This window comes from Tasmannia lanceolata, unplaced genomic scaffold, assembly GCF_043159265.1.
Source record: "Tasmannia lanceolata isolate RefF3 unplaced genomic scaffold, GAP_Taslan_0.1 ptg000015l, whole genome shotgun sequence".
Lineage (NCBI taxonomy): Eukaryota > Viridiplantae > Streptophyta > Magnoliopsida > Canellales > Winteraceae > Tasmannia > Tasmannia lanceolata.
The window spans coordinates 57,858,941-57,931,029 of NW_027518692.1; the positions used below are offsets into that span (position 1 = coordinate 57,858,941).

Consider the following 72,089-nt stretch of genomic DNA (forward strand, 5'->3'; position numbering starts at 1 on the left):
AGGAAAACTACTAGAAACTCTGTGGATCGGCTACAAAATTCCCCCAAACATAAACTTAGCTTGTCTTTTCCTTTTAATTAGCTTCTGAGAGCATTTTGGGAACTATAATAACCTTTTCACGGATGTTGAAATAATAAAGACAAGCTGAGAGCCTGAGACGCTGAGTGTATGCAATTATCAAAAAATCGTAGTGCCAACAGAATTTTAGGGTTGGATTGCAGGTTTTAATTTTCAACAAGAAAAATTTAGCTACTAGAAATTTGTTTCATGTCAGCACTAGACTGAATTGCAATTAAAGAAATAAGTCATTTGTTGATTTTGTTCTCTTCTCCATTCTCATTTCTCATGCTCATCTGGGGGTTAACATGCTATACAGAATGAACTAATGAACATTATTTTGCGTGTGTGAGCGCCCACTTATGGACTTTTAAAGTTCATTGTGACTACTGAAATAGTTACTTTTTGCACATTGGCTGCCTGTTAATGAAGGTAATCCTGGTGCTCATTTCCTATTTATCATTCCATAATTTATGCAGAAAATTGCTGAAAGATGAGGTTATGTTGTTATTTATGTTTGTTGTCTCATCCATGCATTTCTGATTTTGTCCATCTGTTTGTTGATCACATGAATAGAATCATAGCATTCATCACAATATTGTCTGTAATGGACGTAGAAGAAAGAAGCTCTGTTTGCTGGTTTGGTTGGGTTCCAAAGAGGGGGCGGGGCGGGGATTTTGTCCCCGAAGGATGCGGGGAGGGGAAGGGGAAGGGGAAGGGGAAGGGGATTAGATATTCCCCGCGGGGAGGGGAGGGGGATTCCCCACCATCCCCGCAGAGGGGAAGGGGAAGGGGAGGGGGGAAATTCCCCGCAAAGGGGAAGGGTAAGGGGACCCCAACATCCGGCCCCGACCCGCCCCGTTGCCACCCCTACCCACGGGGAATGTCTAATCCTCATCCCCTCTCCTTCCCCACCCCGCATCCTTCGGAGACAATCACTTTACTTTGTTAAATGTTAGGTTTAAAACTAAAGATTTGCTAGGGACAATCACTTCAGCCATGTTGCGGCTTGGCTGTTGCATGTGAGAGTAGCCACACAACGCACATAGGCTAAGATTTTGTCTTATTCATTTTATTAACCTAGGGACAAAGGTGGTTGCTCTCAGATTCATTTAATTGATCAAAAGTCCCTAACATATCCCTAATTCCCAATCCCACTTGCCAAAAAGTAATGTACATGCCACACCATAGGAAGATCCAAACCGTCCATTTAATGGGCACACCATACTACCATAGGTAAAGGATGATCCAAACCTTCCACTTTATGGCACATTGTAGGATGATCCAAACTGTCCATTTGATGGGCCACAACGTAAATAGGTTGTGGCCCAAAAATTATTTCCATAGGATAATCCCAACCCTCTAATCTATAGAGGAATTGGATATTATGGTACCTTCTATAGATCGGAGGGTTGCAATCATCCTATGGAAATGATTTTTGGGCCGCGATCTATTTACGTTGTGGCCCAACAAATGGACGGTTTGGATATCTACGGTGTGGCCTGTAAAATACTTTTAAATTGTAACATATCAAATGGACGGTTTGGATCATCTTATAATATAGCCCATACATTACTTTTTGAAAAATAATGGACTATACGAGCGCACACTATATAAAATCTCATCACTCATTAGAGAGATGTTGCCTTTATTTGGGGGAGGGAGATCTTCAAAGGATTTAATGTTGCCTTAAAGTGATGGTTCGATGGAGAGATTTTAGGGATTTCTAAGGGTAATATACTAATATAATGAGGGACAATGCCCAATGAATTATGGGTAAAAGAAAACATAAAAAGCTATTTTAGGGACAAAACTGTACTAATGAAAATTATAAAAATTTTGGGGGAATCTTGTAGATATGTTTCGATAAAGAGTTAAGTGAAGCTATACATACGTGTAGCTAACTTAGCTACATCGACGGCTTGAAATACAGTGGGCCCACATTATTTGGGTGATCCAAACCATTCATTTGATAGGCCCTCACATCAATAGGGTGTGCCCAAAAAATCAGCTCCATAGGATCATCCCGACCCTTCAAACTGTGAAGGCAAAAATTGATAGATTTGTGAAGGTTTTTACACATCCAATTTTGCCTTCACAAATCATAGGGTTGGGATGATCCTATGGAGCTGATTTTTTGGGCACACCCTATCTATGTGAGGGCTCATCAAATGAATGGTTTGCATCACCCAAACAATGTGGGGCACACTGTATTTTAAGCCGTTGGTGTAGCTAAGTTATCTACACGTATGTGTAGCTACACTTTTCTCTTTGATAAAAGGGGTTTTTAGTAGTTTTCCCAAAAAAAAAAAAAAAAACTTAAAAAAATACAAGAAAAAAATGGCATTAATGAGGGCGGGGCGGGGCGAACTCCATCCCCTTCTCCTCCCCTTTCCACTGGGGAATTTTTTAAATCCCCTTTCCCTTCCCCTTCCCCAGCCCCGCTCAAATCGGGGAATCCCTCCTCAAGCGGGGCGGGGCGGATCCCCGCTTCCCGGGGTGAAATTGCCAGCCCTACTAACCAACCCTGTCATTTTAGCATTTACCCAAATTTTAACGAGAGAGAGAGAGAGAGAGAGAGAGAGAGAGAGAGAGAGTTTGAATGGAGGGGCATGCATTTCGGTGGGGGTTTTGCACTGAGAATAGAAATGGAGATGGGGAATGCGACCCCGTCAAGAAGCTTTTCCACCTCACGTCGTGTCCTCCTCATTCTTCTATTTCTCCCCCCGTATTCTCAGCTCTCCTTCTCTTCCCCTCCAGAGGAATATTCGGTCATTTATACGCCTCCCTCTCTCCATCCTTTTACACTTTCCTTCCTCACAGGTAATATTTTTTTCTCCTCCTTTTTCATCTCATCACAAGAATCACATTCTTTTCCTTCAATTCTAGGGTTTCCGATTTCCATCTCGAAATGTATACATAAATCTATCTTTTTTTTTTTCCCAACAGTTTCTTGTTTTTTCATCTAGATCTAAAATCCGATTCAACAGTGTTTTTCTTCTTCTTTTGATCTAGATGCATTGTTATCATTTTTTGTTTGGATTCTGTATTTTGTTGAATTCTATGAGTTTCCGTTGTGATCTTGAGCTGCAGTTACTGCAGGGATAGTGTCTTTTCTTTCTTTTTTATCTTTGAATTATAGTTTATATTTTTTTAGGTCAAGCTCAGATGCATAGATTTTGTAGATATCCGGAGATTTTCATTTTGAGCTATATTATAGGAATGTAGGAGGAAAAATCTCGTATGGATAGATCTCATAGAATTCGGGGGTTTGGAGTTTGGCTGTAATGTTTCAGAATTTCCGTTTTGTTATCGAGCTTCTTGAAATTATATTTATTTTTCAGGAATATTAGGCCTTTTATTTTGATGCTAGAATTATTGTGTTTGTGGTTTTTGATGTTGATGTGATGGAAATGCAGGTGTTTGGAGAGGGATTCCATCCTATTTTTCTCCTTATGAGTGCTTGAGTCTCCTGCCCTTTGTCGTGTCACAAGAGAGAGCTCTCGAGCACAAACCATGAGTGAACTCATGTCTGGACCTCTCGATCGATTCGCGATACCTGGTAATTAAATAAGTTTCCTCTTCTTTCTATTTCTGTTTATTTTGAGGATTGCTTTTTTAAATTAGATGAAAGTTGTCTCTAATAATCTCCACTGATTCCTATTGAGATGGAAATGAAATTCAGTAAATCAATGCATCTGATTTGTATGAAATTAGACAGCTACCCAAATGTGAATAATCCTTAGTGTAACAAAGCAATAAAGGTTAAAACAAATACTATATAAAGAAGGCATTTAGGTGGTCACAGTTCAACATCACTGAAGCCTAGGGTACTACATGTGGTAATATGGCCTTAATAAATTTGGTTTGTCGCATCCCTAGCAATGAAAAATAGGATGTGATTTTTGGAATCCAGAAGATGACACATGGAGGGTATTAAATAGGCTGTAGAAATTAGTGGGTAAAATCTAAAGAGGGCCACTTGTCTGGAATATATTTCATCTGGTTGTGATGTTGAGCAAGCAATATATATATATATATATATATATGAAACTTTTGGTAGAGGAGAACATTAGATTGTTAAAGAAAAAAGTTGTGGGTAATGATGGCTGAATGCTCTTCGGCATTACCGGTATATCTTTGTCTCAACAAAATTCAAGGCAGTTAAAAAAAGTTTTTGGGGCTGATGTCACATCGTTAGAATAGTCAGCCCCCACTCTCAGTCATCCCTCTAATTCGCTATGAAAAATATCGTCTGGTATGAAATGCCCGACACTCTTCCCTTAACTTCAGTTGGACAGAATAAAATTTCATCACTTTCCCTCTATTGTTTCTGAAACAAAATGGAGATTTAGAAGCATAACCACAACAAAATTTGTGCAGTTTTCTATTTTTATGGAAAATATTTTATTCATTATGGAGATTTACCAATTAGTTGGTATTTTAACTAAATATTAGAATTTTGGGTTGTTTTCTTGAATTGTAATTCATTTGCTTTGAATGTGTCGCAATAGAAACAGTAAATTTAAATCCTTACATGTTTGCTGCGTTCTTGTTTAATATCTAACATTTTATTACTTGTTTACAGGTCTCGAAGGATCCTCTTTCCATGACAGAAGATCTGATGTTGAGAACTCAGAGGATGAGAGGAGGACTAGGATTGGATCTCTTAAGAAGAAAGCAATCAATGCCTCCACGAAGCTCAGGCATTCTTTGACAAAAAAGGGTAGGAGGAGCAGTAGAGTTATGTCTGTTAACATTGAGGATGTACACGATGCCGAGGAATTACAGGCTGTCGATGCATTCCGTCAAGCACTTATTTTGGAAGAACTACTGCCCTCAAGACATGATGATTATCATACGATGCTGAGGTAACTTTCTTTTCCTTCATCGTCTTTTTCCTGATATAAACTCAAAAAAGGTAAAAAATTTAATATATCCCGAGATTTTCCCTTGCCGAGAAATTTCCGAGAATGATATTTGCGACATAGGTTCTGTCTTTATTTTTGTATATGTGATAAGAACACAAATGCTGATGTAGAGTTAGAGCTAGATATGGAACTGTAGATGCACTGTTGTCAAATTTGTTTGGCAGTTGATTAAAGTGGCATGTTCTTGTAGAAGATCTGTTCTATAGTTGTACTTCAAAAATATTGCCATAAAAGTGGCTGTAAAGTGTCACTGCAATATGGTTTCAATTTAAAATGTCTGTAGAATTCTTACTATTTCCATCAACCAAGTAATGGTTAATTAACTTGTTATTCTGTGACGCAGATTTTTGAAGGCAAGAAAATTTGATATTGAGAAAACAAAGCAGATGTGGTCTGATATGATTCAGTGGAGGAAGGAATTTGGTGCAGATACGATTTTGGAGGTAATAGTTGCCATGATTAATAGTTGCCAAATATCTGGATAACACTCGTGCATCTTACTTTCTTTTGGAAGGGACAATCATCCCCTTATATATTATTTGCATTTCTGAGGTATTATTTGGTGTCAAACTTGCATAAACGTTTGTTGTTTTATCCATGTGTTCTTGAGATCAAATGTTATTGAAGTGGCTGATTTTTTTTATGTATTTTCTTATAATTATTCTATTAAGGATTTTGAATTCAATGAGATCGATGAAGTCCTTCAACACTATCCTCAAGGTCATCATGGGGTAGATAAGGATGGAAGGCCTGTCTACATTGAGTCACTGGGCAAAGTTGATCCTAACAAGTTGATGCAAGCTACAACTATGGATCGCTACGTTAAATATCATGTGAAGGAGTTTGAGAGGAACTTTGTTATCAAGTTCCCAGCTTGTTCGATTGCCGCAAAACGACATATTGATCAGAGCACGACAATTTTGGATGTGCAAGGAGTGGTATGTGAGGATCCTTTCATTTCTTTTAGGGCCAATTATCTAAAACCTCTCATTTTTTAATAAACCAACATATATCGCTCTATGAATCAAATAGACTAACTCCCCTATGCTTGCCTTCTTAAATTTGGTGACCTAACTCTACTAGAGTTGTGGCAGTGATTGTCCATTTTCTAAAATGAAGAGATCTTTGTCATTTCATCTTTATTTTACGGCCTTGTCTGCTCTCTTGTGATACCACGTCTAAGACATGAAATGGTGATTTAGGGACTTAAAAATTTCAATAAGGCTGCAAGGGATCTTATTGGTCGCCTTCAGAAGATTGATGGTGACAATTATCCTGAGGTATTTTCTCATCCTCTTTGTCTAACTAATACATCACAAATATTTTATTTCTGGGCAATAAAGTATTTCTAATGCCATATGTGATAAGCTTACTGTTTGTACTACAGACCTTGTGTCGCATGTTCATCATCAATGCTGGTCCTGGATTTAGACTGTTATGGAACACCATAAAGAGTTTCCTTGATCCAAAAACCACGGCAAAGATCCATGTATGTAAAATTCTTTTCTCATTCAGTACATAGAGTTCAGGTTTGACCAACAAAATCTAAATGACTAGTGATAGATTTTGTCCTTCAGGTTCTTGGGAATAAGTTCCAGAGCAAGTTGCTTGAAGTCATCAATGCTAGGTGAGTTTTTTTGGTAAGAGAAATCTGGCAGTTTTTGAAGCATTTTTTTACTTTGATTTACGGCTATCTATTTATCTGTTCAAATCACTTTTCAAATCTCAAGACTCTCTGATCTCCAGATCATTAAACAAACTCCTGAATATTGCTTTAAATTTATTGAAGAGTTGGAATTTAGTGAAAAATCTCTGTATAATGAAATTATGCAGTTTCTATACATTATGAAATTCAAAAGTGAAAACACTCAACTACTTAAAGTAGCATTCCAGCAACATAAATCTTATCTGCAGACCTTGGATTGTACTAGTGAATTGCCAGAGTTCTTGGGAGGAACTTGTACATGTGCTGATCAAGGGGGTTGTATGAGGTCTGACAAAGGCCCATGGAAAGATCCAGAAATATTGAAGGTTCTCAGTTAACTTTATTCCCCCAGGCACTTCTTTTAATACATTATTTACAATTCTCATTTGTAAAACGCATTAATAATTGTTGACATGTTGATGCACAGATGGTTCAAAATGGTATGGCAAAATGTACAAAGAAAAACTTGACCAGTTCAAGCATTGATGAGAAGACAATTTCTGAAGACGAGATCGTGTACCCGAAGGTATATCTACCTGGTCATTAACCACAGTCTATTCATCTTTCCTCCCTTATCCTCTCACACCCAAGGTTTTAAATTTCGATTTCGGTTCCAGTTTCGGACATAGCCGAAACTGAAATTTTTCGGTAAAAAAAGCAAATTTCATTACTGTAACGGAATTTCGGCTGAAATCTTGGAAAGATTTAAAAAATGCATTTTCCTGAAGTTTTGGCCGAAACTTCCCAAATTTCCGCCGAAATTTGGGATACTGGCTGACATTTCGGTTTCAGTTGATTTTGGTTTCGGTCTTGACTGAAATCTGAAATTTCGGATTTCGGTCGAAATTTAAAACCTTGCTCACACCTGAATACCAAATTTCTAATATTTTCAGCAAGCATAAGGCTTCAAATGCTTCTCTGTACTGATGAATATTGTTTTTTTCCCCTTATTATCCCATCATGGAGGGTTGTGACTCTTTCAGAGGGGAGACTGTTCTGGAAGCAGATGACAAGCGGCTTCTCTCCCCGAGAATTCCACGGGAATTTATAGCGCACCCTCAACTGTCTCCTGTTCGTGAAGAAGTAGGTGTTCCAAATTCCATGGGTTTTTTGTTAGTTAGTGGATGAGATGCATGATAATTTGAAGAATTACATTTGGCCATTCACCAAGTAGACATGCCAAGAAAGAGTCCTACAGTGAAGCAAATTTTCAAACGATAACAAATACCTTTAATGGAGACAGAAACATTACAACAAGGGCAGAAATTGCTCCACAGATAAAACATTTCTAAGAACATCCTCTTTTGCCAATGAATCGACCTCTCTAAGCACATGCTCAAAGGAAATGCCTCTCCCTCAACACAAATCTAAAATCTCATCCACTATAGAGGCTATCCGCCATGGACTTGGACTATGTTGGGTTCCCAAGCAATCACATTTCATAAACCACCTTTGATCCTTAATCTCTGCTCCAAGTCTTCATGGAACAACCAAAGTCCAGTAAGAAGAACATAGCTTCTGCTTCATTCTAATCCTTTATAGCCACTAGCCTTGAGAATGCTTTCTGATCTCACCTTTATCATCCTAAAAATGCCCCCACCGCCCCAGCTTGCCCTAGATTTGCCAATGAGCACCCATGGCGAAGGGGCCAATTTTTTATATTTCTTCTACTTCCATGACACATCCACAATAAGCTTGTTTCACTTCCTAAACAGACCTTTGAGCAAAATCGTCCAAAATTCTTTCTCATGAGTTCCCAACTAATGGTCAAACATTTGATGTCAAAGGATGATCCTCCCAACGGATGATGACGTTCTCACAAATTTTTCTCGTCCTTTATTTCCAAACAACCTACGCCACCGTAAATAGAGAGAGACCATAACACTTGACCCTTCTCACTAAGATAATGATGCTTCTACCATTCCAAGAGATTTGAATATGATTATATGAGAACCCGAAACACTCCTAACCACTAGTAGATAGAAACCTTGAACCCTTGTGGGGATGGGAACTCTACATAGATTCCCCAAGGACAAATTAGAGTTTGAATCAGCCAAAAAATTTAACCAAAAGCCACCTCGAGAGTCTGCTGCCCAGAATCATCAATTTTCTTCAATTGACGGCACACAAGCTTTTCCAATAAACAAAGTAAATACAAAAGGGGACTCTTTACCCTTGAGATTTTGGCCACAGAACCCTTTCCCACATAGCCTAGAATTCCAACATCTCATAACAATCAGCAATATGCACCCTTTCCTCACATACCACTTTAATTTTGGCTAACTGGACTTCTTGACATACCAAGTCTACTCAGATGATTCACTTGCCAATTCACAAAGTTCTAGATTCTAGAATTATGCAAGGATTAATAAACACTTGTTAGGAAATACTTTTTGAAGGGATATACGCTAATGCGCCCCTCTTAATCAATGTGTCAGTACTCTAAAGATATAGATTTTCTCACAAGGGGTCAAGTGAGAAGTGGTAATGTAAAGATTCAGAGTAGATAGGAGATGCTTTTTGCTCTTTTTTTCTTCTTGACAAAATTATGGAATACGCGATAACTTGATGGTGCTTTATTTCCTGTCGTCTCTTGAAATTTCTACAAAAATGTGATTATTTGGAAAGGCTCTAGAGGACTTAGGTTATTACAATAATCATTGAATATCTCGTTCTCCTTCATGTCAGTTTAATTTCATCAAATTGAGAGAACTTATTATTGTTTCTACTCATTTATTTTTAAAAAATATGCAGGTTCCGAATGGCCATGGAAATTTCCCTAGTGCTTATGAGTATGATGAGTTTATCCCGATGGTGGATAAGGTTGTGGATGTTTGGAGGAAAGATGCACAGGATGAAAAACAGGCCTTACAGGCCATCTCTAAAGGTGTGCAATATATCAGTTATGTTTTATAATACTTTTTAATTAATTTACATATTGAAGATAAACTGTAAAAGTGCTTTTTGACCAGGTTGTTTGGGTTGTCGGGTAAAACTTGGGTCGGGACAGGCTTTGTACTTAATACAACAGCTCAAAACCGGACATGGCCGATGACAGTTTCTCATTTTTTCCCAACTTATTGTAAACCATCTCTTTGCAGGCCATAAAAATGGCTAAGATACTCTAGTCATTTGATTTTTGGTCTATGGCCCATCCACAGGGTGGCCTACCAAATTAATTTCCCTAATCACCATAAAGGCATAAATGCTTGCAACATGTAGGGGTCCAATTGAAGTGGATGGTGTGGTATGTAACTCTATATCACCCCCAAGCCTTAAGAGGCAAACCTCTTTTAGTAAATTTCAAATATGCAGTGTCTTTGCCATTTCCCTAAAATTAGGGCATTTTGGTCATCAGATTGGGTTCTATCTTATTTGCAAATTCTTATAAATTCATGGTATTAGGTCATCTCTTTCTTACCCTCCTTGAGGTTTTTATTTTCTAAAACTGGTTAAAGGTAAATAAATGAATTGAAAAGGAAAATAAAACACAAAGCTAACAGAACAGATTAAGGGCATTACATCTGTAATAATCATATGCATTAACATCAAAGTTTTAAATTTTGGTTTCAGTTGGAAATTTATGTGGAAATTATGCAAAATCACAGCAACGTATAGAACCTATGCAAATGATAGAATTTTAAGATGGAACTTTAGAACATGCTAGATAGGCTCAAATACACACTTAGAAACTATTACATAGGCAATAAACAATCCATCTACCTGGTTGAACAATCGAACACCTAGTGACTTGCGGTGTCGTGTATGTCTGATAACCCAGTACATGCCACATTTCACATGTAATTTATATAAATATTTATACATAAATACATTCACATGCAATTCATATCAATATAATTATGTAACACATACTAATATAGTATACCACTAATACACTGATGATTTTGGTTTTGGTATGCGCTTCGATTTCGGTAAGTATTTTGGTGGGGATGGAGACAGAAACATTTCAGTCATTTTATGTTGGTTTTGATGGAAATTTAAAACCATGATTAACCTATCCCTATGATTCTTGGATTTTCTGCACTCGAAATATCAGAGGTTACATTTCCATTGTTCCAAGAGTGCTCATAAATCTGTATATTCTACCATAATTTAAGTTCCTCGATGTTGCAGGTGTATTTACTCTGCCCGAAGCATACAAATCTCCGGAAGGGGTTAGCACATCTATCTTTGCTGGATTGATGGCCTTTGTTATGGGAATTTTTACTATGTTGCGAGTAACGCAGAGCATGCCAAAGAAGCTGACAGAGGCAGCCCTAGGTTGTGCTACTCCTGTGTACTGTGTGGACACAATGCTTAAAGGCCAGGCCCATCATCACCAGTTGCCTGTGCCAGTTATTTCTGGCTCAGAATACTCCTCTGTTATGAAGCACCTGGGGGAGTTGGAAGAGAAGGTGAGCATTCTCAGCATGAAACCTGCTGAGATGCCGCGCGAAAAGGAGGAAATGTTGAATGCTGCTGTAAGCCGTGTTGATGCATTGGAAGCTGAGCTTATGGCGACCAAGAAGGTAATTATGATAATTTTCGGTTCTCACCGAGTCATGAATGCAGTAGCTGATATTTCTTTGAATGAATACTCATCTAGAGACTATATTGTTATCCTTGAACTAATATGTTCATAAAAAGCATTTCATTAAATATTATGACTATATATGGGCATGTCAGTATATTAGATTTTCAGAAGTGCCCCTCCCCTGTATGACACATGCTCAATCTAGGTTACATGATATTCAGTATTCCATCAATATTATACAATATATGGAGGGATTTCCTAGGAACCATCGTAGAAGGCATTTTGCGGATGGGCTGTTGCATGTGAGAGCAGTCACATCAGATGAATTAAATGAATAAGACAAAATCTGAGCCTGTGTGGCTGCTATCACATGCAACAGCCCAGCCGCAAAATGCCTTCTGTGATGGTCCCTAGCAAAGCCCATATATGGATATTCTTGAGCATCATATACTACATAATTTTTCCTTCGTTTTTTCATTTTAGACAATCAACCACAGATCCTTTTAGCTTCTTTAGTCTGATATTGTGATATCCGTATTGGTTTTTTCATCATTGGAACTAATTTCTTCATTCAGTTTGGAATTTGGCTTGATTAGTTGTTGTTTGCATTACTCTCATTTCACAGGCTCTAGAGGATGCCCTTGTTCGACAGGAGGAGCTTCTCGCTTACATTGATAAGAAGAAGCAGAAGAAGAAGAAGAAGATGGTATGCAACTTTGGTCTCTAGTTTTTACTTCTCAACAAGGTTTAAGAACTTGAAGCTTTACTCAGAATCAAGGTGGGCTTGAGTTCAAGTCCATTCTGAACTTGATCTACCTGTTTTTGAGTTTGTGATACGATTTGCTCCGTTTTTTTTCTTTTTCTTTTGAGTACTCAATCAAAGGTTTTAAAATCCTCATTACTGAATTGAGATTACTGAGTGCTTATCGTGACCGTGTATTTGTGAATGCTTGTGGATGATTTGAATAAATTAAAATTTGTAATTCAAATACACTGTAACCTTCTTTCTTTGATTTCAGATGGCTACAATGCCATAAATTTTGGAGTCAGTCTGAACACTGATCTGAATTGACAGCAACTTAGCTAATGAGAAGCTTTTTATTAAACATGGAATCATTTCCTTTGCATTCATCCAGTTATCATTGCTACTTGTTGTTCCTAAATTAAATTGTGCTTATTTTTCTGTTTTTGAATTGCAGAATGTATTTTTGCATTTTCTGATCACATAATCCATTCTGGGTTTTTGACTTACAGAATGTATTTTTGCTTTTCTGATCACAGAATCCATTCTGCTGGTAAGGGGGAAGCTTGAGAATTTGTCGCTCGAAATTATAAAGCTGTGAATTTGTTCAAAGCCAGTGGCCATTGTACTTCTCCAAACCCATCTGAATGTACTTTGTAATATTTGCATTGCCAATCAAAATTTCGGTTGAGTTTATATTTTTCCATTTCTTCCACTCCTAAATAAAACTGTGTCCGAATTATTTACATAAATTTCTACACAACTTTATAAAATCATCTTATATGGAACCCGGAACGTATCAAATTATTCTGATTTCTTGAAAATAAAGAATTAATCCTAGTTATCTTGGAGTTTAATTAGGAAATCACCTTCAAATCTCTATTGTAAATTTTCCTCTTAAATCAAGAGAAAAGAAAGGAAAGTAAATAAATGAGAATATGTAGTCCATCCCTTGTACTTCTGTATGATGTGCATCCAAGAAGACCCTAAAGGCCCTGTTTAGATTGCAGGAATTTTTTGGAAAAGTTTGGAAAGGAAAAATATTTCCGGTGCAATTCCCCTCCTTTCAATCAATTGTCTAATCTGACCTCCCATCTCTTAATTCAAATTTTATATAGAGGGGTCTTCAATTTATGATAATATCCCTCTAAATCAAGGAAATTTTTTCCGTGGGGCCTAAGTGAAAGGTTGGCCATCTTAAAATAAAAGTAATTTTAGACTCCATTTCCATTGATTTCGAAAGACAAGTAGTGGAACCTTAACTATAAGACAACTAGAAAGACCTTACATTGTTGGAATTTTTTTGTCATGGTCGCAAAATATTAAGGAAAGAGAAATTATATGATGCCCGACCGTTAAAATAAAGGGCGGAGAGAGACAAAACCTCTCTCTCCCTTGATTTTTAATCCAAGGGAAAGAACCGTTTTTTGACTTTTCCTTAGGTTCAAAAACCAAGGCAGCAGGTTTTGTCTCCTTCCTCACAATTTTTATATTAATGGAAATGCTAAAAGAGCAGCAATAAGGCTCTTTCCTCACAATTTTTTGGGCCTGTCTGTGCCACAGAGACATGATTGGATCTGTTGATCTTATCAACGATCAGGAACCCGGCCTGGTCCCATTAATCCCACCTTCATCGGACGATCCTAGCCTCTTAATCCACTAAGCCTCGTTTAGAATACCGCCAAGAAAAATCGACACTGTTAATACTTGCATGGGTCTTTATCTTAAAGATGATGATTTCAATTTCATCATACATAATTACATATCCACATGTGGGCCCAAAAATTAACCGTTATGATTGTTCCACGTGGTGACAATCTAATTGGTCAGACTCATTTCCATTTGTTATCAGACTCGTTGAAACAAGGGCAGTGATAAATCGACCCCCTAATCTCTCTCTCTCTCTCTCTCTCTCTCTCTCAGCACAGCCCTATATGAAGGTCGATTTAAGATATATGGGGGTCGATTTATCACTGCCCTGAAACAAACGTAGAACAAAGTGTATGAAACTATAAATTGCAAGAAAATATGTACACAGTGGCATAGTTTTATTTCCAATACACTTGTGTTTCTCAATAAAAAAAAATAACATCAAACTCACATGCTTTTTGTAAAATAAATAAGTATTTTTCAAACATAGTTCCAAAACCTGTACTATAAATTACAAACGGCAGAGACGGGGAAAGGAGCATACGGGTAGTGCGCAACCTCTCCTCTAAAACCAGCATTTCTTCTTCTGCAAAACATGAATAGAGAGTCAGAGATCTCCTCCAATCTCTCATGAATGACAAATGAAACTCTGTATGTAGAAGAGAGGGGATATCTTGTCCTTTTGACTCACCCGGAATTTGGCTTCTTGTTGACTATCTATGTAAGCCAGCAGGTCCTCCTGCCTCATTAGAGCTTCGTGCAGTGCCTGCTTAGGAAGAAGGTGCAGGCTTTAGGTATAAAAAAAACAGAGAAATGGCCACAGAGAGGAGTCTACATGCAGAAATGGTTGGAGGGAGCTGTTATATGATGAAGAGTTTTTAGAAGAATGCTAATCGAAGGACACCCTTGCAAAACCATTGGATCCATGTCATCAAAGTGCATTAATTATTCCATTGTTTTTCATTTTTCGGTCCTACTATAGATACAGTTTGATGACTTGGATCCAAAGGGGGCACCCTTTCAGCTGGTTTTTGGAAGGGCACCCTTCAATTAGCATTCCTCGAGTTTTTAGCTGCACGTAATTAAGGTGCTGCTCTTGATGTTTGATCCAACGACAGCGCATTTTTTTAGAGGATGCCGTTGGATCAAACATCAAGGTCGGCGACACTTTATGTTGTACCCCCATTACGTGCAGCTAAGCACGTACACCATATAATTTCAAATATGATTCATGGACATATTTTACCTTGGAAAATATGAGTGGGAAGAAGTACACGTGAAGAACACTTGCTCAATGATCCAAACCATTTATATGCTAGGTCTTGTTATGATGAGGGCACACACCAAAATGGCCCATTGAGTCATCCTAGCCGTTTTGACTTGTGAAGGTTTACTTGATGAATGAATGTTGGTTTTTAACCTTTTAAACATCTATTTAAAGGCCAGAAACTGAAGGCCTAGAATCATCCGATGGAAGAGAAAATTGGTGTGTCCCCCATCTATAGCAGGCCCTAGGAGATGCACAGTTTGGATGGTTGAACAAGTGGCCCCCACTTGCATTTCTGCCTGCTAATATTTGTATGTAAATATAAGATAGATACAAATAAATGAACACATATATGCAGACCCCATGACAAATTAGAAGATACTTACAGAGATGCCTACACACATTCAAAGGGTATTTTAGGCAAATTAAGAACAGAATTGCGGAGCCACCAACGGTTTTGTGTACACATATCGCAAGGTTTTATGTTGGTGGACAATACAGATGCATAAAAATACAGGATTATCTCTTGCGGGAGAAAATAATTAAAATGAAAAGCTGTTACCATTTTGGTAGCAATGAGTTCTGCCTCCAACGCATCCACACGGTAAACGGCAGCATTCAGCAACTCCTCTTTCTCGGAAGGCATTTCGGATGGCTTTGCTTGAAGAGTGTCGACCTTTTCCTCTAACTCGGCCAGTTTTTTCAGTACGGAGGATAAGAGGTCTGACTCCATAAATCCAGGAGCAGGTGAAGGGGGACGTGTCTCCTCTTTAGGCAGTGGCTCAAGTGAAAGGACAGGGTCATTGTGTTTGTACTCGGAAAATTTATCAGGAAGTTTCTTCACCACACTGTATGTGACTGACTGAAGCAGAGTGAAGAGTGTCATGAAGAAAGTCATGATCACTGCAAGTATTTGAGCACGAATTCCTTCGGGAGGCTTATGTGGGTCTGATAAAGGAAATGACCCTGAATTGAAGATTTTATTAATATTGTGGCCAGGAAATGTTAACGAGAAATCAAAGAAATTGGATGGATAACATCTGAATAATAATTCATGATATATTTACATCTAGAGAAGATTGAAAGCCAAGTAAGCTATTAATATACTGAGTATTGAAAACTCCCAAACAGCTTAAGTGTTGAATAACATGCACTTTCACACCAACCCCAGTTCTTGTAACCATATTCAAATCGGATGTATAATTTTTTTTTTTGAAAGGTATAAAGTGACGGGTGCAACACAAGGACTGGCTAAGCTACGAAGAAAAGGAAAAGCACAATACCTAGATTAATAGGTCGGAGAAAAGTATATCCGACCCTATAAACAAATTGAGCTACATAAATGTCATTATATAATATCAAAAAAATACTATAACTGCCAGAATTAATGTATTTTCCATGGTTTAAAGAAATTCTTGAATAAACTGCTTATCCTTCAGTTATATAAGCTTGATCATTGCATTGCCTGTTAAATGGGGGTGGGTGCTTTAGACGTGACTTTTATTTGTATCTAAAGAATATGAAAGATCCAATTTTTTAACACTTTGTACATCTAGAATTAGAATGATTTTTGGAAATATTTTTAAAACGAGTGAGAAGGTAAGAAACTTGCATGATAGCGGAGTGATATTTTGGACAATAAGAGATTTTAAGAATAAGTTTAGGAGAGTGAGATTTATAGAGATACATGGGAAAAGAAAACAAGGATAAAGGGTTCAGGAGATGAAGTGTTAGAAAAACTGAAGCCAATGAGAACAGGAATGCTAGAAACTGATGGGATGATTTTAGGAGTGACATTTAGATTTTAGAGAGTCAAGGGAAAATCAATTTTTTTTCTTTCTTGAAAGATAACTTTATTGAATAGATATCGAAAAACAGGAAGGAGGACAAGATCTCACCCTAACCTGCAATTACATCCGCCAGAAGGCTTACACCAAGAAATAAGAACATTACATTCCATTCTCCCCCATGTCTGATACCAAAAAAATAGACACAGAATCCTTAAAGACGCCTTCCTTTGCCAATTGATCTGCCAGTTCATTTGCAGATCTCCTTTTATGTTCTAGGACAGGCTTCGCAATCCTCACCAAATCTTTAATTTCCAAAATAAGGTGTCGAATCCGCCACGGTCCTTTTAAGTCGGAAGATGCCCAAATAATAGTGTTTGATGAGTCACCCTCAATGATAAGTGGATCCCTTTTGTTTAAGATGAGCCACTCGAGTCCGAAAAGCAGCGACCTCACTTCAGCCTCATTAGCATTGCAAAATCCGGCTAGTCCAGAGAATGACATTGATATTGTTCCGCCCGAGTCCTAAACCGCACCACCGATTCCTGCTCTGCCTGGATTGCCAATTGAACTCCCCATCAAAGATTAATTTCAGCCATCCATGGTGTGGTGGCTTCCATTGAGGCGTCTCCTTTTCTTTAATCTTCCTTTCCCAAATGATTTCATTCCAATTCCTCAGTATCTGCCCAGTTCCATATTGTATTTTTTCTGTTGTTTTGATCCAAGAAATTAGCTCAATCTCGGTTTGAAGTGAGACCCAAGCCGTTGACTTTTCCTTTTCGTCGAAGATCCTCCGATTTCTTTCCTTCCATATACTCTATATTACCGCAAATGGTAGAAGTCTCCATAGTGCCTGACCCGTGTTCCCAAGTATTCCACCACTCCAATTCAATATAACTGATCGGATTCCTTTTTGAAAAACTGACGAAATGCCGAAGAAGCATAGGAAGCTCATCCAAATGTACCTTGCAAAGGGGCATTGCAGCATTAGATGATTCAAAATTTCCTCTGCCTGCTTACAAAGGACACACCAACTTGCCATATAGAAATGCCTCTTTTTTAATCTTTCACAAGTATATATGCTCTTTAATGCCACTGTCCAAGCGAAAGCCACCACTCTTGTTGGTGCGCGTGACTTCCATATAATTGCCCTTCGCTTGGCTTTCCGTTTTCCAATGTTTAGGACACCCTTCGCCTGGCTTTCCGTTTTCCATTGTTTAGGACACTAAAAAAGGATCTCACCGAGAAGCATCCATCCGGATCAGGGATCCAGATTCTATCGTCAGGTACAAGAGCTCGGCAATAAGTGGTGTTTAATGTTTCAAGCAAAGTAGTAAAGCACTTGATTTCCTCGTCTTTAAGATTTCTTCGCAATATAATGTTCCAAAAACCCCTCCCTTGATCAGCCCCCCTGTACAAATACTCTGATATTTTTGCATTGCCATTTTTTGCTAATCTAAAGAGATTAGGGAACTTCAAGAACAATGGCCTATCCCCAGTCATGAGGTCAATCCAGAATATGATCTTGTCTCCCTTCCCCGCGATGAAGCGTACCTGATTATTGACTTGGTCGCGAGGAACAAATTGACCTCCATGATGCCGATCCCTTTCCTCTCCCTGGATCTTTTGTATTCCATTTCCTCCATTCATATCCATATTTGTTCCCAACTATTTTGTGCCACAGTGATTTCTTTTCCTCGCCATATCTCCACAACCACTTTCCCAATAATGACTTATTCCGTAGTCTTATCTTCCCTATCCCCAGCCCTCCATGTTTTTTCAACCTTGAAACTCTTTTCCAACTTATCAAATGTTTTGATTTTTTATTCTTACCATCCCCTTCCCAAAGAAAATCTCTTTGTAATTTTTCTATTCTTTGCCCAACCTTCACAGGGATCTTATAAAGGGACATGAAGTACACGGCATGTTCGCAAGAGAAGATTTGATCAACGTGATTCTTCCCCCAAGTGATATGTATCTCTTCTTCTAGGTAGCCAACTTACGTTCAATCCTCGCCACCACCGGATCCCACTGTGCTTCCTCTGGTACACCAAAACCTAGCGGTAAACCCAGATAGGTGATCAGCAATTTCTCCTCTTTGCATCCAATGCTGCCAGCATATCTGCTCACCATATCAACGTCCACATTAATACAAGCCAATGAGCTCTTTGCAAAGTGTATCTTTAAGCCAGATACAATTTCGAACCATCGGAACACCCTCTTTAAATTTTCTACCGACCTTTCCTCCTCTTCCATAAACCCAATAGTGTCATCAGCAAATTGGAGATGGCTCACCGTCGGTGAATCGCGGCTAGGTTGTATTCCCTTTATGTACCCTTTGTTCTTTGCTTTAGAGATCATGAGGCTGAGCGCTTCCACCACCATGATAAATAAATACGGAGAAAGGGGGTCCCCCTGCCTTAAGCCTCAGGAGCTGCAGGAATACCCTTCCGTCGTGCCATTTAGAAGAATAGAGAGGCCGTGGATACACATTCTCTCATCCATCCACGCCATTTCAGCCCAAAATCCATCTTATGAAGTAAATGATGCAGCACCTGCCAGTCCACATGATCGTAAGCTTTTTCGATATCTATTTTAGCGATCAAGCCTCTTCTCCTGTCCCTCTTTGCTAAATCAAGGATTTCATTTGCTATAAGAATTCCATCCAATATCTGCCTCTTTTCTACGAATGTTCTCTAGAATTCTGAGATTACTTCCTTCATTACTACCTTTAGGGGTGGACATGGTTCGGTTCCAACCCGAAGAACCGAACCGGCCTATTTGGTTCGGTTCTGGTTCAAAAATTTGGGAACCGATGGTTTGGCGGTTCGGTTCTGGTTTGAGCCCCTGGTACCCAGAACGGAACCGAACCGAACATCATGGGTGTACAAAACAATAGCCTGTTAAATATTTTAAACATTAAAAATGAGAACTCAACGGATGAAAAGTTGAAAATAGATTGCTCCAACTTGAAACTTGCAAGGGTGTAGATAACAAAAGCAAGGACTGCTGATATCTTTTTCTCTCTTCATTTAGAGGAAAAAAATCCTAGATCTTGACTTTAGTTAGGTGAGAAAAAAGCCCTAGAGCTTCTCTCCTTCCCTTTTCCCCTTCTCCACTCCCCCCTTCACAACACAGTTCACACTAGGGGTGGACATGGTTCGGTTCGGTTTTTGGGTAGAACCAGAACCGAACCAATCCGTCTCGGTTCCAGAAATTTGGAACCAGAACCGAACCATTGTACCATGGAACCGAACCAGAACCGAACTTGATCGGTTCGGTTCGGTTCTGGGTTTCCCCAACTATTGTTTTTCATTTTTTATTTTTTTTCTCATTTTTTTGCTGAATTTACTATAGAAAATGAAGCACAACATCAGCCCTATTAAATAATGGAATGCATTTCACAAACAAAATAGCATATATGAATTCACAAAAGCTCAACTCATAAAGAACATAGGGTCGGTTTAGGGTTGATAGTAACTCATTTTTTTTTAGCAAAAGCTCAACCCAACCCAACCCAATTTGTACCCTTAACAATCAACAGAGGGACGACACATTGTAGAAACCTCTAAAGAACAGAGGGTAAGTATCATCTCTTGGAGCACTGCCAATTTTTTAATTTTTTGTTTTTGTGAAGAGAAGAAACAAGGGGCGGCGGAAATCACTACCCTTGGGCCTTATCTAACGTTAAAAAGGGGGGAAATCTCGCCAATGGGGGCGTGGGTAAATCATTGCCCTAAAAAAGGGAAGAATATAAGATTAGGTTCGGAAATACCTTGAGGCTTGAGTTGAGCCTCTTCTTCTTCTTCTTCCTCTTCACGGTAGAACGAGAGGGAGATGGAGAGACGAACACGACCGTGTGAACTGTGTTGTGAAGGGGGGAGTGGAGAAGAGAAAAAGGGAAGGAGAGAAGCTCTAGGGCTTTTTTCTCACCTAACTAAAGTCAAGATCTAGGGTTTTTTTCCTCTAAATGGAGAGAAAAAGATATCAGCAGTCCTGGCTTTTGTTATCTACACCCTTGCAAGTTTCAAGTTGGAGCAATCTATTTTCAACTTTTCATCCGTTGAGTTTTCATTTTTAATGTTTAAAATATTTAACAGGCTATTGTTTTGTACACCCATGATGTTCGGTTCGGTTCGGTTCTGGGTACCAGGGGCTCAAACCAGAATCGAACCGCCAAACCATCGGTTCCCAAATTTTTGAACCAGAACCGAACCGCCCGATGTCAGAACCGAACCAAACCGAACCAAATAGGCTGGTTCGGTTCTTCGGGTTGGAACCGAACCATGTCCCCCCCCCCCGCAAACCACAACCACGCAACCCACACACACAATTTTCTGCAATATAAGGTTTTAACAATCACCAAAGATACAAAATAAAGACACGACTCGGTTAGCAATGGGTGTACATGTACCAGCCTGGTTTAAAATTTTCATCGAAACCGACGCGAAACGACCGGAATGTTTTTGTTTTCATCCCCATTGAAACCGAAACCGAAACGACCGACATGCAAAAACCAAAATTGTAAGCATAATAATGAAATACTATACCAGCATGTACATAATTATATTTACATGAATTGCATGCAAAATTTGATGCATGTATTGCATATAAATATTAGATAAATTGCATGTGAATTCAGTATGTACTAAATTATCAGACATGTGCGACAGTGCATGTCATTAGGTGTTCGATGTTTTCAAACCATTATGAATGGCTTGTTGCTTAAGGGATGGTTTCTAAGAGTGTATTTGTGCTTATTCTAGCATTTTCTGAAGTTTCATTTTTTAAATTCTAATATTTGAATATGGTTCCATATGTTTACATGATTTTAAAGGATTTCAGCAGAAATTTCCAACTGAAACCGAAACGTTTCCGTTTCCATGGCAACCAAAATTTAAAAACTTGGTACTGGCCAACTATGAAGCACAGGTACAGGTACGGGTATGACACGACACGGGTACGTGGCTACGTGATTTTCCAAAAAAACCGGGTGTGGGTACGTTCGGGTACACCGAATATAATAATATATTTTAATATTTTATTATATATTTATAAAAATTTAAAAAAATAATTGGAGAGCAATCAAATAACAATAACATCACCAAAATAGAAAATTCTAATATTACTCTTCATTTCATAAGTGATTAAGTTCCATATTTCATAACATGGGGCACCAATACATCATTCATTAGAAAAAAAGTCTGTCGCCAGTGTGTTGACCATGACAAGATGAATAATTTTTAGAGACCAAATTATGAGATTTTTTATACCGGACTTTTGGGATTTAATAATGTTTGGACATGATAGATTTTATGACTTTTTAAAATTTGAAAAATACCCTACCGTTTGGAAGTTAAGAAAGTTGAAATTTTGACCCAACCCTTTTTCACCCTACCGTTTGGAGAGTTGACTTTTTTTCCTTTTAGATTTGGGTCTTGAAACTATTTTTAATAAATCCAAATGGGAGGTATTCCGTTATTTACATGTAAATCTTAAGTAAATGACATTTACTTAAATGGTTTACATGTAAATACTACGTACAGGAGGAGGGAGAAGAAGCAGGAAGGATTTACACCAGATAAGAGAAGCAGGACGTGTCGGGTGCGCACCCTAAACGCACCCGACAACCAAAATTGGGTTTTTTTTTTCCTTTTTAAATAGGGGTACGTACCCAGGACGTACTCGGGGTGTACCCGCACCCCATACGTGTCGGGTACGGGAACAGGAGCCTCGGGAGGGTACCCGTGCTTCCCAGCCGGCCAGGTAGGGGTGCGACTCAGGTGGTTCAACCCGAAAAAAATTCAGGTCGAGTTTGGGTTCGGGTTGAGGGCTTGGGCAACCTGACCAGAGTGAAACCCGGCATTTTTTATCAACTCAACCCGAGTTTTTAAGCTTACAAAAAAAATGATAAAAAAATGTCGGGTTTCTCTCCGGTCGGGTCGGGTTGGGTTGGGAAAGAGGGTTCGTCGGGTCGGGTCGGGTCTGGTCGGGTTGGGTTGGGAAAGAGGGTTCCTCGGATCGGGTTGGGTAAGAGGGTTCCTCGGATCGGGTTGGGTTCGGATTGGCCTCAACCCAACCCAAGTTGCACCCCTACAGTCAGGGGTTAAACAAGATGGGTTGTTTTCTTTATTTATCAAACCCTCAACTTCTTATTTTCAAAATTAGTTGGCCTCTTACATTACCAAGTCTAACATTTTCCTACTTTCGTATTTGATTAACTTTTAACATGGAGATCAGTCAACAAAATGTAGGTTTTGGATAGAGGTGAGCTTTTATGTTATGTCACCTTTGTGAGTCTAAGAAAGGGCTAAAGAATATAGCATATGAGCATTGTCACACAAAAGAAACCAGTAGTTGAAGTTTCCAACCTTTAGGTGTAGAAAGCCTTTCACGAGATTCTTTCTTCCATTCTGCATCCACAGCTTTATCCACCATGGGAACATATTCATCATATTCGGATAAGTCAATAGTGTTGCTTGTCTTTAATGCCATTTTAGCCTGCATATTTATAGAAACAAATCATCAAGCAGATATATCTCAAACCCACCATAGACACTTCCACCAGTGAACATTTCAGTGTCCAGCATGCTAAAAAGTCTGCCACAAGCCACATGTTGAGACGTAATGAGACAATCTAAAGACACACGTCTTTATATTGTTTTGTGCATAGACACACGTACAGACAGACAGGTAGATATTTACGTACATTCTACACGGAATAGCTTTGCCTTGACTCATCTAATTACATTGGAGAAACAACATTTCGTTTATTACACATGTTTCATTTTACTGTAGATGGAACCGTGATGTTCACTAGGAAAGGATTGAAGCAACATGTAATGTGAACAGTTTTTGCTTCAATGAAGTGGAGAAAACGATAAAAATCAGAAAAGGCGAAACTACATGAAATAGGAATAATAGTAAAAATAATTATTTTGTAGGCGATGTTGGAAAAAAAACATTAAAAAGATGGTCCCAAAGAATATGGATGTAAATGCTTCTGCATGCCCTATATTATTGATTGAACAGATTAAAGTTCTTCCAAGATCACACCACACTACTCAAATAAACTGAACTCAGTTGACCTTCCTTAACTATCAATATCAAATAAAAAAGAATAGACTTACTATTCAAAAACAAAAAGAGAATAGACTTACTTCTTCACGAACAGGAGTCAAAGGAGGAAGTGAACTATAATGTCGTAATGCTTTTGGAGAAGCAATATTTTCAGATTCTGACCCAGACTCAGCGGTAGAAGTATCACCACCCTTCACCTGGTCCAACCAAAGGAACAAAACTAACTTTCTAAAAGGAAATGGAGCATCTCTTAAGATTTGATCCTTTTATGGTGTAGATCAAATAAGAGTATCAAAAGTTCTTACTGCTGGGTAATGTGGCTTAACATAAGTAATCTTCCCCTCACTGTTTTCAACATTCACGACTTGTCTGGTATACCGCGTTTCACCTTTAAGTACCATCTGCATGCCAATAGACATGGAGGTTATTATAAACCACAAAAATAAAATAAAAAATGAAGCGTTTGGAGTAACAAACACTCAATATAATAAAAGGTGGCAGAAAACCTTCAATATATTGGGGTCCTTCCATGGACCTTTATCAGACCTAAGGCAACCCCGCTGATCTGCACAGGTACATGCACCCCCGAGAAATTCTGGCAACTCACTGGAGTCATCCAGGAAATAATAGAAGCTTTGAGCATGTTTTTTACAGTTATAAATGACAAAATGAATATCAATTCCATTATCAAGATAAATGCTGCTAAAAAATAAGCAGATATAATTACCTAGCATCAATTATTTCGAGCAACTTACTTTGGTACTTGTTTCCAAGAACCTGAAGAAATTTAGAAAAACAACTCATACTACAAAAACTTTCTCAGAATCTCCAGCCAAATTCTCAATAAAAAAAACTCCAGAAAAATAAATAATAATTGGCTAAAAACAGATATAAAGAAAAACCCCTTTCGTACATGAATCTTTGACGTTGTTTTGGGATCAATAAAAGACTTCACTGTGGTCCAGAGCAGCCTAAAACCAGGCCCAGCATTGATGATAAACATCTGGCACAATGTCTACAGAAGTGTAATTCCCATGTTATGGGAGACTAGTGTCAATGTATATTTCTGATATGGATTTGAAAACCCATGTATTAATTTTGGGTTTCAAATAAAACAAAACAACCACTTATTGTGTTCAAGTACATACCTCAGGGTAGTTGTCACCATCAATCTTCTGAAGCCGTATAATGAGTTCTCGTGCAGTCTTGCTGAAGTTTTTTAAGCCCTGTTAAGTGTAACAAATATATTTCATATAATGGATAGGTAAATCAGAAAAACAATCTATTAATATTTTGATATAACAGAAAAAAATACTGCAATGATGTGCCGCGTGAGGATTAAGAAAAACAGAAGAGATAACATATCACACCCTGTTATCATTCCAACAAAAAAAAAAAAAAAAACATACCACACCCTGAACATCTAGGATTGTTGTACTGGAATCAATGTGCCTTTTTGCGGCAATTGAGCAAGCTGGAAACTTGACTGCAAAGCTCTTCTCGAACTCCTTAACATGGTATTTTATATACCGGTCCATAGATGTCGCGTGCATTAGTTTGTTGGGATCAACTTTTCCAAGTCTTTCAATGTATACCGGCCTTCCTTCCTTATCCACACCATGATTACCATGAGGGTAATACTGTAAAACCTCATGTAACTCTTTGAACTCAAAATCCTGATGGAAGCATCAATGCCAGTCAGCATATCAATAAATCGAGAAGTGAGCAGGCACCAAAATCAAAACTCCGGCATACAGGCTAAACGATGAAAGGGATTCCAAATTTCTTGAGTGTGTCGGATCACCATGAGGAAGGGGTCTCAAAACCTATGTCACAAATATCTTTCTCGGGGATTCTAGGCAAGGGAAAATCTCAGGATATATAATTTTTTTATTCTTGTTTATATCGGGGAAAAATGATAAAAATAAAATTATTTTAAAAATATATAGAAATATAAAATTTAAGAAAAAATATAGTAAAATAAAAATATCGTAAAAATATCAGGCTAATATCGTGATATTATCGCGATATTTTCCTGATAAAAATGAAAATATCGCTTTATTTTTAAAATCTTGAGATTATTTCGGGATTTTATCGTTTTATCAAATTGTCGTGATAAAAACACGATATTTTGAAAATATCAGAGACATTTGTGACATAGCTCAAAACTAGTCAAAAATAGCTTTCCACAAAATATAAGTAGATCGTCAAATGAAATTACCTCCAAAATTGTGTCGGTACCAAAATCTTTCCTCCACTGAAGCATCTCAGCCCACATGTGCTTTGCTTTCTCAATATCAAACTTCCTTGCTTTCAGAAATCTGCAATTAAGCAGATCCTCAGACATGTGAAAGTTTGGGCATGTGTGAGAAGCTAAACAAGCTCCCCACACAACGTCAAACAGAATGGTTTCAGCTAAGAGAATTTTAGAGAAAAATTATATGACCCGGTGTATACTGCATGACATAAAGTAATGGAGTAATTCAAAATGCTAAGAGAAGAGAAATTCTAGACACCTTTTATTGGTGTTGGTATGGCATGAATACCAAGGAGCACAAAAAAGAGCAAATAACCAGAAAACGATGATATACAAAGGTGTTTTGCTATGTCACAAGGACCAATATATGAAGAAAGAACTGGACCTGCCAGTTCAACTGAGTTAAACCATTCAGAAATCAGTCCAGGACAATTTAAAACCTATTTTTTTGTCTAAAACAGAACCATGGTTTTAAATTTCAGCCGAAACATTTCGTTTACGCCAAAATATTTTGATTTCAGCTGCTATCAAAACAAAATCCACTTGGATTTGGAAAAGTAAAAGATTTCGCCCAAAATTTTGGGATTTCATTAATGTTTCGGCTAAAATATTCGAAACAAGAAACTTTTCAGATAAAAAACAAAGACATTTCGACAAAAATCCAGACAAAAATCAACTCCACTAGCAGAAAAGAGAATTAACCATGAGATTCCTTACATATTTCTAAAAAAGGACAAAAAAATAAAAAGAAAAATTGGAGGTGAAAGAATCTTGCTTGGATTTCAGCCGTGATTTCGCTCCAAAATGTTCCCATGATTTTACAAGATTTTGGCCGAAATTTCGCACCGAAATGTTTCGGTTTCTCTGATGACTGAAATTGAAACCGAAATATAAAACCTCGAACAGAACAAACTGATCATTATAACTACCAAGCCAATGACCCAGTAGAAAAGGCCAGTTCTGCTCTGATTGGTATGAATACCATGTTCTAGGTATATGTGCCCAACAACATTGAATTTGGGGGTTCGCAATGGCTAAAAAAGTGTTGTCTAGAATTAATAAAAATTAAATAAAGGAATTGTACACCCCGCTTGTATTAAAATCAACATTTTGTGAAAACTGAGCTTTTGACCCTTTTAACAAAGCTTCAGAGAACCATGCTTAATACCGTGTAGGACAAAACATTAAAGGGGAACTACTTCTTTTTTTGTTGTTGTCAGGCATAGCATTAGAGAGCGAGCCTTGGCGCAACGGTAAGGTTGCTACATTGTGACTTGGTGGTCACGGGTTCGAGTCACGGAAACAGCCTCTCTGCAAAGCAGGGGTAAGGCTGCGTACATCTAGCCCCTAGACCCCGCAATGGTGGGAGCCTCGTGCACTGGGCCGCCCTTTTTTTGTCAGGCATAGCATTCATTGTGGCAGCATCAAGGAAGGAGAGTTTTGCCTTACCACGTCAATCAAAATAATACGCATTTTGACTTGGCTCAGTTCTCACTCGAGTGAGAGTTTTGCCCTACCAAGACAATCAAAATTCCCTTTGACTTGCTCGAGTCAATGAAAAATAATCGTGTCGTTTAATCGCCAAATACAACTCCCTTTTACCGTGGCCGAGTTCTCATCCTAGTTCGAGTTTTTAAACGCTGCTACTATTTGGATGTTTGGGTTTAGGAAAGGTATTCACAGACCATAAAGTCTAAATATTTTTATCTTATGAGGTCCTTGTGATGATGCAATTGCGACAAAAGTCACGGCAATGCGGGATGGAGTCGAACTCATATCCAAGTTCGACCTGCCTAATATCTAGATTGAAGGCGATTCCCTTAACACCATCTGTTGTCTTAAAGTGGACGTGTTTCAAGCTACACTTTACGGCAATGAAAGATATTCTATCCAATTTTGAGTGACGCTTTCACACATTAGGCGTGAAGGTCACTATTGAGCTACTTCTTTAGCCAAATTTGGAGTATATGACTCCAATTTGATTCAATGGCATTTGTTGCCAAATTTGTAGCCGTTTTTGGTTTCATTTTGTGCTGGGTGCTTTTAGCTCCTCTTTGTTGTTTTTGTTTTTATTAATAAGTTACTTGTCCGAAAAAAAAAAAAAAAAATTCTATAATATAACACAACACCATTCAAGTGGTCTCATAGAATCTTTCATGTTTCTAGTTAGCCATGCTAGTTAAGGCTGGGCTCTTCAACCATTCTCGGCAGCACTTTTGGGCTTTTTACTTTGCGGGGATAATGGAAAAATGAAAAAGAAGAAGTGAGAATGTCATTCAACAAACCCAACCCATTCTGGTTGTTTATCAAAATCCCGAATTCCCAACATCCTTTTGCTTTGAATTCTAGAAGTGAAGCGGAGTCACTGCAAGTGATTCAGTTCCGCCCGTTTCCCTCACTTCAAAATTAGGATAAGGAGAAGCATTGAAGAATCCGTCCTAATTCTCATTGTTATCTCGCTTAGAAGGTATAAAGTAGTCATTACATGTTGAAGAATGCGTCCTAATTCTCATTGTTATCTCGCTTAGAAGGTATAAAGCAATCATTACATATTGCTAGTTAATCATGCATGTTTTCAAGGACGTACACCTTGAGGATAACCTTAAACAAGGATGCCAGTAAAATTATTGTGATTTGCTGACAAACAATCTTGAATTTTCACTAATGTAAAAGGGTATCTAGGTGAGGTGACCACGAAAAGGATAAGGTTTTCAGAAGTGACCTGTTCTGAGCGCATTGAACCACCAAATCAGAGAAGATAAACAATATATGGTTGCAGATTGATAGTTAAGCTCAAAATATGGAATATCATAGACACACACAACACGCACGCACGCGCACACACACACACAAATATATAAGCTATATGAGGTGACACCTTAGGAACTCTATTCTCATATATATATATATATATATATATATATATATATATATAGAGAGAGAGAGAGAGAGAGAGAGAGAGAGGAATAAGATTGTGTGGTCGACCGCACCTAAGCTTAGGTGCGGTCGAGGGCCCAACTACATGGGTCCCACATTTTTTGTGCTGATCAAAACCGTTCATTTGCAAGGTCCCATCATAGATAGGGTGTGTACAAAAAATCAGGTCCATTGGATCATCCTAACCCCTCCAAAAGTGGAGGGCAAAAATGGGCAGATTTGTGGCAAGCGGTGTCTGTCCATTTTGCCCTCCACTTTTGGATGGGCTAGGATGATCCTATGGAGCTGATTTTTTGTACATACCCCATCTATGTAAGGGCCTTTTAAATGAATGCTTTGGATCATCCTAACAAAGTGGGCCCACATGAGTTTGGCGCCCTCGACCACACCTAAGCTTGGTGCGGTCGACCGCACACTCTTTTTCCTCATATATATATATATATATATATATATATATATATATATATATATATATATATATATATATATATATATAGAGAGAGAGAGAGAGAGAGAGAGAGAGAGAGAGAGAGAGAGAGAGAGAGAGAGAGAGAGAGGAAACTGTTGGTGAGCTTAAGCTCACCAAACTTATGGTGAGCTAGCTTTCCCAATCACATGGGATCCCACATTTTGGGGAGTGATCCAAACCATTCATTTGCAAGGCCTTATCATAGATAGGGGGTGTACCAAAAATCAGCTCCATAGGATCATCCTAACCCCTCCATTTGTGGAGGACAAAAATGGGGCAGATTTGTGTCTGTCCATTTTTGTCCTCCACAAATGGAGGGGTTAGGATGATCCTATGGAGCTGATTTTTGGACGGGTAATATTAAATTAAACAAAATTGTCCATCAAATGTTCTATTGAAAGAAATTTTTATGAATGCATGTCTGCCATTCAAAAAAAAAATTAAAATCTAGTATTTGTTCTTTTCTCATGTCATCTAATATTTTATCATTTTTTTAAAAGTTCATACTGTACCGTATAAGCATACCCAATGCTGATACATATTGCTGATACGTATCAGCTTTTAGTCCTGATAGGTATCATATTTTCGGGATTTTAATCCTAGTATATCAGCATTTCACGTAGAGGGCGAGCCTTGGTGCAACGGTAAGGTTGCTCCATTGTGACCTGGTCGTCACGGGTTCGAGTCACGGAAACAGCCTCTCTGCAAAGCAGGGGTAAGGCTGCGTACATCTAGCCCTCCACAGACCCCGCAACGGCGGAAGCCTCGTGCACTGGGCCGCCTTTTTTTCATATCAGCATTTCACTTGCATTTCCACAAAATCCATTCTCAGATAAACCTTTGAGTTTGACATATGAATCCATATACCAGTATTTCACATGTTGGTGCATATTTCCAGATATAAAAGGAAGTTTCTGAAAATAATCATAGACATAACAAAGCCAAGAAGTGAGATTGTTGCGCAGTTCTTTTATATCAGCAAATTGATCAAAATTTTAAAATCGAATTAACTTCACATGGATATCTGCTACACACCACCAGAAAGATAAATCAAGAAAATAGATTAGACTAAAGAGGAGTAAGACAAGGATACTGTACCTTAACAACATATGATAGTCATCATGCCTTGCAGGTAGCAGTTCATCCAAAATCAATGCCTGGCGAAATGCATCAACAGCCTGAAGCTCCTTAACATCTCTCACATCTTCAATTGACACAGAGATAACTCTACCACTACTCTTCTTCCTTTTTTTTTGCTTGAGAGAATGCCTGAATTTAGTAGATGCATTTATTGCTTTCTTCTTCAGTGACCCGATTCTCGTCCTTTTCTCATCTTCTGAAACTTCAAAATCAGATTTCCTTTCTCTTCTTTCATCATGGCTAGAGAAACCCTCAAAGCCTGAAATATGCTACAAAGTTAAGGATAAAGATAAACTACTAAATCATAGACAGTTTACGTCAACACTGGCTTTACCGCACCTCTGTCCTTGATTTTAATAACAAAGGCTGATGTAACACTTCTAAATTCATTTTAATAATAAAGTCTAAATCAAATAATACCTACTAAATCACAAACTGTCTATCTAGCTTATAATTGACAAATACTAAGATGTTAAAGTTATGAGACTGCATATGCCATAAAAGGGATTTTGATTAATGTGTGTATAACTTCTATCGATTCAAGAATGGTAATTATTTGCCGCAATAGAATGTACAAGTTCTAGAGGTAAACAGAAAAGACACAAGCTTCCAGCAAAGTATTATGATGTCCAGTCATCAAACAAAGAAGATGGAAGATCCTTGACATAAAATACAGATTTCATAACATTTTCTGTAGCCTCACTGCAACGTGCTGAGACTAGAAATGACACCCACCTTGCCAGCCCTAATCCATGTCAAGCGTGAATGTAAAAATAGGCCAGATGTTAACCAAGACAGAGACCAGACCAACTGGTGACTACTGAATCCCACAGAGTCTACAAAACCAATCTAAGGAATAGAACCCATTGCAGGCAATGATGTAGATCCTCACATACAGATGCTGAAATTAGAAATGAGGCCTCCCAAGCAGAACGTGAAATGTGTCACTCAAGCAAAATCACATATACTGTTATCCATTTGATGATAGGAATTGAGATTTTTTTTTTTTTTCAAGAATCAAATTGAGACTACTCATCCAGGTATGTTACTGCGAAAAACTATATCCACAAATGGTGCATGTGTATTCAATACTCTATCTAGCCAGGGTATCCATGTCATTTTGCAGGAGTTTGTGCATGAATATTCAATGCACCTTTAAAACAATTTTTTTAAGGGTAAAATGAAAAATGGCCCATGCAGGTCACAAACACCTTTAAAACAATTAAACAAGTCAAATGAAAAAAAAAGGAGCATAAAGTCATAAACAATCAGCACTCACCTGATTCATTTTCAATTTATTTTCTATTAGGATTGAATAGATGCCTCTTATGGTTATTATCAATTTTATATTTTACAATGTCAGTGTCACAAATAGATAACAGACCCGTGTAAGTCGCTCCAATCACATGTTGGAAATGGCACTCGTGTCCTTATCCATGCAAACATGGGCTCTTGGTAATCAGTCTTATCAGATCTTTCAAAATGGTCTGGTGATGGGAAACGAGCAAATGCAATTCAGATTAGCTCCAGTCATCCAGTGCGGTATAAAAAAGTCCGGTTATGCTGGGTTATTTTTCAACTAATGCTGAGAATCATTAAAAAAACATCCACTGATGAAAAATGGCATGCCCATGTATAAGTCCATCATGTGCCCAATGAGTATGTCACTGAGCGTCTGTACTAAGAGTGAATATTCCATGTTTGTCCAACCAGTCCAAATTTGAAGTGTTCATGTGGAGAGTAATCCAACAGTTAGTGGAGGCAAATAGATTATAATGCTCTAATATGAAGGCATTCATGTATCAAACACACTTATAATAGTCAGGTAGTAGCAAAATAGAAAAAGGACAAAAGGAGATAATGAAAAAATGCTCACTTTTCATGTGTTAGGATGACTTAGTACACAAGCAACACTATATCAACTATCAAGGGATTCCTACTACCCTTGACCCAGTGTTAAGTTGGAAACAAAGCTGCCCAGATGTTCCTTTGCAACAGTGGTTTATTGTCATCCATGGGTGAATCATAAGCAGTAATTGTCATCCATGGGTGATTCATAAGCAGTAATTGTCATCCATGAGAGAATCATTAGAAGTAATCTGTCCACTCAGTATCCCTACTAGTTCTACCTTATCTACCACTAGTGAGCATTATATACTGCTAGAGCTAATCTGACAAATTATTATATTCCCAAAACAGCCATCATTAAATTTATTGTATATCAAGACCTTGAATGCTTCTATATCACTAACATACAGAGATTCCTCAATGAAGCATTCCCTCGCAAGTCAAGTGCATGTGTGACTAAGAACATTCAGGAAAAAAATGTATTTGATTGTGGATAATTTTAAAATTTAAGAAATAAAAAAATTTGAAGAACAACTGCACGTAGGTATCTAATGATGGTCCATTTCAAAAAAGGTATCTAATGATGGTTTTGGTTAGAGCAGATAAAGTGTTCTACGGACAAAGAAGATCCACATAGATCATGGAGTCCTCATAAGATGTGAACAATAAAGCTCAACACAGTTAGCTATGGTGTCTCGGTATTGCCTAGAGAAAAATTGTCAGCAACCCGAAGCATTAAAAAATCACGCCAAAGCACAAAGAAATGAAAAGGGAAAAATGAATTTATGAATGCAGCAAAATTCTTGTAACATAAAAATGGGTCTACAATCCAAAATCTAGGAAGAACGCAAACTCGACCTAAAGTTTGGTTCTCATAGACCGATGTTCCCAAAATAACAAAACAACAAGATTAGTTGCAATCAAACCTGATGTAGCTCATGAGTCCCAAGTTCACAGTGCAAACTAAATAACCAAGGTGATGCACATTTGAACAGCCAGTAGAAATTCATCAATCTATCCCCCAACATAAACCATAAACAAGAAAAAAAAAAACATGCAAAATCAACCTATACGAGCAAATTATGTGTTGCCAAGACAGAGAGAGAGAGACCCAATCATAAAAAAAAAGTAAAAATAATTACCAAATACAAAACCCAAGGTCATAAAAGAAACTAGGTGCATATCCCAAAAAACAAAAATAATCCCAGCTTTAGTTTATTGGTATAGCCTGTAGAACATAAGTGGGATTTGCAAGGCACTTTTGCGGAAAGCCATTTCGCGGCTGACTTTTGCATGAGAGAACAGCCACAGAGGATCACTTTTTTGGAGACTTTGTCTTATTCATTTCATTCATCCCCTGTGGCTGTATTCTCATGCAAAAATCCGACAAGAAATGGCTTTACGCGAAATTTCCTAGCAAATCCCAACATAAATTAAGCCAATGATGCTCTTCGCATCGTGATAACAAAATCTCTAACCGTATCCAATCCGAAATTCAAAGTCAGAAGGAACGGGCAAAGGTTCTGGAAATCCTTATAAACCAAAATAGGTTTTTTTTTTTTTTTGAATGGCATTATATATCAAAATAGTTAAGATCTAGTTTCCATTGAAACATGAAAACCTCCCCATGAATGTCATAGAATCACAACAACTAGCCCAATTTCTCATATATACAGCTGAAAAAAGCTCAAAACCCTAGATCCACAGAAGCAATAAGAAATTCACTGAATCAACGGAAAAAGAAATCCAACATAATAGAAAATCACAACAACTAGATCAATTTCTCATAGAATCAAAACAAATAGACCAATCTCTCATAATTACAGCAGAAAAAAAGAAGCTGAAAACCCTAGATCCACAGAAGCAATAAGAAATTCTCTCAATCAAAGGAGAAGGAAATCCAACACAATCCAAAATCACAAGAATAAAAGCAGTTATGGATTGAAAATTACTCACAAGGCCTAGCGAACCGATCAAGCGGTCCAGACATCTCGATGCTTTCGGATGATTAAACGAAATTTAGATCGTGAAAATCAAATAATCATCACAAAGCAACAGAAACCCTAGAAAAACATACATTCAGAACAAAAACCCTAGAAAAACAGTAGAAAAGAAAATATGGAGAGAAAAATTGCGTCAAAGAAGGTAGAAAGAGTACCTCGAGTTGTCCGATAAAAAAAGAGAATTTGGAAGAAGAGAAAAGGCGTCTGTATTATAGAAGGGCGAATTACGAAGCGTGTTTTTATTTTTTTTTGTTTTTGCTTTACGATTTTATTTATTTACTGAGGTGGACCCGAGCTTTGGCCACGTGAGCCTCCAACTTAGGGAATTCGCCGGCGCTTGGTGCTTGCTGGTTATTTTTGTTTGACGTCACGAAACCTTTGTATTTGACTTTTTCGCAAAATAATGGAGCTAACTTGTCAAAAACGGTTTTTTGACGTCGAATCACCTTATAAGGGGAGCGCATGCGTAACACAGGGGGTGAAAATATCATCGCCCTTGTTTTGGCGCATTCTCTACTCATATTTCGTAATTACGCACTATACTACTTACCTACCCACTTTAGCGGGTGTCAACTGGTTAGACCTTGCCTATTAAAAAAAAAAAAAAAAACTAGTTAGACACTTAGACCAGGTGTCTCGAGAATAAAAAGGGGCAGATATATCAGCTCCCAAAGTAAATAATATTTAGCCCTTGGGCTGATGTATTTGCCCCCTTTTCTTCCCTGGGACAGCCTCTGTAGTGTAAAAGAGTAGTCATAAATACACTAAGGCCACATTTTGGATACCCACAAGATTTAGGTTTGGATTTCTCACATTTGCAGTTGAGATTTGGAACTGAAATTGGAACTAGAACAGATCCTTCGATTTCTAAATCAGTTACAACGGTGAAAAAAATCTGATTTTCAAATCTTTTCTGTGATACATTATTTGGAAATCCATATTTGTGGCAATTACCTTCACCCTCGTTGCTCTCGACTTTGCTACAACAACAACAAGACTTCCCTCCCTCCTTCTCGTACAACATGAGCATGAGCATGATTGATGTATTTTGTATCCAAATCCAAATACAAAAACATGAGGTATCCAAACATGGCCTAAAGGGGGCTTCTACAGGGAAGGTGATTATATTATTTCCCTTGGCCCTTTCTTTCTTTAAACTTTCTAATTGGAGAAAAATATGCTATCAAAGTAATGACAAGGGAGGGTCTATAGACAATTTTGCAAAACCCATTTGGCATCACCTCTTGATGGTCTACAACATAGTACTAAAACCTGTCGAGTCAAGTCAAAACTCGTCCAAGTTGACTCGACTCACTATAAAAATGAGTTTACTTGCCAGCAACTCATCAACGGATTGGAAGATTTGGCCCTCAACAGGAAAATGTCCTCGAGTTTTCTTCAACTTGGTAGTAACTTGATCATGCTGACTCGATTCGACCTGCTTCGAGTTCAGTTGAGTTTTGAAGTTTTTGAACTATGTTTTACAAGATCAACAGTCTCAATTAGGTATACATGTCCTTGTGTGGGTCCCGAAATATGATCATTAGCATTGATCCCGATGGTGATTGTCTGCCTAGTTAGATTAAATATCCCATCATCAAATGGATGCATATGGGTTCACCATTGTCACCTTTCTAAGAAACAGTTTTAAGACTTCTTGATACAATAATAAATATGAAGATTAGAGAGATTATATGGTGTAAGGCCTTACAACAATAAGGCCCTTGTAGGGGTGTTGGATCAAATATCAAGGGTCGTACCTCTACTGTATTGTTGTAAGGCTTTACACCATATAAAAACTCTGAAGATTAAAGGCCTCTTTGGATATCAAGAAGAGTTGTTCCTTTTCTATATACTTCATATAACAACAAAACTTTCATGGCCCCAATGTTATTTAAAACCTTATAAATGTAACATTTTCTTTTGCAATAAAACACCTTATAGCTATTAAATATGTCATGCATACAAATCTGTCTTTAGCTATTAAATACTTTATAGATGTAAATTTCTTTATAGCTATTAAGTAAATTACATTTTTAAGCTCTTGCTTAATTTTTACCTCAGAAATATTTAGTCATAAGAACAAGTAATTTTTTGCTTGAATACCATTCACGCACCATTTTCTTGTTTGCAAGTAACATTATTTTAAGATAATCTTATTTGAAAATGGAACATTTCAGACCACATTAGAAGCAAGAGGAAAATGATTGTGAGCTTGAAGCTCATATAGCTTATATGAGCTTGAGGGCCCAAACACATGTGGGCCCACATTGTTAGGATGATCCAAACCATTCATTTGAAAGGCCTTTACATAGATAAGGTGTGTATAAAAAATCGGCTCCATAGGATCATCCTAACCCATCCAAAAGTGGAGGGCAAAATGGACAGACACCGTTTGCCACAAATCTGCCCATTTTTTCCTTCCACTTTTGGAGGGGTTAGGATGATCCAATGGAGCCAATTTTTGGTACACACCCTATCTATAATGGGGCCTTGCAAATGAATGGTTTGGATCACCACAAACAATGTGGGACCCATGTGTTTGGGCCCTCAAGCTCATATAAGCTATATGAGCTTTAAGCTCACAATCATTTTCCTCTAGAAGCAATTAACTATTATGGGTATAAAACTATTTGTGGAAATTACTTGCATATAAAATTATATACAAATAAGACTAGATGCATATAACATTTTAATGGAATTCAAAGAGTCCCTAAGAATAGAGAAGCATCTTATTAGAATCAAGGATCCAATTTCTATGAATCTAGATGCACACAAAGGAGAAAACATGGGTGATTTTCCTCTTTGGTTGTTTCATGCTAAGTAGGCCTTTCAACGGACTTAACAGTTTGATTGATCCTTTGGATCTGATTCTGAACGAGTGAGATGCAGAAAGATAGTGAAAGATGATGTGCTCCCCTTGGAGTGTCTTATGCGGAACATAGACGCACCCCATAATTAATCGGATGGGACCCAGACACTGCCAAAAAAGCTTGATGGAGTGTCCTAGATCCAAATATATTTGCTATAGTACGAAAATACCCTTCATATTTTTTTACTCGCAAACTAAACATGAGGCGTCTTTTTCGATATGCAATATCTAACATAACAAAACTAAGGGGCCGTTTGGATTCTTGGATTTCCTCAAAAATTATAGAAGAGAGAAGAAAGAGACCCGCCGTCGCTTTCTGATTTAGAAATCTTAGGATGCGCGAGAGATTTCTAAAACCTAGATTTCTCACTTATAATCCAAGAAACGCTGTCAAGACACCATACAACAGCTTGATCATGACCCCTCTTTTACATTGTTTTCAAACTAAAACCTGGATTCTGAAATCCACGATTCCAAACTGCCCCAAAAAGATTTTATCCAAATGAATTGAATCGAATTAAAGAGTATCCACACATCTCCTCTCCTTGAACCCTAAAAGTCATTCGTTAGTTGTCATCTCCAATCGTCGGCAGTCGGCAGACAGCGAACATACTCCTTCGTATCCATTCATTGCCATGTGATCATGTTTGCTGAATTGTCATTGTCGGTTGCCCGCATTCGTCAAAAACATAGAAATAAAATAAATACATACCTATGGTCTCTTTATATGAGGCTGAAAACACACATTGAAAATTCTAACTTTTCATAAAATTCTAGTTGTGTAAAAACAATAGTGAGACCTAGCACATTCCGACAAAGGCTCTAATTCTTTATGGGGCCGTGACAATGACACAGAAAGTAGCATCCGCAGGTCATACCGAGCAGTATTTTACTGAGTTGGCATTCAAATGAACCCTAACACAGACATAGGTGGATCCGATCTGAATTAGGTCCGTTAACAGCTCCAATGCTAAGGCCCTCCTCATTTTAGATTATGCCAGCCTGATTTTACATCACTAACTTCCCCTCACGATTTACAGGGAAAAAAGGGTTTCTCATTGACAGACAACTAAAACGAGGACAAGGGTCCAAATGAACTTTAGGGAAGTTCTTCGCCTTTGTCACCATTATTATTTTGTTGGGAATGACGCCTACACACCCTTTCCAAATTAGTGACACTCCTCCTCTTACACCTATGTAATTAACTATCAAAGCTTGTTACAATTCCCCTTAACATCCACCAATATCTTCTGTTTTTTCTGCTGAATATGAGCTGTTGCCTAGATGTAATTTTTAACGGTCCAGAAGGAGTACATATTATCAGATGCTAGGAGGGCCTATAGGTCTGATTTATTTTTGGTGACCGGAGATCCCAAGCAAGACCTGTCAAACAGACTGTTCAGATCATTCGATAGGTGGGGGTCCAGTATGCTGTAGTGGACGCTCCTCATTGCATTACAACGAGCACGTTATTGGATGTGAGGCTATTGGTGTTGTTTTAATCAAAGGAGATCTAAAGCGAGACCCGTGAAATGAACGGTTCGGATAAGTCAAGGTGGGATCTACTCCCTGGAGTGGACGCTCCTCGTTGCATTACTATGGTAGTAAATCCAGGTTTTAGCTTATAAAATCCGGGATTGTAATACATGTATCGGAAAGAGTAATGAGTTTAGGATGGAATCAAGACATAACAAAAGAAGTCATCCATGTTCCAATGTTGCATTATAAAATTATTTTAGTCTATACAGATATTCACAAACTTGTATTATAGTAACAATTTAATATATATAAGACTACAAATATCTGACCTCATCCGGATTGAATAGCAGCTTTTATGTACAATATATACATCACGAACTGCAGCAAAAAGAATTTTCTTGTGAGACAACACAGCACATGCGCTCACACAGAAAATCAATGAAGAAAGGTGCGTGTTTATACCCGTCATTGCAAGTTCTTTTTCTTGGATCGGAGTTGGCTGAGCTTGTCCCTCAATTCAGCTGGATTACAACATTGCAGAAGACTTTAGTTTTTTTCATGATACACATTTACATGTATAATAGAAGAGAAAACAATGGTAATTGAAGGTTCTTAAATTTGAAACTTGACTAGGTTTGATGAGGAACAGAGGTCGACCCTCCTGGGTTTGACAGTTGAGTACAAAATGGGGCTTCTTGAGCTTATTCAGGTATTTTGCATTCAAAGTTAACAAGACGAATTTCTTATAAAAACTGACTAAAACCCTTCATATGACCAAAGTATAGATCACAAACATGTTTAAGAGTCATTGACACCACAGATTTGAAGTTTTCTAAGGTTTTATAAAACACAGTCCTTCACCATGACTTGCAAGTTTTGATAGGTTGGAGTCGAGCACAATTTCTATTGGCACTCAATCAAGTTTTTAATACTCACAAATCCCAGAATATGACCACTGTTCATTTCAAATATAGTCACACATATCAGAAAATGATGACTAGAGAACTGCTAGTTTTTCTTTTCCGTCGAGTCTGAAATAAGTAACTCACTCGTGTTTGCAGAGTCAATAAAACCAACTCCTTGGTAAAGTAAGTGGTAAAGTGATCCATTACATTTTTTTTATCTCTACATTAATTAGACAACAAAATGGCCTTCATGTGTGAAATGGGTAGAAAATAATGGAAATATTTACTGCTCGGGAACAGGACATGTGGGTCAATGTAAGACAACTCTAGAAAAAAGAGCATACTAAGACACAAACACATTTATACAAATGGCATTGAAGGATGGTCCTGAAAAGCATAAAATAAAGAAAACAAATCTACATAGCATACATGACAACAGCATTAACAGTACATAATTAACACCGATAAACAAAAATTATAAGGTTTTTCCCTTATGGACTTCTTCATGTTTATTACTAATGTCATCCAAAACCAATGGCAGACACGAGTCCAAACCAATTCTTGAAAATAGACGGGAGTCCTTTTTCTTTGACGACATAGGGTTTCCCCACCCCATTTTAGGGCGGGAGTCCTATGGATGCACGCAATCACCCGTAAACCACGTGCATCAGGTGACTCCGAGGGGACTCGAACTCGCATCTATGGGGAGCAAACCCACGACGCTAGCCGACGTGCCAACCCTGTCCGGGTAATAAATGTGTGTCCTTGTTACATGGATTTAAGAGAATAACCATTTAGAATAAAAATTGCCATTTTTATCACTATCTGCCATCCGGAACAAAAAAAAAACGGGGAATAGATAAAAAGGAACTTACCAGCATCGCCATACCGTTCTTCAACAGCGGCAATTAGCATGTTACGAACCAGATTAAATTCTTTGGTTTCAACGCATGGATGACCATCAGGCCTGCAAGTATTACTAAGTCACATTGGAATCCCATCTATTGTAGTTAGAACAGAGCATCAGTTACACGACTCACATGCATAATTATTGAACATGGATATGGTGACCATATAAATTTATCAGATCACATATCCATACAATTTTCTTTTTTAAAAAAAAATGTTCACATATCCATACAAATAGATGGGACGAATCACCATGTTTTACTTTCTCTAATTGGTCGCTGAGAAGGTAAAACAAGGTCATCCGTCCCATTATCAAAACATGGTCATGAGGATATCTCCCCTAAATGAATTGACACAACAAGTATGAAGAGCATATTCTGTTTCTGGATTCAGTTTGCTTCCTTAATAAAATCAGTTCCATGTTATCTTTCAAAAAAAGGTATGAAGAATATAAAAAAAACAGAGCGGAGCGGAAACAAGAAAGGCAAATGGAGAATTCCTCTGATTAAATAAGTTGACATGTGTTATCCAACGAGTGTTGGACATGACATTTTTTTATAAAAAGATCCACTTTCTATAGGTTTCCATATTTTTCAATTTTCTTTGAGAATTTTTTGAAAACTGGGACAGTATAAATGGTGATTCCATTGTAAAGAGAAGTCTTCACTCTACCTGTCTTGTTCTGTGAATAGCAAGCCACTTGAGAGAGGGGCTTGGATCGCAAGCCTCGCAGATTCGACGACTTTCATTCCATCACTGAAAGCAAGATGTTTGTTAACTTGAATGGGCACCTGCATTGGTTCAAAAAGATGAGAATCCATTAAGCAAGAAAAATGAGCTGTTATATAATATGAAAGAGTAACTAGAATTATCCATCTTCATGCTCATGTTTATATGTTGTAAATTAGAACATCTTTCCATTTTTTTTGTTCTTTAGACCATTTCGGTCGAATTTTGGTCAAAATTTCGACCAAAATAATGAAGTAGAATGAATCCATTGAGATTTTATTTCGGTGGAGAAGGATACAGAAACATTTCAATCGTTTTGTGTCGTTTTCCAAGGAAATTTGAAACCATGGAGGGAAAAAACAGAAAACAATAAAGAAGAAAAGAATCAAACAAAATGACTTCAAGCTTCGACTTTTTTGATAGCCAAACAGGCACATATGAACCACAAACATCTGAATTCATGGCTGCAGAAAGGCACTAATCATTGAAATCTATCCATAAACAAGAAAATACTCTCCGCAACGAATATCTACCCGTGGAAAAGCTAACCCTCATTCAAAGGTGGGGTCCACAGCCAAGACTCATTTAAAGGTCACATCTGATCAAACACCATAGATTGGGAAACTCTATGGAACGCAGGCACAAGGGTTTTTGGGAAAAAATGGGTTCCAATCAAAGAGTACTAACCTGGTCTGCAAAAGGAGCGAGTATCTGACCTTTTCCCACCAAAATAAGCGGGCACCACCTTAATGGGCTAACACACACTTCCAGATTGCCATCGTACTTAATATATGTGTATGTGAGTGTGCACGCGCATGTGTGATACCACAATAAACTTTGCATATGTGAGCCCACAAGAGCATCTAAAGATTCCATCTACATAAATAATTATATTGAAGTGCACAACTGCTTATGATGCATGCCCAAATGAGCTAAAACTGTGCCAACCACATCATATACTTTCCACTTAACTGCAGCAATAGAGATAGTACTACTTGTCGAGGCTGTTTCTCCAGCAAGTAGGGCCATACTCAAGAGACCTAAAAGCTTTCTGACATTATCAGCATTGCACAAAATTCCAAGTGGTTGGAGTGGCTTTATATCAGTATGCATGATAATATTGTCCAAACATCTACATTTATACTATACATAACAGCATTGCCAGAAGAAATATTAAGGGAGATGGACAAAAGAAATACCTTGCATCTCACCGCAATATTAATGGCATCTGAAGGTCGGAGATCAAAGCTGAATATCTTTGTTTCTTCACCAACCTATATAACAGAATGTTAGCAACCAACCATTTGTTCTAATCCGATTATTGATAAACAATTGCATAGATTAGTTAATTGAGAACTCAAGGGATAATGCAGAATTTTTTTTCTGATAGATAAAACAATTTTTTTCCTTGAGAGAACTCAAGGAAAAAGTAGATCAGGGATAAAATGCCCAAAGACTCCAAGAGAAGTGAACTTGCTTTGGCAAGGTATAATTCAGCAAAGTACGCCTCATGCACTCTTTTGGTAACTCGAACAAGCTGTGCCTGCATGTGAAGAGCACCCCCAAAGGTTAATGACATGTATATATCAAAGTTAGAAGATAGACCCAAATTTTACAAGAGGAAAAGTTCTGTGACTGATGAGAGTAGGTCAAATTCAAATTACTTACAACATAACCCATCTTCTCAATCATCTCTGTCACTGTTAGATATAAAGTGGGCCTAGCCTGAGGCAGAAATTTAAAATTTAATACTTTCCTGAACTTAACATTCAAAATAGAAGCCATCATATAACACGCTAAAATCTAACTAGGAGTGCTTGATGATAAATCTGAAGGACTAAAGTCATACAATTTGAACATTACGAACTGCAGCCATGAGCAACACACTTGGCATCTCCACTGCAATTAGCAGGTACAATCACTTGTCAGAAATATTTTTGAAACATAAAAAGAAAGATTTAAGTTGTTAGCATCCCAAGTTCAACTGTATTATTTTCTTTCTGAAACAGCTAAACAAAGACCAACTCCCAAAATATACTTACACACAATAATTGGGAGTAGAAGATCACTTCCATCTTCCATCTTGAGCACAATAGCACGATGTGGAGTGTAATCCGGCAGGTATCCTCCTTGAGGGTTGTTATGAACACACCTTAAATGCCTACCATCTCGCATTTTAATCAGGAAGCCATCTGCACCACTTTTCACCTCAACTGCATAGGTAAAGAAGGCAAATACACCACGCAAGTCATCTACGGCACACACATCCTTTTCTATAATTTCAGAACCATGATATTTACAATCGAACCAATGTGACACCATAGAGCTGGTTCCTAGGTCAACAATAAACGAGGCACACGAAAATCCAACACAAAGAAAAGCTACTAAATAACATGAGGATAGATACACAATAGCACATGAATCATTTCTCATTGAGAAGGAAATTCATGCCTTCAAGAGATACAGGGGTCTGAGATACGAAGAAATAGCCTGATGATCAGACAAGCATACCAGCTTCAACCACACTGGAGTTCACATATTCTCCGTCGTTCTCGCTGAAATTCTCCGCCGTGCTGCCATTACCATTTGACGATGAACTGAAACTACACCGAACAGCCCTACCCATTCCAACAGGTTTAGGAGATTGAGCCTTGACCTTTGTTAGGCATATGGAGCTCCCTCTAGATCCCCAAAATCCACTTCCAAGAACCCTAGCCTTCGGGAATGACCCGTTCAGCGGAGAAGTACAAATTCTTGCTTGTTTTGCATGGACATTAGGGCAAATAACTGGTCCCTGTACAGATCCCATCTCACCTCCTTCATAGATGACAAAAGAAAAATGACAAAAGGATAAGCTCCACGCAATACAAATAAAAAAGGAGTATAATTGACTTCCACCAAGAGTAACAAGAATGAATAAAAAAGGAAACGGGTAATTGTAGATTAACCGTAGTAAAGAAAAATAGAAATGAAAGGAGAAAGTGAGAAAGTGCAGCAACAAGATCAAAATTCATGATGACAATATCTAAATTTCCAATAATTGAAGAATCCATAACTAGCAAAAAACTTAATTTCACCAGATCAGATGACTGTCTAAAGTGACTGGTCGATATGCAAGTAAAAAAAAGGAGAAAGAAGAGACAAGAGAGAGAGAGAGAGTGTCTCAGAATGACTGCATCCATTTATGGCCAATTGAACTTCCTTAGATACAACTCTTTGGGGAGTCATGGCATTTGTTCTTCTCAAGTTACTAGTAAAACAACAATGCAAGGGAGTGTGTAAATAAATGTATCAAGACCATAGTTACCAGGGTGGGAAACGAAACGTGACGCGGGAAAAAATATTACGAGAAACGAGAAACGAGAAAACAATAGAAAATCGTATGAGAAATGTCTTAGGAAACACATTAGAAGCGTTTCAGAAACGATAGAAAAAACACATATGAAACACAATGAAAACACGAAATATGTAGTTTTGTAGATTTAAATTTTGTTAATTTCAAATTTCTATTTGAATTTTTCTTATTTTTATTTTTCTTACAATATATGCTATTGTTTTCTTTTTTAATATCTATTCCACAATTTTTGATGTGTTTTTTCCAAAATGATTTTCGTAAGTTCCACATATGTTTCCTACACGTTTCACATGTGTTTTCTACGAGTGTTGCATACGTTTATCGTGCGTTTCACACATGATTTACATAAGTTTCTCATATGTTCTTATGCATTTCGGAAACATTTCTCCAAATTTTTATCATATTTTGGAAACGTTTTCGAAATGCGTTTCCCACGTTTTAGGGGAAACGTGTTTCCACCCACGAGAAATGTGTCTTAGGGGAAATGGGTTTCCCACCCGCCCAAGGAGTTTTCGGCAACTATGATCAAGACAGACACTAATAAACATACTTTCGGTTAAAGAAGAAGAAAACAATAGTATCCTTGGGAATTTTGAGCAGTGTGAACCTTTTCCAAGCCAAATACCAAGGAGTATCTAATTGAATATGATACTTATTACTACATGAATGCAAAGACTCTTGAATATGATACTTATTACTACAAGGAGTATCTAATTGAACTTAATAAAAAACTACATAAAATTAATCAACTTTTCAGCCCAAGGAGAAAAAATCAAGAACATAATCTAAAAGCTAAGCTATCAGAACATTTCCCAAGCTGAACATAAATGAATTCATATGACCTTTACTAACTTCTCCTATGAGTTCAATTACAGAAGTCTGAAAATATTAAAATTATAGAACTTCTTGCTACAAGCAAGCTAACTGAATGTAATAAAAATGTAGTAAAATCAAGTAGATTTTTTGCCTCAACATAAAAAAGTCAGTTGTCAATACATTTCGAAGCTGAATATCAATGAATTCACATACATTACATAGAGATCCAGATGAAGCAAGATATAATTCTAGGAATCCAACAATGATTTGTGATCTAGAACGTCTCGATGCAAGGAAATCTAACTGAATGTTATAAACCATAGAGTAAAATCAAATAGATCTTTCTGTACAGGCGAAAATCACAAAGAAAACATTGAAACAGAGCCAATTTTACAACTACAGTATGATTTTCAACGGGAAAAACTAAACAGATACGAGTTGTTAACAGATGTGAAGAAGAACGCAAAATCAGGTAGATCGTGGCATACTCGAAGCTAAAAAGATGTTTTACAAGAGATCAACGAAGAAAAGGATAAGCATATAAGAAAATACTCCTACCTTAAGCCCTTCAAAAGCTCAATCTCCAGAAACTTCAGAATTATTCCAAGAGCCTGCGCTTTTAGGGCACAGATTACAGCAGAAAACAGAAAACTTTGCTCGTGATCCTTGCTAGACTCTACAAGAAATCACAAATTCCTCTGAAAAATTGAGGAATTTTGAGTCGTGCAAGCTAAGTTCGATTTGCAGCAAAAAAAAGCCCTAATCGGATATGAGCCAGAAGACAAATCTCAAGCGATCTTTAATTAACACTGATATGACCGAAATACCCTTGTTTATCACAAAAAATACTCGAACGATCTAATCAAATAGATAGCCGTATTTTGGTAATTTCGATAAGTGGATTAAGGAAAGCCATGTCTCCGGTAGGACCGCTTAATCTCCTCTGCATCGGACAACTGAAATTCGTCTATTTCAGTTAATAAAACACCTAGTGGGGACCACTTGTGTTGATTTTCTGCTGCCGTTGTTAGGACGTCCTGGGCTCTGTTTGGTTAGATGAGATTTTAGTGGAAGTAGTAGTCAACAAGGAGGTGACAAGGGTGGAATATGTGTAGACTTGTCTGAGAAGATTAGAGGAAATTTTAGGGAATTTTGGTAGTGTGTTTGGTTAGATGTCAAAGCATGTGGGAGAATGGAGGGGTGTCATTAACAAAATAAATAGTAGAAGAGAGAGAAAGAGGAGAGAGAAAGAGAGAAAAAAGTAATGATTACACATGGCATTTCATATTCTACTCTTATCGCCTCTAAAATTTACCAAAAACAAGGTTTGGCATTGGAAAAGTAGGGGAGGGGACAATCCCGCCACATAGGCGCCACCTAAGCCAAAAGCTAATAATTATGTCTCTTTCATGTCTAGAAGTCCAATGGGATTTGAGCTAAAAAATGACAATCAAACAACATTTGGTATTTCATATTCCTAGAAATGCTCAGCCGTCTTCCTACTTTTTGCAACCAAACAGAGGCTATAATAATACGAAAAGTTCACCCACGGAAAAGACATAAATGCCTCTTACGCTCTTCACTAACAACATGGTGGCACGAAAAATACCAGACAACCGTTGATTCATGACACGTGGCAGTTTTTTTGTAAGCATCATCCAAAACTAAATGTAATCAATGCATAAATGACTGTGGGTCACTGAGTTAAACCGTTCTTCTAGTGGGTCCTACCATAGAGATGCCATGGCTGAAATATAGCAATCATCCAACAGTCTCAACTTCGTAATCCGCTCTTGGAAATTGTTAGCTATAAATGTTGAACAGTGTTCTGCATATAAGAGGGAGCGGATTTAGGGGTATTTGGCTGATTTAAAGAATCCACCACGACGTGAAATCAAATATTCTTCTTCTGCAACTTAACTCCACTTCAATTTCTTTGACAAAGAAAGATCGAGGGACATGAGATCAGATAGAGATGATGGTGGTTAATGAATGTTAGAATATATTAGATCAGATGCATGAAGATCTGACCGTTGGATCAGTATGGTGGTAGATCAAGAAGTTATTTTTAGTTATGTATTTTGAAATTTAAACACGAGTAGTTATAGGTAGTTATTCACATGTTCTTATGTCTTTTATGCGAACTAGTTGTAATGGTGTCTGTAAATATACTCAAACACACCCAAATTAGTACTGGGTTTTCTCCCTATTTTTCATTATCTTACAATGAAGGGTCATAGAGAAGTGGGTATGGTGGTTAATTAAGGATCAGATAGGGGGTTGGATCTCCGGCGAGACCGTCGGAGGTGATGATCGGAGCTCTCTCTCTCTCTCTCTAATGTTGGGGTTTTCTTAATAAAAAATTCCAGCCCCTTTCTTCTCTGGTTCGATACTTTCTCATGGGAAATGATTTTTTTTTCGCCCCTTTTTCTTCCCCTGGTCATCCCTTCTTGACGAATTTATGACTACTCTTTTTACTTTGAGTTGGTCCAGTCAACAACAAAGGTATATAAAAAGGAAATGATATTTCAGCTTCTTCCTTCTTTCTCTGGACAGCCCCCATCTGGGTATTTGTCAAAGTTATTTTTCTATTAATAGGGCGTGGTCTAAGGTGAAAAAGACTTTAGAAAACAGGTGATATATTTATTCTCTTTTCCTTTCCCGGGACAGCCCCGTTCTAGGTGCCTTTGTAACTATTTTTTGTAAAAAAGAGGATCTTGGTATGAGGTGGGTGCGGTTGGGTGGTCCGTGGGGCGGGGGGGGGGGGGGGGGGGGGGGGGGGGTGGGTTAGATATATTCACTCCTCATGTCTTAATAATTGCACTAATACATCTTGTCTTTTCTTTTGTTTTCTCTTTAAATGCCCTTTACAATTGCAACTCTTAGTTTGTCTCTTCAAAATGGAGAGGTTATTGATATGTTTCCCCTTCCCCGCGTTCCTCATCTGATAGATATTTCCAGCCCTAGTAGAGGAGCAATAAGTGGCGTTGAGAAAACGGAGGACTCCGTAGTGGGATTCAGAACAACCACTGAACGTCTTTCACTCAAAGGACTTGCGCGCACTGTTAAACTCAAGGGACTACCTGCCCATGTTTTCCAAATTCACTCCACTTCCCCTACCATCTAAGAATTGATATTGGCACAAACCCAGTTTTGATAACGGCACAAACTCAGCTTGTTTTTTCTTCCATTTTTCATCTGTTTTATCTGTAATTTTGCAGGGACCCTCTTGGGAATGGTAACAACCTTTTGGGTAACACTTCATGCACAAACAGACAGGTGGGTAAGTGAAAATATCAAAATAAGGTTGTGGTCAAGCATTAGAACCTGAGAACTCGAATAAAGGGGTGTCAATACCAAAACTCTGGAGGTGGTTTGCAATTTTGTCAAATTTCGGAGAAAATGAGAGGGAGGATTGAGGCATCCGAAAGAAGGATTCTACAGGGAATCTGAGGCTTTTCTGCATTGCGAAAAATGTTCGACAGGCTTTGCAACAGGGAATCTCTCATATTTTTTTGGGTTCTTTTGTACCTAGGACTCGATTTTTTGGAAATTTCAGGATCGGTTTCGGACACTTCAGGGATTGGTTTCGGGAACTTTCTAGAATTGGTTTCGAGAACTTGAAACTTGATTTTGGGAGATTCTGAATCAATTTCAGGACTCAAATTTCGAGAACTTTATTCAATTTCAGAACTTTTTTTATTTTGGGAGTTTTAGGGTCCGATTAAAATGGGGTGTCTAAAGTATGCTGATTTTTCAATCCACAAACATTTGAGGGGGCATGTTAGAGTATAAACCTCATTGTTGGATCATCTTGGTGGAAGATTAAGAATTTAGGTCAGATGAGCCAACCTAAATAAATTAGGATATTTGATTTGATTTGATTTGGTGGTAGGCTAGATTAAGTAACTAGATTAGATTAGGATTATTGTCCAAAATCTTGCCATATCTCTTTCTATGTATATCTTCTTGAGTGTTCTATATAAAACTCATTGAGCTTGATTGTAATACATCAAATAATTAGTGAAATCTTCTCTAAATTTATCATATATATATATATATATATATATATATATATATATATATAGAGAGAGAGAGAGAGAGAGAGAGAGAGAGAACATTTCCTACACACTTGTGTAGGTAAGTTACCTACACACTACCTTAAAATACAGTGGGGGCCCACATTGTTTGGGTGATCCAAACAATTCATTTGAATGGTCCTCACATAGATAAGGTGTCCACAAAAAATCAGATCCATAGGATCATCCCAACCCTACGATTTGTGGAGGTAAAATAGACGTGTATAAACCTTCACAAATTAGTCCATTCTTTGCCTCCATAGTTTGAATGGTTAGGATGATCCTATGGATCTGATTTTTTGTGGACACCCTATCTATGTGAGGACCATTCAAATGAATTGTTTGGATCACCCAAACAATGTGGGCCCCCACTGTATTTTAAGGTAGTGTGTAGGTAACTTATCTACACAAGTGTGTAGGAAATGTTCTCTCATATATATATATAGGAATGTTTTTCTAGTCGGCCGACTAGAGGACCTTCTCTAGTCCGCCGACCAAAAAACAAAGTGTGCCCACATTATTTGGATAATCCAAAACATTCATTTGATAGGCCCTGGCATAGATAGGCTGTGCCCAAAAAATCAGCTGCTTAGGATCATCCTAACCCTTTGATTTGTGGAGGTTAAAAATGGACAGATTTGTGGAGTTTATACGCGTCCATTTTAACCGCCATAAATCGAAGGGTTAGGATGATCCTATGGAGATGATTTTTTAGGCACATCCTATCTATGTCAGGGCCCATCAAATGAATGGTTTGGATCATCAAAACAACGTGGGTTCACTGTGTTTTTAACCTCCACTGTCTATTTTTAACCTCCACAAATTGAAGGGCTAGGATGATCCTATGGAGCTGATTTTTTGGGCACACCATATCTATGCCTGGGCCCATCAAATGAATGCTTTGGATCTTCCAAACAACATGGGCCCACTGTGCTTTTGGTCGGCGGACTAGAGAAGGTTCTCTAGTCGGCCGACTAGAAAAACTTTCCTCATATATATATATATATATATATATATATATATATATAGAGAGAGAGAGAGAGAGAGAGAGAGAGAGAGAGAGAGGAAAAGGATTGTACGCTCGAGCGTACCAAGCTTATGGTACGCTCGAGTGCCCAATCACATGGGTCCCACAATTTTTGTGGTGATCCAAAACATTCATTTGCAAGGCCCTACCATAGATAAGGTGTGTACCAAAAATCAGCTCCATTGAATCATTCTAACCCCTTCAAAAGTGGAGGGCAAAAATGGGCAGATTTGTGGACAAACAGTGTCTGTCCATTTTGACCTCCATAAATGGATGGGTTAGGATGATCCTATGTAGCTGATTTTTGGCACACACCCCATCTATGTAAGGGCCTTTCAAATGAATGCTTTGGATCATCCTAACAAAGTGGGCCCACATGTGATTGGGAACTCGAGCGTACCATAAGCTTGGTACACTCAAGCGTATATATATATATATATATATATATATATATATATATATATATATATATGAGAAAAGAGAAGGTACTTCCTGGAGTAGATAACTTATCTACTCCCTAGCTTAAAATAACAGTTGGGGCCACATTGTTTGGGTGATCCAAAGCATTCATTTGATGGGCCCTCGGGTGTGCCCAAAAAATCAGCTCGATAGGATCATCCTAACCCTATGAACTGTTGAGGCAAAAATGGACGTGTATAAACCTACACAAATCTGCCCGATAGGATCATCCTAACCCTATCAGCTTGATAGTTATCTACTCCAGGGAGTACCTACTCTTATATATATATACATATGAGAAAACATTTCCTACACACTTGTGTAGGTAAGTTACCTACACACTAGCTTAAAATACAGTGGGGGCCCACATTGTTTGGGTGATCCAAACCATTCATTTGAATGGTCCTCACATAGATAGGGTGTCCACAAAAAATCAGATCCATAGGATCATCCCAACCCTACGATTTGTGGAGGTAAAATGGACGTGTATAAACCTTCACAAATTAGTCCATTTTTTGCCTCCATAGTTTGAATGGTTGGGATGATCCTATGGATCTGATTTTTTGTGGACACCCTATCTATGCGAGGACCATTCAAATGAATTGTTTGGATCACCCAAACAATGTGGGCCCCCACTGTATTTTAAGCTAGTGTGTAGGTAACTTACCTACACAAGTGTGTAGGAAATGTTTTCTCTCTCTCTCTCTCTATACACAGAGAGAGAGAGAGAGAGAGAGAGAGAGAGAGAGAGAGAGAGAGAGAGAGAATAGAGTTCCTGCGCTCGAGCGCAGCTAGGCTTAGCTGCGCTCAAGCACAAAAACAGGGGGGTGGGGCCATTGGGGGGTGATCCTAACCATTCATTTGGAAGGTCTCATCATGGATGGGGGGCCTACCAAAAATCAGCTCCATTGGATCACCAATGGGTGTCCATTTGTGGTCCAAAAATGGACAGCTATTGTTTGTCCACAAATCTATCCATTTTTTGCCCCACAAATGGACACCGTAAGGTGATCAAATGGAGCTGATTTTTGGTGGACACCCTACCTATGAAAGGGCCCATCAAATGAATGCTTTGGATCCCACCCAAATGTGGCCCCACCCTATTTCTGTGCTCGAGCACAGGAACTCTATTCTCATATATGTAACTTATCTACTTCCTATGCTTACAATACAGTAGGGCGCCACATTGTTTGGGTGATGCAACCATTCATTTGACGGTCCCTGCGACCTAATCGCACCCTGCAGGACTAAAAGGGCAACCCCTGGGTTCGCAAGGTGCAGGTGCGACCGTCTGGTCACACCATTGTCGCACCTTGCAACTTGGGGTTCGCACTGTGCGACCATGCGACCCCCAGGTCGCATCATGCAACAATGTGGGTCGAATGGTGCGACCAAGTGTGTCACATGGTGCAAAAGCTGGGTTCTAGGTCGCACCATACGGGACTAAAAAGGAAACCCGTGGGGTCGCATGGTGCGACCCCAGGCCGTAGGGTGCAACGAGGTGAGTCACATATGGAAAATCTTCTTCATCCCACAAATTTGATATCTTCGAGGAGGACGACACTCGATGACCATCAAATGAGGCAAATGCACCCCCTTCATACATATATGATGATCATCAGCATTGTATTTACTCCCGATATGCAGAGAAAATTTATCTTTGATTTTTTTCTCCATGAGAAAGATGTTCTCTAGTGTTTAGCTAGCTTATTTCCGTGGAGCTTTTTCATAAATCGAAAATTTACCAGTTTTCAAGGAAAACTGCAACCCAACTTGACCCCTTTAATTTTTCCCGTGTGAAAAAATTCCATATAATTTTCCTTACATCCAAACGGCCTCTTAAAGAAGCTTAAAATTACAGATGACACTTTCTATTATTAAGACTAGTGCGAAGCCTGTGCGATGTACGGGGTGTTGAAGATAAATTGAAAGAATAATAAAAATATGTATTAAAATATTTCAAAAAATTAAAAAATACATATGACACTTCCTATTATTAAGACTAGTGCGAAGCCTGTGCGATGTACGGGGCGTTGAAGATAAATTGAAAGAATAGTAAAAATATGTATTAAAATATTTCAAAAAGTAAAAAAGAATAGTGCATTTTCACTGTTAGTAGCTAAATATTATTAGTATGGGTACTTAGGGTAAGGGATTTTGATGACCATGAGGTAAAAGGTCTAGAGTCAATGATCGTTATTTACTGTTAATTTTCTTATTTTCTTTTTAATAGTTTTTCTCTGGTACCCTTTTCCTTGGGGGTGAGTCTACTGAACAATGTTTGTGTATCATAGGAATCATAGTTTTAAAGTGTTGTACGGTTTACACCATAGGATAGCTGTCTTTCCTTAATGTTGAAGGGGTTTTCCTAAACGGAAGTGATATATCCACCCCTTTTGATTACTGTAATCAAAAGGGGCGGATATATCACTTCCCTTTCCTATTTTTGAACAGGGTCACTTCCCTTTCCCAAAAGGGGTCCGAAATGCCTAAGATGTGTGTGTGTGAGAGAGAGAGAGCAGCCAAATAAGATTCCAATTAGAGCTCAACCAAGTTCCAAGCCCCATGAAAATGAGTAATAAAAGCAAAAAAATGAAGAAAACTCAAGAAATGTTGATTAGAAGTTGAAGTACCTATAAACAAATATAAGCAATCAGCTTGATAAACCAGATGTATGTAGCAAAATTATGTGCCATTCTTATATCAAATTGCTTCTGTACAACCTTAGTACTCGTATTCGGCCTCTGAGATAGTCCGGATTATGTCTCTGCATTGAATCAAATGGGCCAATTGAGACAAATCCAGAAGGGAAGTATATCCTTTGAAAGAATTCTACAAATTTGTCTTTAGGAGATTATAGGAAAGGAAGCCGGGAATAGAAGGGGTGTCATGTGGCGCACCGACGTCGTCCTCGTCTTGATCATGGCGAACTGTCTAAACTACTAAATTACACACCCTCCCTCAAAGACTTCTTTCTTTTGAAATGCTAGAGAGCATTTCTTCGATTTTTTGTGAAATTGTCAGCCAATGAAAGGAATCCACATGTCAGGTGATTTTGGCTGTGGATTTGGTTTGCAGCCACATTCCCCAATGTGAGATGGTACATCCTTGTGGCCCATCCCATTGGTGGAAATTATGGACCTCCAAAATGATATGCAATTGTCGTGTTTGAACCAATGGAAATGAGAGCCAAATAAGAAAGTTTTGTGGGCGTGAAAATAAGGTCCACCGAAATCTTTGTGGGCTTGTAAATATGACCCACAGAAATTTTGTGGGCTTGAAAATAAGGCCCATATCCATAGAACCCTTTATATTCGTATCCAAATCATATATTTTCAACCTATTCAAATTATGTTGCGTCCGTGGGTTGTTTTGGTTGAAGGTTGTATTGGTTTAGGTAAAATTTTAATATTTTTTTAATATGTTTTAGTTAAGCTAGAAAAATGGAAAAGTTATTCAATATAGTTAAGCTAGAAGGTTGTTTTCCCCTAGTTCACCATTTCCCAAAAAAGAAAAAAAAAAAAAAAAAAACCTCTTATATAACTGTAAAACAAAGAAACTAGTCCCATTATCAAAACATGATCGTGGTGATATCAGTAGCCAAAATAACATACACCGGTACACCCTATATCCCACACACGCGGGCCCTTCGCCCTGATCACAATCTTAGGAAGCCATAAGAGTCTATTTGTGATAATGTCGGACCAGATGACCATCTACTTCATATATTGATTTCAAGATCGCGACAAAGAATTGTGAAATTTCCCTTTCCCACCTCAATATATTAAGGCTGCATTGAAGGGAATTTCATCACAACATTGAAAATTTCATCATCTAAATTCTAAAGAGTTGAAAAAACCAAAACGCACGCTTTAGACCTTGAGATGCTAAAAGACACGGGCAATCTTTTTATATGGTTGTCATTTTAGCTCTATCTTTCATAGTGGTTTTGAATATTAAGGTAAGAAGACAAGGAAAATGAGGTGAGTCATCTTCCACAGAGTTGATTATCGTCCTATTCCCTTGATTTGAGGACCTAGGGTTGATTAGCTTCATATTCCCTTGATTTGAGGTCTTACTTTGGAACGTAGTGCGCTCTTTTTGGGATAGCTGGCTAGGACCTTGTGGGGGAGCATAAGATCTGAAAGAGTCAGGAGTAGGTGTCAAGAGATCCGGCTGATGTAAGGTGTTTGGTTCACAACATGCAAACCAGAGATATGTGAAGATCTTAGAGAGTGCATGTTTGTCTGCAAGTAATGATCCATGAGGACTGGAAATTGGAGACATATTATGGTTTGTGTGTGTCAGAGTGTGTGTGTGTGTGAGAGAGAGAGAGAGAGAGAGAGAGAGAGAGAGAGAGAGATTTAACATATGTTTACTAGCATTCTTAACTACCAATGCTATGCATGGGTGTAAAATAATAGGCCTCACTCATCAAAACATGAGGTGAAAAATGGTGGGCTCCAACCCATGCATGGGCTTGGGAGAAGATCATGGGACCTATCCATCAAAATATGAGGTAAAATGGTGGGCCTCCCCTGATGCATGGGTTTGAGTGGAGTTGGTGGGACTCACCATGTCCAAACATGGTGTAAAATGTTGGGCCCAGCTTATGAATGGATTAAGGTGTAGATGGTGGGCCTACTCATCAACTTATGCATGGATTGAAGTGAAGATGGTGGGCCCAATCATGGGAGTAAAATCGTGGGTCCCACCATATGCATGGATTTGGGTAGAGAGGGTGATTATCATATCAAAACATGAGGTGAAAAATGGTGGGCCCCACTCATGGTATGCATGGGTGCAAAATGATGGTCCTCACATTATTAAAACATGTGTTGTAAAATGATGGCGCCCACCCCTATGAAAGAGATGTAAAAAATCGACTACAGAAAAAATTTCAATAAAACTTTTTATGGAAAAATTTTTCCAATAAAATTTTTCCATGAAAAGAAAACGAATGACAAAGGAAAAAAACAGATTTAGTATATAATATAGATGAGTAGGGGTGCAACTTAAGCGGGCTCAACCCGAACCCGACAGTTCAACCCGGAAAGTTGAGTTTGGGTCGGGTTGAGGGCTTGGCAACCCGACATTTTTAATAATTTTTTTAGTTTTTAAGCTTAAAATCTCGGATTGGGTCGGGTTGAACTCGGGTCGGATTGAGGAAATGGTTGGTCGGGTTGGCCTCAACCCGACCCGACCCAACCCGACCCCAGTTGCACCCCTAGATGAGTGGAATTGTACTGTGTCCGTGCAATGGGGCTATGATATTGGTGCCTCCCTTGATAATTGACCCAACGAGAGCCACTGAACAAGTTGACTGTCGTTGGATCAAATATATATCAAGGGCGATGCCCCAACTACACGCATGATCACACAAACACAATATAAAAGCTCGAGGTTATTCTTGTGAAGGATGAAGAGCTCTATGAAAGAGTGAGCATAAAGAGTTTATGTTTTAGCTTCAATCAGTTTGAATGGCTAGTATGATTTTTTTTTTTAACACTTTGTAGCATTGTTTGATGAGGTCACTTCACCTCCGTCGTGACTAAGTGCATCGCCCAGAAATCAGCCTTTTATTTTTCTGCGAACGGCACTGATTCATGGGTGATCATACTTAGTCACCACGGACGTGAAATAATCTCTTTTTTGACTATATAAATCTGTTTCACTGTTAAAACGATTTCCACTTAGACGGTTTCATGCATCATTTTTTTTTTTTTTTTTTTTTTTTTTTGAGAGAGAGAGAGAGAGGTGCGTCTTTGACAATCTACAAGAAAATTAATCAATTCTCTACCATCTAACTTTATTAAATACCAAGTATATGAACATGATCTGTGCATCCATAAACTGTTGAGAATGATTCATGAGATTATTATGCTCTTTAGGCTATAAATAATTGAAGATGAAGCTAACTTTGGTTGGTCCAATATGCGTACATCGTACGTAGTTTGTGTTCTCCTCAAATCTTAAAGAAAATAAAATAAAAGCATTAACTCCTCACTATGACACTATGGGTAGTCCATGTGATCCCCACAAGGGAAAAGATGTAGTATGTTTTCCTTAAGAATTAAAAAATCAGTAAAGTATTTATTGTAATTGTTTTAAAATATAAGTGCATCAGTGCATGTCAATGACTGCTTGATGCAATGTACATAGAATAATTTTCTTTTTCTTTTTTTTCAATTTTTAGAATTACAATTTTGAAACCATATCACCATTCAAAAAATAATAATAATAATTTGACACCATAACATTAGGAAATTAATATTATCTACACCCTACACCATGGTGTTGCATTTTCGCTATGTTTAATAATTTTATCATAAATATTATCTTGTTCATCTTTTGTTAATATTTTATCCAATGACCAAGGATAAAGTGACAGGAGGATAGCAAGTCTATCCGAGGATAAAATAACCCCAGCTTGCTATCCGCATGAGAATAACCCATTTATTAGGAACCTTAACAATATCCTCAAACACGAGTATCATATTTAAGATCCTCCTTTTTATATAATTCTAAAAATGCCTACCCTCATTTTTTCTACCAGCAAAATTAGGGCAGTGATAAATCGACCCCCCAAAATGATAAATCGACTCCCCATGTCTCAATCTCTCTCCTCTTTCTCTCTCTAACCCAGAGGGGAGAGAGACACATGGGGAGTCGATTTATCACTCCCCCAAAATTATTGTACCAACAATATTTTCACAAAATAATTAAGGAAAATGATATGGAGACCTAGAGTAGGACCTAAAATGGGACCCGTAATGAGAATATGCCATGTGTTAAAGAAAAAATTCACTTTTTAATGATTTCCCTAAACTTAAGGCATTGCTCACGTCACTAGTGATGTTGTGGGGTGAGACAATCTGTTAGGTCCCCTTGTCCTACTCTCGGTTTCCCTAGCATTACTCTTGGTGCAAACATGAAACAATAAGAATATGATTCCTGACATTTTTACAAAATGACCATAACTGTGCATGCCTTCATGATGACTTGGCCTTTTGAAATATATACACATTTTATTGTAGATTTATGATCGATCAATATCTTTTTGAATGATCATTATATTCTTTATAGAAAATAGTCATAATATGGCATCGACCCATTGCCATGTGCACAATGAGTAATCAGGTCAGGTCTATGGATGTTGTTGGCCATCACAAGTCTGCTAATTTGCTTTTGGTCCCACACCCTCATTGGATGATTCTAGACCTTTGATCAACTGCGGTACTTCTGCTGATCAAATATCAAGGGTGGCATTTTTGTTGTACCACATTATGTGCATGTAAACACGTACACCATATTATTTATTATAATTTGTGTAGTAAGATGGACTTAAGCAGAGTTCTAAGGTTTTCCTACGGCTTCCACGTTTTTTTTTTTGTTAATTGGAGTTAGGGTACCCACGCTTGATAAATGATCCAACATCAGCCCGCTTTAAAAGAAGATGGTATTGGAGCCAAGGTTTTAAATTTCGGTTTCGGTACCAATTTCTGACCCCACCGAAATCCGATCAGTTCAAAATTTCAGACCGAATTTCTGAAATTTTGGACCAAAATTTTGTAACAATTCTTCTTTTTTTTAAAATGACATTTTCTCAAAATTTCAGACGGAAATTACTGAAATTTGTTAAAGGGCGAAATCCGAAATTTCAACAAATTTCGGTTTCGGTCTCCACCAAAATCCGAAATTTAAAACCATGGTTGGAGCAGCACTTTTGCCGTACCCCATTATCAAGGGAGTGCATATTTACAATTTGTGAAAAAAAGGGATGCAAAGATGGCCTAGGAGACATCAGAAAGTGAAAACAGCCTAGGAGACATCACAGTGCACTATTTGAAACCAAATGAGGAATGGCGACCCAAACACAGGGCCTATTTGGATTGCAGGAAATTTCTGAAAAATTTTGGAAAGGAAAAATATTTCTAAAAAATTGTTACCCAATAAAAAAGATAACTTGATTCAACCCTTTTCAATTTTCACTTAGAGGGACCTTCAATTTATGATAATATCCCTCTAAATTTAACCATAGTCATCCATTCAAAGAAAATATTAACCACAATAATAAGAGAAAAAACTTCCATCAGAAATGTTTTTCTTGCAATCAGAGAGAGAGAGAGAGAGAGAGAGAGAGAGAGAGAGAGAGAGAGAGAGAGAGAGAGAGAGAGAGAGAGAGAGAGAGAGAGAGAGAGAGAGAGAGAGAGAGAGAGAGAGAGAGAGTTTAATTTGTTGGAGTTTAAGGATTTTTGTGAAAGCAGTTTGAAACAAAAGAGACCAAGTATTTAATTTGTGTAGGGGTGCTTTTTCACGGGTTGTATGTATGTCATGTTTTTAATTTTCTATTTGCTGGTTAGAAATTGAGATTTGAGAATAAGATCGACAGTCCAGGTCAACCAAAGGTGGGGCCCACCTTCTTGCTCTCCCATTAACAGTCACATTAAAATAAAAAACAAATAGGAAAAGAAAAGGTTCACTAATACACTCTGTTAATATAATCCACTAATCTCATTTACTTCTCTAATCACAACCTTTAAATTCATCCTAATGATTAGCTAAAAAACGAGACTACCATCGTATAAAAAAGAAGTGAGACTCACCCTCCCTACACGCATCTCTCCATATTTAACAATATAACAAAGATCCATCACAAAGATCCATCAGTGAATCCCAATAATCAATTCAAAAACTCTCTGTGGAATTGAAAGTATCAACATCCTAATTTGTCTGTACTAATCTTTACCCCAGATTTTGTATGGTGTAAGCCCCTATAGTCCAGTATTTTTCAAAAAGTACTATACGGCTTACACCGTACAATGATCCAAACTGCCCATTTGACTTGCCACAACATAAATAGGTTGTGCCCTAAAAATCATTTCTATAAGATGGTCCAACCCTCCAATCTATAGAGGTTTCTATAATATGCAGCTCCTCTATAGGTCGAGGACTAGGATCATCCTATGTAAGTGATTTTATGGCACAACCTATTTACAAAATGGGCGGCTTGGATCATCCTATGGTGTAAACCGTAAAATACTTTTGAAAATATTTGCACCATATAATTAAAATCTCATCCCTTGACCCCATTCAAATCAAACTCCTTCATGTTCTTCTCTCTCTGGAAACTCCTTCATATAGACCTCGAACTTATCAGCAATGCTCTCCGGCACAGACATCAGAACATTAATACCTTCAAAATCACCGATCACAGGCAAAAAGAGGCAGTAAATTTCACTAGCCAAAGGACCCATATGTAGAGGTCTCCCTTCACCAAAATCTAAGTCTTCTAATCCTAACTTAGACCATTGAGAGATCACCAATGTTGCCAAAAGATCGGGTTTGACTCGCCTCTCCTCCAAAAGATCGACCATTGATCTCACATAATCGTCAGTTACAGACTCTTTAGCTTCTTGCACTAGCTTCACCCCATGGCGCATGTTAGAGGTGATAAGTTCCTTAACCGTGGTCTCGGCGCAGCCGAGAACAAACCCGTTCCCATAGTACCCCTGTGGAAGTTCCGGTTTTAGCCTTTTTCGAACGTTGACCGAGAAGAGGAGTTTGATTTTGAGGGAGGGCGGTGGGGCCAGGGATCTGATCCACGTGCGCCACACGTGCGAAGCTAGGGCTTCGAAGCAGGTACATTTTAGCGAGGGGATGCAGAGCTTCTTGAGGTGTAGGATTTGAGATGGGGTGAAAATTAAGGATATGGGGACCAGGGTTTGTTGAGTGGGGTCAAGGAGGGTGGGCCCGTTGTGTGAGGTGGTAGAGTTGGTAAATTCGGGGTGAGGGAAGGTTATTTTGGGAGGGGTGCGAGGGCATAACACGTGGCGGGAGTGGAAGGGGGTGACGAGGACATCGGCGTTGGGTTTGTTGGTGAGGTGGGCCCACGCGTGGAGGAATTGCGAGGTGCCGATTCCATCGGCGAGACAGTGATTAATCGCCGTGCATAAAATCATCCCTCCGCAACGGAGGTTCGTTACCTGAAGGGCAAAAACGGAAGAGTAAATGTTAGGACCTAAGTCCAAGACATCTGAAGGGTAGTTTCGTCATTTCGCGAAAAATTAGAGGGAAATTATATCAGCACAGCATGTTTTAATTTTAATGGGCCATTGAGAGCTTTTTAAGTGCTGTAACAGCCTTCGATAGCTCTTTTAAAAAAGACAAGAAGAGTTAGTGCAATAATCAAAACTTGGTTGTGCTGATATCATTTCCTGACATAAATTGGCGAATGAGGTACAAGCGTACAACTACGAGCGGACTATAAATTTTGGTGTACTTCGTCATCTGCTGAGTACTAAACCAACCGTTTTTTATAAATGCACGCTATTTTGTTTTGGGTGTCTCTATCAAAATAAGGGGGATATAACTATCGGTTTTGCAACAAAAATTCAAACCCGGGATTTAGACAGCCGAGATTCTGAAACAAAATGAAAAGGCTAAAAAGAAAATCGAAATTATAAAATTGTAGGAAAAAGGAAAGTAAGGAAGGATAAGAGAAGAGAATTTCGGAAAATACAAAGGTTTCCTATTTATCTTTCTGGTCATTTTCTTGAAAAAAACATGGAAAGTCTATGTAGGGTCTATCTCCAAACAAAATCGAGAAAAAACAGTAAAAAACAAGAAAATATGTCTATATCAGAAGCCCCCTCGATCAAAACATAGAAAACAGAAAAGGAAAATTAATTATCATTCGCTTCCACAGAAATTAAATTTAAGAAATGAAGAAAACAAAATAATTAGTATATTTTCAAGGAAAATAATTAGAAAAGACTAAAATCATGCATGAAAACACAGCAATGCTACTGATATTGCCACTACCCTTTTATAATAATGAAAAAAATTCAGCTTGTATTTTCTTCTTTGATTGGTTACTGAGAGCTTTTTGGGAACTGTAATAACATTTGAAAGCTGTTTAAATAATTAAACACTATGAGTTAGTGCAACTATCAAAACATGGTAGTGCTAACATCTCTAAAAAATAGATCCCAAAAACAGAACATGGAAAGCAGAAAGAATAGACTTCCATTTGAACACTAACAACTGAAAAGATCAGCAGAACTTTCAAGCTTCCTGAAAGATCTCAAAGCCCATTTCAGCTTCCGAGAAGCAATAAATATCGGGTATTGATATTGGCACTGCCATGTTTTGATAATTGCACTAACTCACCATGTCTTCTATTACTTAACCAGCTGTTAAAGGCTATTACTTCTCAAAAAGGTCACAAATGCCAATTAGAAAAGAAAAGACAAGGTGAGTTAATGTAATTATCAAAGCATGGCTGTGCCAATATCAGTAGCCCAAAAATGACAAAAAACTTACCCAGATGAACAAAAAAAGATAATGACAAAAAAACAAAAAAAAAAAAAAAAAACCCACCTGAATTACAAGAGGAGGAATATCCAAGAAGCTCTGAGAGTCCACTCTATATAAGAACTTTCTCCAAGACCTGTTAGGCTTTGTAGAAACCTTTAGAAATTCCTCAACAGTTAAGTCCATGAAACCCTCAGCAAAAACAGCACCCTCTCCATTACAATCAACTTCAAGCTTCTCATTATCCTCTGAACTGATTCTAAGCCTCCCTGCCAATGGGTAGTAATCAACAAGAACTCTAGAGAGGGCGGATTTTAGGCTCTCTAAACTAACAGATTTCTTGTAGAGATAGAGGTATTTGATAGAAAATCTGAGGAACTTCTGATCATCAAGGTTAGAAAGATAGAGTGTGTGCTTTGTTGTAGGACACTTTGGAGAAATAAGGGCTGGTTGTTTTGGGTAGAAACAAGATGGGATTTCTGAGGATTGCAACATGGTTTTCGCTCTAAAGTCTAAACAGAAGAAGAGATGGGATGGGAAGAAATAGCGCAGGTAGAAGATATAAAGAGAAGGAATTTTGGAGTTACTGTATTTATATCAAATAGGGCAAATCATACCTAGATTTAGGTACGATTAGATTCTCTTTTATATCTTTCTTCATTGCAAATGTCCATGGAGAGAGAGAGAGAGAGTGAGTGTTACGCCCGACTGCCAGTGTGTAAATAAACTTCCAGTATGTAAATATTGTCCGGGGGTCTTCTATCCTCCCCGGTTTTTGTTTTCTAGTAGCACTAACCATGTCCAACGCATTATGTGAGGCCCGCCTTTGGAGAAGCTATGGGTCTTCTACCATCCCTGATTTTGTTTTCTGCCTGACCTACTCTGTGGGGCCCACCTTCGGAGATGCTAAAATCTCTTCTCATCCTCGCAGGCATAACATACTGCGGGGTGTTGTATGGCTCTAATACCATTTTGTTACGCTCCAACCATATTGTATAAATATTATCGTGTTTTGGGTCTTCTACGCTCCCTGATTTTGTTTTCCAGTAGCACCAGTTGTGCCCGACCAACGCTCACGCCCCCCACCTCCAGAGATGTTGAAAACACATCTACAGAGGGAGAAGGAGAGTTCACATAATAGCCCAGGAGCTTTCTCTCCCTTTCCGATGTAGGATCTTATCCACACACATACACACACACAGAGAGAGAGAGAGAGAGAGAGAGAGAGAGAGAGAGAGAGAGAGAGAGAGAGAGAGAGAGGCTTTTGAAATTAAATTAGGGCCCTTTTGGATGCCGAGAAGATTTTGATTTGGATTTCTCACATTTGCAGCCCTTTTTGTGTTGTGGTTTGGATCCGTTTCAAATTCTTTGACTTCCAAATTAGCGACTGACAATGAAAAAAATCAGATTTCCAAATATGCTGTGGAAATAAGTAATTGGAAATCCACATATCTGGCAGTTTCCTTCACCCTCTTTGCTCCTTAACCTCTCCCCTCTAGCAGGAATTACCCTCTTCCTTCTCTGTCTCCCTCAACATGAGCTGGCGGATCTGTTCATTTTGTATTCAAAACTCAATTCGAAATCCAAATACAAAATATGAGGTATCCAAATGGGCTCTTAAGCTCCTCTTGATTTCACAGTCGAACTCCTCTCCCCATTTGCATTTTTCCAATTAGCTGTTGAATATCTGCAAATTAAAGCTATTGACAATTAATTGAAAGTGTTCAATAATTTTCTTGATATTGACAATACTCTGTTTTAATAATGGTACAAACTCAGTTTGTCTTTTTCTTTTTTAATTGACTTCGAGAGTTTCTTGGGAAACTGTAATAATCTTTGACAGCTGTTTTAATAAAAGAGTTTGTGCAATTATCAAAACATGGTTGTGCCAATATCATTAGCCTTGGATAAAAGTGAGGGGTACAATTATCAAAATATGGGAGTGTAGATACTAATTTCCAAGCCAAAGTCACATTTACTCTTTAATAACTGGTTTTGATAACCTTCCCTATTATTATTTGCTTATTAAGTAAGCAAACCTAATTAGCAAAGTGGGAAGAACATCTTCCATCCCTTTTCCTTATCCCATGTTTGTTTTTTTTACTTAACCCTGCCCACCCCATCGTACAAGTGGTGATCTGGCTGTACATCTCTAGTGGGTTCCCACATGTACGTGCTAGATTTACCGGTGACAACTAGAACAGAATGATCCTAACCACTTGATTATGAATTACAATTGGCAGTGATCAATATTATTCTGGAAATTTCAATTAAAATGAGAAAACCTTTTCTAGTCCAATTCTTAATCTACAACTATGGGCCACACTAGATCGACGATCTAAATCGGCAGATCCTTCTGGGTCCCACCTGGTAGTTGAGTTGGCGAAGTATTAGTATTAGGTATGGGTCTCATTGCTTTGTGGGTATGGGTCTGATTCCTTTTGTCTCGGACAAGGTGAGGATGCTTCATCAAGTGGGGAGAGAGGGCTAGGGAGTGTCGGAGATGAAGAGAATTGATGAGAGGGCATGAAGTGGCTAAAAAGAAGGGGAAAATAAATTGTATTTTGAGTATAGGTTATTTTTTTTTTACTTGTTTTACAGTCTTTTTTCACCCTCTCCTCCTCCATCAAGTCTCTCCTTCTCCCACTCTCCTTAGCCCTCTCTCACCACTTGATAACTTAGAATTCCTTGGAAAAAATTTTCATGACCGACAAACATGGCCTTAAACAATGTGTGTTTTGTCCCTCTTTGGTGGACCAAAAAAGCTTAGAAAATTCTCGACGGTCACAATAAAGAAACCCTTTATTTAGGCTCTGTTTGGATTGCTGGAAATTTGTGGAAAAGTTTGGAAAGGAGAAAAAAATTGTTACTTTTTCAACCCATGAAATGAAATAACTTGAACCAATCTTGTTCAATTTTTCTTTAGAGGGACGTTTAATTTATGATGATATTCATCTAAAGAGGAATGATAGAATAAAGGGCGCCCATGCAAAAACCAACTGCAAAGGCGCCCCCATTGGTCAGTTTTAGGAAAAGTCAAAGCCGTTTCTGTTTTTTCCTACGCCGTGCCGTGCATACACTTTTTTCGCTTCCTCTTAAATGCACTTTGATGAAACTGACCAAGCGGGGTGCTCTTGAAAGTGGTTTTTGAAAGGGCGCCCTTCATTCTATAAGTCCTCTCATCTAAATTAACCATAATCATGTTACTTTCCTGTAAATTGTGGAAAGAAAAAATATTCCATCAGAAATGTTTTTTCTTGTGATCCAAACACGGCTTTAAGATTCATTTTTAACGGATTTTGCCTCTTGATCAGTCGATTGATAGAACTTAACCACAATATCATCAATGTATGTTTTTATGATCATGTCATAGAAAATTACATTCATTGCTCGTTTAGGTTGCCAGGACATTTTTAGACATAAGTTCCCACAATAGATGCCGAGGGCCCGTAGACACCTGAAGATCTGGTTATAGCCCAAGTGCCCATCAATAAAGGAGAACATGCCATATTTAGCTGTGTCACCAACCAACAAATCGGCCACCGGCATGGGCTATTGACCCTTAAGGGGTGCCCAAAATCAAGTTTCTAAATTCTATGCAGAATCTTAATTTTGATGGCATCCAAAGAGGTCCTAATGATGTATATTGAAATCACTTTAAATTTGGCATTGCCTAATGCTTAACTTCAAATGGAGGGTATATTTTGAGCTTTCATACTGCAGGTGTCTCTTCTCTGGGGTTGCAACTTGGGTTGGGCTCAACCCGAACCCGATGGGTTCAACCATATTTCGGTTCGGGTTGGGTTGAGCAACCCAACCCCTATGTTATTTTTCCTCGTATTTTTCTTTTTGGCCCTACGTTAGCCCAAACCCAAGCCGACTCAACCTGGCCCAATTTGGATTAAAAAAATGGATTAGACAGGTTAGGGTTGACCATCCTCAACCCGAGGCTCGGGTTGGGTCGGGTTAGAGTTGAGAGAATGCTATCTCGTATTGGGCTAGGGTTGGCATCAACCCCATCTAGCCCGGCCCGAGTTGCACCCCTACTCTTCTCTCTTCATCTTCCTGATTTCTCATAAGTCATAACCATCTGGGGTCGTTAATAGCTTTTTGAAAATTTTATTAACATTTCATAGCTAATCAGAAACGTGCAAATAGAGAGACGGGTGCCATTATAGAAACAAGGGAGCACGGATATCATTTCCCTAATGAAATATCAAAACAAGCATTAAATTTTCATTCTATCCATGTGACCATGTAGCCATTGGTATATAACAAAATGAGCAACTTTCATAGCATCTTTCAGAGCACGACAGCATGTTGGGAAGATTATGGATTCAAAGAATACAACAGAGATAAAGAACTTTAATTGAGCATCCTACTACCCTAGAGTTTATATAAAAGTTCCTACTATCCAGTGTCTCAATCTTTTTATCTTGGGAATATATGAAGAAATTTGAGACTTTTTAAAGATTTGACTTGGGCATCTACTTTTGGGGAGCATTAGTCTTCACTTAATATCACATCCAAAACTGCTAACTCTTTTGCATTTGTTTTATAATTGACTTAGGCATGGAATCTGATTCCAATCAAACTCGTTTATAAGTTTATTTTTACATGGGGGTATAGAAATGTGTAAAGAGGGAAGGGATGATGTGACAAAATTATTCCAGGCGTGACTCTCCTAAATTGAATAAGCAATTAGAAAATGGGGCGGGAAAAAGGGCTGTCCTGATTCCATAGAAAACTCAAGGTGACCTATATGTAGGCTGTAGCTAATGAAAATGTGAAGAGTTATTATAACAAGTAGACACGACATGCATGATTATTGAGGGATGAAAGACATCTATTGCTCTGTTTTAACCCATAATTTATGCATTAGCAAAATCATGCCTCATCAGACCGGTACAATAATTACGCCCTCTCAAGGCCTTGGACATTTTTAGAGGGCGCAATTATTATCCCGATTTGATGAGGCATGCTTTGATAATTTCATTCCTAAGTTTGAAATTTCTGGGATATCAGTGAAAATTGGGAAATGAGTGTTGCTGCCCGAAGGTGGGTCTCATCTATCACGCCTTAATAATGATATTACTTAGCTTGAAATTCCTAAAATAATAGTGAAATCTTAAAGGGAAACGATATATTTGCCCCCATTTTTTACTCGGGACAGCCCCATCTAGTGCCAAAGATTGGTCATAAATATGCTAGAGGGGGCGAACATATCACTTCCTATTTTTAATTAGTAGTGAAAATTGGGAAAGGTAACATGATTCCTCTGCTTAAATTTTCCAAATTAGTGGTGAAATTTGAGAAAGAGCAATGCTGCTCAAGTGTGGGACTGGTGCATCATGAATTGGTGATACTATTTCTCGATTTAAAGGCACATTTGGCTACAATTTCATGATAAATCGGTGTTTCCAAGTGGAGATGAGGGTATAGTCACTAAAAATAAGGAAACAACTATCCCCTATTTTTAGCCACAACCTACCATGGAGACACTGGATTTTGTTTCCTAATTTGAGCGTCTCTACTTGGAGACACCGATTTTATCAGTAAAAAAAAACGTGGCCTAAATTTTACCATAGATAGCAGTAAGAAGAAGGGATTTTTTACTCTTAGTCCCCGCTTTACAAAAATAAATGCTAAAAAGTCATTAAAAATTGCATATTATCCAAACAGTCTTACTTTTCGAAAATAATTGCCAAAAAGTAGCTAACACAAGCGGACGTGCCCCGGGAAATGCCTTCTGCGATTTACGCTAGCAAATCCCATTGGGAGAATATGTCATTTTTATGGACGGTTTGGAAAGTAGTGAGTCTGGTGACTTATCTGGAAAAGTCACTAAAAAGAAAGAAAGGAAATGCTGCTGCGGGAGGGTGGGTCCCATGTGCCATGCGCTTTTGTGATGCTCTGCTTACTTACCACCTTAGAATATCTAAAATAGTAGTAGAAATTGAGAAATGTTAATTGTTGTCTGGGGGTGGGTCTCATGTGCTACAATTTAATAATGTTATTCCTCTGCTTTGAAATTTCCAAAATAATAATAGATATTTATCAAATGTGTTGGTGTGTTAGAGGGTGGGTCGAATGTGCTTTGGGAATGTTATTTTTGTCCTAAAATTCCAAAAATACTTGCAAAGTTAGAAATAGGGCATATCTATCCTAGGAAGGGTCCCATGTGGCATGCTTTGAAAATGTCTAGACCCGGCAAAACAGTACCCGTACCGTGGGTACACCCGGCCTGTAACCAAATCCGCAGGTACGGGTACCAATCTCCCAACCCGTGGAATTTGTACCCGTACCCGTGCCTGCGGGTTTACCTGGGCTAACCAAATAATAGAGTATCAATGGACAGTCCCTATTCCTTTAACAATATTCACCCCCTATTTTTCAAAATGGACTGTTCTATAGAGGTTATCGGAGGGCTAGGATCATCCAACAGAAATGATTTTTGGGGCACAACCTATTTACATTGTGACCCATCAAATGGACGGTTTAGATCATCATATGGTGTGGGCTGAACAGTCCACTTTGAAAATTAGGAGAATGAAGATTGAAATAGAAGGGGGTGAATTTATTGCTGGTTTACCCGCGGGTCTACCCGGCCCGGCCGGGTTGGGTCCGGGTTGATGAAAGCCTACCCGTGGAAATCACGGGTATTTTTTACCCGTACCAGCCGGACCAGTACCCGCACGGGTTACCCATTTGCCGGGTCTAATAATGTCATTCCTCGACTTGAAATTATGAAAATAGTAGTAAAAATTAATGCAAAAAGAAATATTGCCTTCAGGGCACTCATGTGTCCCACTTTGATAATGCTAACAAATGCCTGCCTTCAGGGCACTTATGTGTCTCACTTTGATAATGCTAAGTTGCTAACCAATGCCTTGAAACTCCAAAAATAGAAGAAAGAAAAAAGATAGGGAAAGGATATCCAACCACCCTGCTTGAGGATAAATTCATCTTTAAAACTTAACGACTAACGTGGTTTTTTTTTTTTTTTTTTTCTCTCCATGGGGTGAAATATCATTTCCCAATGGATATGGTAACACAGTTGAGGACCTGTTGGGGTTCCACGCAAAAGCAAAATAGTCCCACATCGGATAAGTGAAATGGATGTGGATGGGTTATAAGGGAATGAGCACCCTCCCTCAAACGGCTAGCTTTTTGGGGTGAGTTCTACCCCGTTAAATTCCCTACAAATTGTATCAAAGCTCAGGACGTAGTAACCCCGGTTTGCCTCCTAAGGCGGGAATGTCCCTCAGGGAAGATCTCAGAAACCCCGATGTAGTATCTCGTGGTTCCCACATTGCCACCGCGTGGAGGGGCGAGATTGTCCACGTTGCCACTGCATGGAGGGGGAGATTGTTGGGGTTCCACGCAAAAGCAAAATAGTCCCACATCGGATAAGTGAAATGGATGTGGATGGGTTGGAGGGGGAGATTGTTGGGGTTCCACGCAAAAGCAAAATAGTTCCACATCGGATAAGTGAAATGGATGTGGATGGGTTATAAGGGAATGGGCACCCTCCCTCTAACGGTTAGCTTTTAGGGGTGAGTTCTACCCGGTTAAATTCCCTACAGGACCGAGTATGAAACTAGCAATGTTAATCATCGATTTAAATGGGATTTGCTAGCGACCATCGCATAAGGTGTTTTGCATCTGGGCTGTTGCATGCGAGAGCACTCACAGGCTCACTTTTCAGCAGCTTTTTGTCTTATTCATTTAATTCATGTAAGGTGGCTGCTCTCACATGCTGTTACCAGCTGCTAAATTCCTTTGTGCGATGATCTCAAGCAAATCCCGGTAATATTGTATTTAAAAAAGGATCTCTTAAGAAGAAACCTAAAACGTCATGTGCACAATATGCAACTCGGGCAGGGTCCGATCAGGTTGAGGCCAAGTGGCCAACCCTACCCAACCTGAGATAACATTCGGTCAAACCTAACCCGACCCGACCTGAGCCTTGGGCTGAGGATGGTCAACCTGAACCCAACTCGCGGTTGCCAATGGTTCAGTTTTAGCCCGACCCAAGTTGCGCCCCTACAAAAACTTGTGTGGGCAATTATCATTTTCGTCTATGTTTTTGGAAACGAGTTCCTTTTTTCGAAGTGTTTTACTCCATTTCTTAAATGGCAAGAAACAAGCAAAACGCCCTCAAATCCACAGTAGGCAAGGCTCCAAGGAAGCAACTCGCGATGAAAGCCGTCTTGAAAGCAAACTCTCTCTCTCTCTCTCTCTCTCTCTCTCTCTCTCTCTCTCTCTCTGATATCTTTCTTTTCAGTTTGAAATTGTTGCCCTGTATCAAACACAAGGAGCGTTACAAGGCTATGCCATAAAAAAGTTTCGCCAAATACACCCCCCGACACCCAATATCCTCTTCATTGTTTCCTTGTCATGGAAAATTAGTGGGTAGGGACAGAATCCCTAACTATGCGTTTGAGAAGTAAAATTTGTCTTTTACGTGACTAAATGGGCAGTGGGTAGGGACAGAATCCCTAACTGTGCGTTTGAGAAGTAAAATTTGTCTTTTACGTGACTAAATGGGTCCCACTTAGATGAAATAAATTAGTTTGATGGATCTAGCTTGCGCAATTCTAGGCCTAGGAGGGGTACGCGTATGGCGGAACATTGCTCCACCAACAATTACAGCTTTCGCGTGGACAATAGCCCACAGGTGTATAAATACAAATGATAAACTAATACGTCGTGGATTCCAAATCATGTACCGGGGTGATACGGAAACACTGGTTCATCTGTTCGTCTCTTGCCCCTTTGCCTTTAAGATATGGATATCCATCTTTAACACATTCGGGGTCTCGTGGGTAATGCATAACTGAATATCATCAACACTCCTTCATTGGTTTGGGCTCTTCAATGGATGCCTTGGACAATCAATGTGGTCGGCTGCCCCTTATGCGATTTTATGGCATATCTGGATGGAACACTACTGCAGAATCTTTAACAACAAGTCGAGGACCTGCTTGCACATCTTACTGGATATCAAGCTATCAATAATTGTGAACCGATCAAAAAAAGAAAGCTATCAATAATTGTGTGGGCTCGCTGAAACGGTGGATTCCCCTATTCTGTGGGGACTGTGCTACGACAGTGGTTGATTGTGTCCAAGGAAAGAAAGGCATCTCCTAGTATACGCCGAGATGGGACCCACCACCTGATGGGTGGCTTAAATTAAATTTTGACGGCGGTTCAATAGGCATCCCCGGAAGGGCAGGTATTGGTGTACTAATCAGAAATGCTGATGATTGTACAATCATGAGTTACTCGGGATCAGCTGGGATGTGCGATGCTAATGAGGCAGAGGCCAAGGCACACCTATGCGGATTACAATGGTTCCATAACAATAACCTGGGACCCTTGATTGTTGAAGGCGATTCCGCAATTGCTATTGCATGGGCACTTGGTCGAAGTGGTGGACCATGGTAACTCCAATCGATCCTGGACGTAATTTGTGACTTAGTTCGGGCCTTGAACCCTTTGGTTCAACATCAGAGGAGATCTGCAAATTCATTGGCTGATGTCTTGGCAAAAGAGGGTGTGGATATCCCAACCACTCGCTTCACAATCACTATCGGTGGTTCATGATATGTGTAGCCCAATTGATCTGGGCTGTTGATTGTACTTGAAATTATCATTCTGGGGACCTCTTGTCCCCTTTATTGTATATTTTCGATGTGCAATAAAATTATCTGTTGCCTTTCAAAAAAAAAAA

General features: G+C 38.5%; 4 protein-coding genes across 6 annotated transcripts; 1 reads left to right on the forward strand and 3 right to left on the reverse strand.

Moving 5' to 3' along the window:
* Positions 1-2,615: 2,615 nt before the first annotated feature.
* Positions 2,616-12,782, forward strand: LOC143892650 (phosphatidylinositol/phosphatidylcholine transfer protein SFH12-like). Of its 2 annotated transcripts, none has more exons than XM_077397419.1 (15): positions 2,616-2,880; positions 3,477-3,619; positions 4,646-4,928; positions 5,332-5,431; positions 5,660-5,926; positions 6,191-6,268; positions 6,376-6,477; positions 6,566-6,615; positions 6,920-7,019; positions 7,121-7,219; positions 7,660-7,776; positions 9,448-9,580; positions 10,828-11,222; positions 11,853-11,933; positions 12,509-12,782. In XM_077397419.1, the coding sequence occupies exons 2-15, from the start codon at positions 3,574-3,576 to the stop codon at positions 12,524-12,526; spliced, it is 1,869 nt and encodes a 622-aa protein (XP_077253534.1). In that variant the 5' UTR covers positions 2,616-2,880; positions 3,477-3,573; the 3' UTR covers positions 12,527-12,782. The 2 variants fall into 2 exon arrangements, with proteins under 2 accessions (XP_077253534.1, XP_077253535.1); XM_077397420.1 differs by lacking the exon at positions 2,616-2,880 and adding an exon at positions 2,912-2,970.
* A 1,216-nt stretch (positions 12,783-13,998) lies between these two features.
* On the reverse strand, positions 13,999-34,708 carry LOC143892649 (phosphatidylinositol/phosphatidylcholine transfer protein SFH8-like). Of its 2 annotated transcripts, none has more exons than XM_077397416.1 (15): positions 34,563-34,708; positions 34,361-34,467; positions 30,515-30,815; positions 25,975-26,074; positions 25,163-25,429; positions 24,902-24,979; positions 24,667-24,768; positions 24,481-24,530; positions 24,260-24,359; positions 24,059-24,154; positions 23,834-23,950; positions 23,045-23,174; positions 15,449-15,834; positions 14,311-14,385; positions 13,999-14,205 (listed from the first exon to the last, which is right to left on the reverse strand). In XM_077397416.1, exons 2-15 carry the CDS (start codon positions 34,392-34,394, stop codon positions 14,185-14,187), a joined length of 1,857 nt encoding a protein of 618 aa, XP_077253531.1. In that variant the 5' UTR covers positions 34,395-34,467; positions 34,563-34,708; the 3' UTR covers positions 13,999-14,184. The 2 variants fall into 2 exon arrangements, with proteins under 2 accessions (XP_077253531.1, XP_077253530.1); XM_077397415.1 differs by having other exon boundaries at positions 15,449-15,852.
* Positions 34,709-38,967: 4,259 nt separating this feature from the next.
* Positions 38,968-46,251, reverse strand: LOC143892652 (bifunctional nuclease 1-like). Its single transcript, XM_077397421.1, has 11 exons — positions 46,031-46,251; positions 43,813-44,118; positions 43,344-43,514; positions 43,151-43,200; positions 42,970-43,026; positions 42,779-42,844; positions 42,501-42,575; positions 41,245-41,363; positions 40,539-40,630; positions 39,221-39,279; positions 38,968-39,136 (listed from the first exon to the last, which is right to left on the reverse strand). Exons 2-10 carry the CDS (start codon positions 44,108-44,110, stop codon positions 39,224-39,226), a joined length of 984 nt encoding a protein of 327 aa, XP_077253536.1. The 5' UTR covers positions 44,111-44,118; positions 46,031-46,251; the 3' UTR covers positions 38,968-39,136; positions 39,221-39,223.
* A 13,281-nt stretch (positions 46,252-59,532) lies between these two features.
* Positions 59,533-62,911, reverse strand: LOC143846327 (alcohol acyltransferase 9-like). Its single transcript, XM_077354755.1, has 2 exons — positions 62,420-62,911; positions 59,533-61,023 (listed from the first exon to the last, which is right to left on the reverse strand). Exons 1-2 carry the CDS (start codon positions 62,846-62,848, stop codon positions 60,136-60,138), a joined length of 1,317 nt encoding a protein of 438 aa, XP_077210870.1. The 5' UTR covers positions 62,849-62,911; the 3' UTR covers positions 59,533-60,135.
* Positions 62,912-72,089: the final 9,178 nt, after the last annotated feature.

Coding starts and splice junctions, on each gene's coding strand:
- LOC143892650 (XM_077397419.1), top strand. CDS start 3,574: ATGAGTGAACTCATGTCTGGACCTCTCGATCGATTCGCGATACCTG. Junction 4,929..5,331: donor GATTATCATACGATGCTGAG/GTAACTTTCTTT, acceptor TCTGTGACGCAG/ATTTTTGAAGGCAAGAAAAT. Junction 7,777..9,447: donor TGTCTCCTGTTCGTGAAGAA/GTAGGTGTTCCA, acceptor AAAAATATGCAG/GTTCCGAATGGCCATGGAAA.
- LOC143892649 (XM_077397415.1), bottom strand. CDS start 34,394: ATGTCTGGACCGCTTGATCGGTTCGCTAGGCCTT. Junction 23,175..23,833: donor TGACTCCTGTTCGTGAAGAA/GTAAGTCTATTC, acceptor ATAAATATGCAG/GCTAAAATGGCATTAAAGAC. Junction 14,386..15,448: donor AACTCATTGCTACCAAAATG/GTAACAGCTTTT, acceptor CTTCCTAAGCAG/GCACTGCACGAAGCTCTAAT.
- LOC143892652 (XM_077397421.1), bottom strand. CDS start 44,110: ATGGGATCTGTACAGGGACCAGTTATTTGCCCTAATGTCCATGCAAAA. Junction 43,201..43,343: donor TCTACTCCCAATTATTGTGT/GTAAGTATATTT, acceptor TGCTAATTGCAG/TGGAGATGCCAAGTGTGTTG. Junction 39,280..40,538: donor AGAACGGTATGGCGATGCTG/GTAAGTTCCTTT, acceptor GTTGTAATCCAG/CTGAATTGAGGGACAAGCTC.
- LOC143846327 (XM_077354755.1), bottom strand. CDS start 62,848: ATGTTGCAATCCTCAGAAATCCCATCTTGTTTCTACCCAAAACAACCA. Junction 61,024..62,419: donor TTCCTCCTCTTGTAATTCAG/GTGGGTTTTTTT, acceptor TTTGCCCTTCAG/GTAACGAACCTCCGTTGCGG.